At 47.0% G+C, this 72,089-nt stretch overlaps 1 long non-coding RNA gene across 2 annotated transcripts; it reads left to right on the forward strand.

The window, feature by feature from the left end:
• The first annotated feature begins 27,665 nt into the window (after positions 1-27,665).
• Positions 27,666-37,130, forward strand: LOC147575816 (uncharacterized). Of its 2 annotated transcripts, none has more exons than XR_015241973.1 (3): positions 27,666-27,882; positions 34,168-35,942; positions 36,653-37,130. It is a non-coding gene; the product is annotated as an uncharacterized LOC147575816 (long non-coding RNA). The 2 variants fall into 2 exon arrangements; XR_015241972.1 differs by having other exon boundaries at positions 34,168-34,294.
• Positions 37,131-72,089: the final 34,959 nt, after the last annotated feature.

Raw genomic sequence — 72,089 nt, forward strand, 5'->3', positions numbered from 1 at the left:
TTTACAAAAGCCAAAAACTGGAAACAGCCAAATGCACATCAGTAGAGTAAACCAATAGACAACAGAATGGATGAATATTGCTATCACAAAATGTTTTCCGAGTGTAGCAGTAAAACTAAACAAGCCACAGCTATGTGCAACATGGAGAGATCTCACAAGCACAGCGCCGAGGAGAAGAAGTCGTGTCCAAGAGAGTAAGCACGCATGATACTATTTAGACAGTGTAATAAATAGGAGATATAAAAACGGTGTTACAAGTCGGGATGTAAAAAAATCATTAAGAAAAAGGAAGTTGGGATAAAGGGTTAGATCTGGAAAGAGAATTCAATGATCGGGAAAGGGCAGGGGTGATTCTGGGGTGCTGTGGTGTTCGTTTTCTTGACCTGGAGTAGATTAGATTGCTGCTTGCTTTGTGATGATTTATTGAGATGCATGATTTTTGTTGCGTACACCTTCTGGGTGTTTTTTTTAAGGCACTGGAGATAAGGGAATGAACAGAAAATTGCAATCTCCCCATTGGAGAAGGTTCCAATCCTAATGACATAGATCTTTCGCATAAAGGCAAAGAGGAGCTCTCTTTGAGAACAAGCTGTCCGTGAATGCTTGCCCACTTCATTTTCATTTTTGTCAGATTGCAAAATTACCCAAGCTCATTGTGGTAAATGAGGAATGTATGGTAAGATTTGAAAAAGCAGGAAAATAAATGTTAGTATCTCATCAATCAGAGACCATCACTGCTCACATTTTGGCTCTTTCCTTTTAGATTTTTTCTTTGCATTTTTCTATATTTGTCATCCTATGACAGTTTTAAAAATCATCCTTCTTGGGGCGCCTGGGTGGCGCAGTCGGTTAAGCATCCGACTTCAGCCAGGTCACGATCTCGCGGTCCGTGAGTTCGAGCCCCGCGTCGGGCTCTGGGCTGATGGCTCCGAGCCTGGAGCCTGTTTCCGATTCTGTGTCTCCCTCTCTCTCTGCCCCTCCCCCGTTCATGCTCTGTCTCTCTCTGTCCCAAAAATAAAAATAAAAACGTTAAAAAAAAAATCATCCTTCTTAAATAAATCAAACTGCCTCGTTGAAAATTTCACATTTGTTAAAGTTCTTTATAAATATCCTTTTTGGGGACCCACGATGTTTCATACAGTGGCTGTACTCTCATTGTTCTCATATGGGAAATTTAAGTTGCTCATATCTTTTCTATTTAATAACTGATTTTCTGGTCAAAATCTCCTATAGAAATAGTGGCTTATGTTTTGGGTTGATTTTCCTACTTTAGGTTACCTAGGAGGGAAACGACTAGAATGGATATAACGTTTTTAAGGCTCTCGACACATATTTTCATGTTGCTTTTTCTGAAAAGCAATCACAATTTAGAATCCCATTGACATCCGCTAGTCAAGTCAAAAATGGCTCTTGTCAGGCAAGGACAGCGGGGCCTCGCATGGGTACGTGTGTCCCCCTGCAACCAGACTCGAAGGCTGCGGGGTGGCCTCTGTCAGGGGCAGGGCGTCCTTCCCCACGGCACTCTGATTCTCTCTCCCCCAGCTCCTCGATGATCACACTTGGAAGATCTGAAAATCTGAGCACGCACAAGACCCTCCCCCCACCCTAGTCTCTCCCATCATACAAATATCCACACTCATGGACGTTCAGATATGCACACACATATACACTGTACACCACACCCACACACACACACACACACACACACACCCCGGGGGGAAAAGAAAATCTATCAGCTACAGCCATTTTTACCCATATTTGCAAATGATCCTGTCCTCTCCTGCAGCACCGCACCTATCTTTACAGTTATATTAAGGAAGGTGGCCTCATTAAATCGCTTTTTTGGTCTTTGTAGCATGTATTTTTATAGATGTCGTATAATATCTATAATAACAGCTGGGCGGGGGGGGGGGGAGGGGGAGGGGCGGGGCATGGCCCTATAAATGTATATTCATTTACCACTGCAGCTAATAAAGTTCTTGTTCTCTTACTTCTCTATTTTTCTTTTTTATCCGAGCCAAATCACGCGGCAAATGAAATCTAACATCTATGAAATTTCCCATACACGTAATTTAGGGTATGAGCTGTAAAATTCCACTAAAGCACAATAAAGCACAAGATAAAGGAGGCCTTAAAATCCTCAGGCTATACCATGTGAGCCAAATGAAATATTTACCACTGGCTAGAGTCTGGGGGGTGGGGGGGGTATTTCCTTTTGGTCTCCTTTCCATTTGTCAGTATTTTGCCCCCACCACCACTCCCTTTACTCTTTCACCTTGAAAGTGTTCCAGAAAATTCCTTCTATCCGGGCAGCTTTGACATTTGCTGTATTTCATTCAACTCGGCAGACCTTGTAGGGAGCCTTCCAGTGAGCTGGGTGCTGAGGTAGGTGGCGAGTATATAAGGGTAAATACTTTTTTCGTACTTGATTATCTCTTCTAGTAAGTGCTAATAACCCCGAAATGGAGACCCCCTGGGAAGGAATATGTATCACCCTAGAACTGAGTTAAATAGAACAATCTCCTCTCTGCCATGACTTATATGATCTCATAGTATACTTTAAAATATCTCTTGCATCCTTATGGACAACCTCCTATATTTTTCTTTTTTTTATAATAAAATTTTTGATGTTGACTTACTTTTGAGAGAGAGAGAGAGAGGGAGAGAGGCAGAGGCACGCAGAATCTGAAGCAGCCTCCAGGATCTGAGCTTTCAGCACAGAGCCCGACGCGGGGCTCAAACTCACGAACCGTGAGATCATGACCTGAGCCGAAGTCGGACACTCAACTGACTGAGCCATCCAGGTGCCCCACCTCCCATATTTTTCTTAAAAGAAAAGGGACACGTGGGTGGCTCAGTCGATTAAGCGCCCAACGCAGTTTTGGCTCAGGTCATGATCTCTCCGTTTTGTGAGTTCGAGCCCCACATTGGGCTCTGTGCTGGCAGAGCCTGCTTGGGATTCTCACTCCCTCTCTGCCTCTCCCCTACACATGTTGTCTCTGGCTCTCTCAAAATAAATAAATAAACTTAAAAAAAAAGAAGGAAAAATTCCTATTTATAAGATCTTATAATACATTTAAAATGTTTCTTCTTTCCTTATGGACCACCTATATTTTTCTTAAAATAAGGAGAAATTCTGAATTATATTACCTCACTTCTTAATAGATTAAGACAAAATATATATTTAAAAATCTTATTTCTTATATTCTCACGAGCAGTCTCCTATATTTTCCTTTAAGAGGTTTGCATTCTGAATGAACGCTGTTCATCAGCCCTTACGGGACAACCAAGGTGGCCTGTGGATCCTCCCGGGGGCAGGGGGTGACGTGAAAATGTCATTCATGGTCATACTTTGGTCTCATGGGGATCATTCTTAGAAGGAGACAAATTGGAACAGGAAGTTCAGAGCCCAACAGTGTCTGGAGAGAAGACGCATTTCACAGACATGACAGCTCTTGTATGTGGGGACATTCCAGAAAATACCGGGTGACAGGTATTTTACTTCTAGGAACCAGAAAGTGGCTTCACTAATAGAAGCCACATCCTCAACACCCTCTCTGAGAGGTAGGATCATGGTTTACATTTATTTGTCTGAATACTTGGAAGAGATTAATTAGCTAATGAATTAATTAGTCCATTCATTTGGTAAATGCCTTCCTTGGGCCATTCGAGTAGCTCTGGAAATACCAACAAGGTTCTCCTTCATGGAGCCTGTGTGCCGGGGAAGAAGTCAATCAACAAGGGGTCTGGCCAGGGAGTAACCGAGGGCCGGGAGAGCTGCTCTTATGTGGGGCGAGACCAGCCCTCTCTGGAGGCTTCTATGACAGAAGTAATAACTGAAAAGGTACTGAGGAAAGTGGGTGTCTGCCCAGATTCTGTTTTGCTCGGTGTCTTAGTTGGCCCCGGCTGCTATGACAAAGCTTTACAGACCGGGGGGGGCTTCAATACAGACATTTATTCCTCACGCTTCTGGAGGCTGAAAGTCCAAGACTAACATGTTGACAGGTAAGGGTCCTTCAGAGCCCTCCCCATGGCACGTAGACCGCCATCTTCTCCCTGTGTCTTCACGTTGCCTTCCATCTGTGTGTGTCTCTGTCTTAAACCCTTCTTGTAAAAGCACCAGCCAGATAGGATCAGGGTCCATCGTAAGAGCCTCATTTTAGCTTACCTTTAAAGACCCGATCTCCAAATACAATCACACTCTGAAGTACTGGGTGTTAGGACTTCAAAATAAGAAATTTGGAGGACACACACAATTCATCCTGTGACGCTAGTTAGGGTAATAAAACGAGCCCTTGGTTGAGAACCTACTATGGGCCAGACACTCTATCCCACCTCTTAATTCCTACCACGGTCTGCAAGCCACCCTCTGGAGGAAACTGAAGTTTGGGGAATTTGAGTGACAAAGCCAGAGAGGCAGAAAATTCTAGAAGCAGAATTTAAACTTAGGTTTATCTGCATCAAAATTTGCCACTGCTGTAAGCCAATGATAAAGCCTGGTTTTGAGCAACAATTTTGTGGCTACGAATCAGGGCTGGTGCTTGTAGACTGTGAGGTTGGTGAGGCTTTCTCCCCACTGGTCTCCACTCTACATTCCCAGGAATGCAAGGCGGACTGTGTGTGGTGGTGAGCAGATGTGTTCAGCCAGGCTCTGTCATTGTCCAGCTCTCTGATGCTAAGTGAATTCTTCAACAACTCCCAAGTTATTCCATTTCCCCATCTGTAAAATCTTCAAAGGTGGTGGTGGTGATTCAAAGAGATGAGACACACGAAGTACCTGGCATGGGATACGTGCCCCCCTTAACTGCTAGGGAAATAGGTTTCCTCTTCTGGAGAATGGAAATTGTAATCGTCACTCTTTGGGCCCTCTGAGATCTGCGATTGAGGGGACAACTGGAAAACGCCAGGTGCACAGCGCTCATAAAAATGGCAGCCACCATTGTTGTTAGTTTTTCCTTCTTCCCTTCCTTGTGCTGCCTTTCCTGTATCCTACCATGCCTGCTCTGTGGACCCTACTTATCTATTCTAAGCCTCATCCTATCCTGGTGATACCTTACTATTCTCATGGCTTACTCTGCCCTAACATGGATGCTTTCCATACCCATTTCTTTTAATGTCTGTATATTTATTTTGAGAGAGAGAGAGGCAGAGAGAGTGCAGGAGAGGGCGAGCGCAAGTGGGAGAGGGGCACAGAGAGAAGGAGAGAGAGAGAATCCCAAGCAGGCTCTGCTGAGCCCAACTCAGAGCTCAATCCTTTAACCCTGGGATCATGACCTGAACCAAAATGAAGAGCTGGACGCTTCACTGACTCAGCCACCCAGGCGCCCCCTGTACCATTTTTGAGAGCACCTTATTCTAATGGGCAGGGCGGGTCTCTGAGCAAGGTGGTACATACTATCTGACTCTCAGAGCGAGCTGTCAACGATTTCACAAGACAGCAGCAATTATCCACGCCAGGGCTGGCAGCTAAAACAGTTAACTCCTGATTAATTAATTTAATCAAGACTTGGCCAACTTATAAATCGTCCAGGCATGCCATTAACTCAAAAGTTCTCTTGTTGGCTAATTGCTTCAGTGATTTTTAAAAATGTTTTAATGAACCACACTGCGATTGGATTCCGTGCTGTTTATTTTTCTGTCGACAAGAGAGAGGTGGATGAATGTGTGGGAAAAGAGTACAGTGAAGCAACTTGGATTATGATTTGGAACTTGACAGGTAGACAAATAGATCTACACGGCTGCCAGCTTGCCCTGGCCAGGGCTTTAAAGCCACGTCAAAAGCTTTCATTCTTTCCCTCTTGCCTCGTCTCACACATTCTGTTTGGAGCATGTGTCGTAGGGATGCGGTAGTTCAAAAGTCAATAAACCTGCGTGAGCTCATCACTCTTATGCACAAAATTTACCAGCCACAAAATACCAGGGGCGGTTTACAGTCTGACAATAAAATCTCTGTTGTTTGCTGGATGATGCCAGTTCTCCTAGAAACTGATGTCACCCTGCCCACCCATCTCCATCTGCCCATCGCCATGTCTTTCAGAAAGGATCCAAAGGGAATTGTGGGAGGTTTTACAGGCTCATGTGTCTGCAGAGGTGAACAGAGTGAGACCAAAGTGGATGGCAGCTTTGATGTGACCTGCCTATTGCCCTGGGTCTGGTAAAACAGGAGAAGGAGGGTAAGGGAAAGAAAAGCAGACAGCCACAAAGAAAGCGCTAGTAAGAGAGAAGAAGTGAAGGAAAGCTAAAAGAAGAAAGGTAAGTAGACAAAGAGAAAGAATCAAAAGAGTTAGAAAATGATCACTCTAAAGAGAAAGAGCTAGAAATACAGAATTGGGGAAGAATTGGGGATCAAGAAATAGAAAGAAAGATAGGGAGAAAATGAGAGAGAGAATGTAAAAGAGAGAGAAAGGGAAGATAGAGATAGTGAGAAAGGAGGAGAAGAAAAAAACTTACGTGCTGGGGGGAGATACAATCATCTGGAAATTTTATCTGTCAAGGTAGCATCAATATTCCATTTATGTTCTCTGAAGTTAGCTCTTAGAGAAAATTCCAGATCTTCACTGTTAACGTCTCTGCATCCTCTCTTGTGTTCAAAATGTTGCTTACGTAAAGACTCCATTGATCTAACTCTTGGCTCAAGTCAACATGTCACTTGTACTATACGACTTCAATGACTTGGCACTTGAGCTCCATGGGGTGTGACCAAAGTGGGACACCAAGAGCTTGCCCTGGTGTCTTCACTTGTAACCGACAACTTTCCCCTTCTGGATCACAAACTTCTTTTCAGGTTGCTCATTAAAATGTTTGCCATCTTAGGAGACCGATGGCCTGCTACCATGGGGCAGAGAACTTGAGCAAGTTTGATGAGGAGAGGGTCTATGGAAAGGCAGACAGTTCAGTTTGATCACAGAAAGCCATGGAAAGTAGAGTTATCCACATGACATACATGTCTTAAAATCCTTACCTCCTTTCATTCCTTTTTGGTCCTTCAAGTCTGGGAAGTTTTTTTTACTTAACTTTGAGTGTCCTTGTGGGCTCCAAAATACAGACACTGCCAAAAACAACAAAAAAAGAGTTAAGAGTCTTCATCTTTACTTTGCCTACGTAAGGATGGTAGAGATTATATTAACAATTCCTCACATTATGGCGTGCCTGGGTGGCTCAGTTGGTTGAGTGCCTGACTCTCGATTTGGGCTCAGGTCATGAACTCACAGTTCATGAGATCGAGCTCCATGTTGGGCTCTGTGCTGACAGTGCAGAGCCTCTCTCTCTGCCTCTCCCTCAATCGTCCTCTTGCTCTCTCTTCTCTCTCTCCAAATAAACATTTAAAAAAATACAATTCCTCACACTATACTCACACTTAAGTTGATGGCCAGCCCCCACTTAATTCTATTGTAGTGTCACCTGCCAACCTTTTCCTTATGGTCCGTGGGTTTCTGCACCTTGTTTAAAAAAAAGTCCTTACCCATTTCAGGCTCACAAAGAAATTCTCCTGTGTATGTTCATGAAGCTTTATTGTTTCACCTTCCACATTTAAATCTATAGCCCACTAGGAATTTATTTCTGTATATGGTGTGAGGCAGTAGGAAAGGTCACGTTTTGGTTTTTCCTCATCCGAATCCCTAACTGATGCCGCACCATTTATTAACAATCTGTTACTTCCTATTGTTCTGCAATGCTACTTCTAAACACATGTATTCCTGGGTCTGTTTCTAGACTCTGTTCTGCTCTATTGGTTTGTCTCTTCTTGCACGAATGCCACTCAGTCAAGCTTTCCAATCAGTCTTAACACCTTGCAGAGTAAGTCTTGCGTGTTGTGCTTTTTAAGAATGCCTTGGGGGGGTACCTGGGTGGCTCAGTCAGTTAAGCGTCCAACTTCGGCTCAGGTCATGATCTCGCGGTTCGTGAGTTTGAGCCCCGCATCAGGCTCTGTGCTGACAGCTCGGAGCCTGGAGCCTCTTCAGATTCTGTGTCTCCCTCTCTCTCTGCCCCTCCCCCATTTCAAGTTCTGTCTCTCTCAAAAATAAATAAACATTAAAAAAAAGAGAATGTCTTGGCAATTGCATTTCCCTATGAATTTTAGAGTCAGCTTGTCAATTTCCACACAAAGACACAGCCACCCAAATCTGTGGGGATTCTTGTCAAGATTTTACGCCATCTATCAACCAATTTGAGGATAATCTTTACCAGGTTTTCTCCATTCCCTTCGTCTCTTTCTTTCTCTGGATGTATTTCAATCTAGAATCATAATACGTTCCTACATTTATTTAGGTCTTCCTTAGTGTCTCTCAGTATTGTTTTATTGCCTTGAATTATCTTGTATTAGATTTGCTTCTGTTTGATTTAATATGCTATTGGATATAGGTATCTATTTTAAAATTTATTTTATGTTTATTGCTGCTCTATAGGAATGCAATTATTATTGTATTTTCTGTATCGACCTTGTATTTAGCAATTTATTGCAGAAGAAGAAAAACTACAGATTATTATCTATAGTTTTAATTTCTTTCTGTATACACAATTATGGTATTTGGAAAAAAAAGACACTTGTAATTTCTGCCTTCTGATCTTTAACACCTTATATTTGTTTTCATTGCTTTATTGGATTGGCTTGAACCACAAATAAAATGTTAAATAGTGGTGGTGATAACAGACATCCTTATCCTGACCTTAAAAGGAAAGCTTTTAATATTTCACTGTTAAGTATAATGTTTGCTGTAGGTTTCGAAACATATATCTTAGGGCACTGGGGTGGCTCAGTAGGTTAAGCGTCCCACCCTTGGCTTCTCACAGCTCCATGGGTTTGAGCCCCAGTCGAGCTCTGTGCTGGCAGTGTGGAGCCTGCTTGCGATTCTCTCTCACCCTCTCTCTGTCTGCGTCTCCTTACTCGCGCTCTCTCTGTCTCTGTCACAATAAATAAATAAACTTAAAAAAAATCTTGACAGATTATTAAATTTGCCTTCTTTTGTTGGTTTTGCTAAGAAGCTTCTAAATTATAAATGGATATAGGATGTTATCAAGTGCATTTTATGTCTCTGTTGAGGTCACTGTACGATTTTTCTTTTTTATTCTATGCAATGAATTACACTGATCGATTTACAAATGTAAAGCTTGCCTTGTATTCTTGGAATAACCCAGTTTAGTAATGCCATATTTTTAAATATTTTGCTGGATTTGGTTTGCTAATATTTTATTTAGAATTGTTGGGCAATTCGTAAGATTGGTCTATATAAATTTCCTTTTTTATACTGTTTTTGTGGGTTTCAGAATCAAGGTTGCACTGGCCTTATAAAGCATATTAAGAAGTTCTCTCCTTTTCTATTTTTTGCAAGAATTTTTATTCTTTTGGGATAGACATCATTTTTACTTACATATTTGGTATAACTTGACCGTGAAGCCATCTGGGACTGTAATTTTCTCATGAAAAAAACCCTAAGAGACTCTTAAATACTGAGAACAAATTGAGGGTTGATGGGGGGTCGGAAGGAGGGGAGGATGGGTGATGGGTATTGAGGAGGGCACCTGTTGGGATGAGCACTGGGTGTTGTATGGAAACCAATTTGACAATAAATACTATTTAATATATAAAGAAAGAAGACATTTTTTAAATTTAATTTTTATTTAAGTTTTTATTTAAGTAATGTTTTTTTTTCTTGAGGTATAATTTACAAAGAGTAAAATTCATTATTTTGAAGTATACACCTCAGGGAGTTTTCACAACTGTATACATTTGTGAAAACACCACCAGAATCAGTGCGTAGAACACTCCTGCAGTGCCAGAAAGTTCCCTTAACCCTCAACCCCTGTCCTAGGCAACCGTTGCTCAGTCTTCTGTCCCCACCATTTTGCTTTTTCTGGAATGCCGTAGCCGTGAGACCATTGAGTTCTTCCGTGAGACCATCTGGCTTCTTGCATTGAGCATAAATCCTGGGAGAGTCATCTAGCTGCTGTATTCCAGGACTTTGTTCCTTTTATTGCTTAAGTGTTGCTACAGTCAAGTAAATGAAGGACCACAATTTGGTTATCCATTCAGCAATATATAGACCGTGGGTGGGCTATTATGAAAAAGTGCCTGAAAATATTCACTTGCGGGTCTTTATGTGGACACACCTAGGAGTAAAGAGCTAGGAGGGTAACTACTGGAGAGGGGACTGTTGAATCATATGGCAAATGCACGTTTAACTTGACAAGGGACGACCAAACTTTTCCAGAGTGGTTTTCCCACCATTTTGCATTATCACCAGCATCTTCACCAATATTTGATATTGTACGTGAAAAAAACAGCCATTTTAATTTGGGGGATTTTAATATACACCTTTTCTAATGAAAAGTAACACTGAACACATTTTCCCGTGCTTTTTTTCCACACACATAACTTCTCTATTGAAGTGTCTATTAAATTCTTTTGCTCAGTGTTTATAGGGTTGCCTTCTTAGAATTGAATTGGGAGTGGGGCGCCTGGGTGGCTCAGTTGGTTGAGCGTCTGATTTTGGCTCAGGTCATGATCTCATGGTTCGTGGGTTCGAGCCCTGCATCAGGCTCTCTGCTGTCAATCAGAGCCTGCGTTGGATCTTCTGTCTCCCTCACTCTACTCCTCCACTAGCCTCTCTCTCTCTGTCTCTCAAAAATAAATAAACATTAAAAAAAAGAGATAATTGAATTGGGAGAGTCATTTTGGGTACAATCTTTTACCAGATATGTGTTATACAAATATTTTCTTCTAGTCAATGGCTCATTCTTTAAACAGTAAAAACTTTTAATTTTGAGGTAGTTAACTTTTATTGCTTATAACTTATAACTTTTCTTTTATCCCTTATCTAAAAATGCTTTGCTTAACTCAAGTGACAAAGGTGTTCCTATAGTTTCTTCTAGAAATTTTATAGTTTTAGCTTTTCCAGTTAGTATGATTTTGAGTTAATTTTTGTATCTATTTTAAGTGTTCAGTTGCATCTTAAAGTATGTGCAAAAGCCTATCATTTCTCCATTGAGTTACTTTGTCACTCTGTCAAAATTCAATTGTATATACAAGTGTGGATCTATTTTCACACACTATTTCTGTATGTCTAACCCTTATGCTAAAACTACACTCTTGATTACTATAGCTTCACAGTAAATTTTGAAATTAGATATTGCAGATTCTTTGTTCTTTTTCAAGACTTCTGTATATCAAATAATTTTTACAAACACCTGCAAAAGAAGAAAAAAAAAGGCCAGCTGGGAATTTGATTGACTTTCCATTGAATCTGTAGATCAATTCGAGGAGAACTGACATCCTAATACTATTGTTTTCTTATCCATTATATGGTACACATTTGTTTAGATCTTCTTTCATTTCTATCAGCAATGTTTTGTAACTTACAGCATCCAAGTTTTGCACATGTCCTGTTGGACTTATCCCTAAATATTATATATTTTAATGTTATTATAAATGGTATTCTATAATTTCAATTTCCAATGGCTCATTGTTAGTCTACACCAAAAAATTGATTTCTCTATTGATTATTTTACTCTTATAATCTTGCTAATACACTTATTAATTCTAGCTTTTTTGTAGATTCTTTGCAATTTTCTTTGAGGAGTGTTTCATCTGTGATTAAAGATAGGTTTATATCTCCCTTTCTGACACCTTTTGTTTCACTTCCTTGGCTTGTTGCACTGACAAAGGCCTCTTGTATATAATCGATGACAGCGGACATCCTTTTCTTGTTCAATCTTAGGAGTAAAGCACTCAGTCTTTCATCATTAAATATGAGGTTAGCTGCCGATTTCTTCTAGATGCCCTTTGTCAGGTTGAAGACGTTCTGTTCTGTTCCTGGCTTTATTGAGAGTTTTTATCATGATGTAAGTTAAATTTTGTCAAATGTATTTTCTGCATCTATTAAACTGATCATGTGCCAACCGATCAGGGCCACCCAGGTGCCCCTGTAATGATTGATTTTTAAATGTTGAGCCAATCAAGCATTCTTAGAATAAAACTAACTTAGTCTTTTGTAATATACTGTGTAATTCAATTTGTTAACATCTGATATTTTTGCATGCATTTTCATCATGCAAAAATGATTACTCTGTAGTTTTCTTTTCTCATACTATCTTTATCTGGTTCTGGGATCAAGGTTATGCTGGCCTCATAGAATAAATTGGGAAGCATTCCCTGTTCTTCTTTACCTTTTTTCTAGAAGACTTTATGTGGAATTGGTATCATTTCTGTCTTAATTGGTAGACTTTACCAGTGCAGCAGTTTGGATGTGGAACTTTCCTAATGGAAAGTTTTAAATATGAATGCATTTTCTCTACTAGCTATAGGGCTATTCAGGATGTTTACTTTTTCTTGGTTGAGTTCTGGTCATCTGGTGTTTACAAAGGAATTTGTTCATTTCATCTAAGTTGTTGAATTTATGTTCATACAGTTTTACATAATATTTACATATTTTCTTATTGGGATAAGAACACAACATGAGATTTACCCTCTTGACAAATTGTAAGTGTGTAATACAGTGTTGTTAACCATATACACAACCTTGTACAGCACATCTCTAGAACTTACTCCGCTTGCATAATTGAAACTACAGACCCATTGCCCACAACTTTCCATTTCCCCCCTTATTAACCATGTGCTCTCTGCTGGGTCTGTAGTTATGTTCTCTTTCATTCCTGATATTGGTAATTTGTGTCTTCACTATACATATCTTTTTCTCCTGATCAATCTGCCTAGAGATTTAGCAATATTATTTTTTCCAAAGAATCAGGTTTTAGTTTCATTAATTTTCACTATTGTTCTTTTGTTTTCAAATTCACTTATTTCTGTCATTGCTTTTATTATTTCCTTCCTTCTGCACACTTGAGTAATTTGCTCTCCTTTTCCCAATTTCTTAAGGTAGAAACTTGATTTGAAACCTTTTGACTTGATTGAAACGTTTTCCTATGATTTTTTCCCTTTTTCTTTTCTTTATTTTGAGAGAGCATGCACGAGCTGGGAGAAGAGTAGAGGGAGAGAGAGAGAGAGAGAGAGAGAGAGAGAGGATTTTAAGCAGGCTCCACATTGAGCTTGGAGCCCTATGTGGGGCTTGATCCCACAGCTCTGGGATCATGACCTAAGCTGAAATCAGGAGTCAGATGATCAACTAACTGAACCACCCAAATGTCCCCTTTTACCTTTTCTAATATAATGTTGTATATTTCCCCTTTAGCAAGGCTTTAGCTGTGTCCCATAAGTTTTGATCTGTTTGGTTTTTATTTTCATTCTATTCAAATTTTTCTTATTCCCCCTGAGTTCTCCTTTGACTCCTGTGTTGTTCAGTAGTACTACGTTGTTTAATTTCAAAATATTCAGGGGTTCTCAGATACATTTCTGTTACTGATGTCTTGTTTAGTTTTGGTGTCAAAGAAGATACTTATTAAATTTCCATTTTTAAAAAATTTTGGGGATTTGTTTCATGGCACAGAACATAATCCATCGTGGTGAATGTTCCATGCATACATTTGAAAAGAATCCACACGCTTGAAAATAATTCATCCATACATTTGAAGAGAATGTGTGCTCAGCCGTTGTCGGGTTGAACATTCTATAAATGTCACTTATGCTTATTTGTTCTTTTAATTATGTAAAGAGGAGTGTTAAAGTCTCCAAATATGATTTTCACTTCTATCAGATTCTCCTTCATACATTGAAAAACTGTATTACATGCATACACAGTTAGGATTATGTCTTTTTGATCAACTGTTTCCTCTTTCATTTTGTAATATCCTTATCTGTGCTAATGTTTATTGTTCTGAAATCCAATCTGTCTGATATTCATAGCCCCTTCCAATTAGTAGTCCCTTCCAATTTTTTGATTAGTGTTTGCCTCGCACATCTTTTTGCATCTTTTTACTTTTAACGTACAAATTTATTTATTTTTAATTGGTTTCTCGTAGAGAGTGTCGCTGGGTCTTGCTTTTTCACCCAAGTAGACCATTTCTGCCTTTAATTTTGTTGTATTTAGTCTACATTTAATGTAATGACTGATATGGTTGGATTTAAATCAACTATATCATTCATATTGCCTCATCTATCTTTTGTCCCCTTTTTCCTTGCTTTCCTGCCCATTTTTTTGGTATGAAATTTATATTGTATAATTCCATTTTGTGTCCACTCTTGGCTTATTAGTTATTCTTCTTTGATAATTTATTTCATTCTTAGTCTACAGATTCCCACATACTCATTAACTTGTCAGAGTCTGCTTTCAACAATATAAGGCCACGTTAGGTATAGTGAAATAACTTTGCGACACTGGATTTCCATTTTCTCCCTCCCATCCTTTGAGCTATTTTTGTCATACGTTTTACTTCTACATACGCTTTAAGCTCCAAAATTCATCCCTACTCTTTTGGTTAGAGAGTCAATTTTCTTACAAACCAATAATACAAAATAAGAACAATTGCTTTAGAGGCTCCTGGGTGGCTCAGTCAGTTAAACATCTGACTTTGGCTCGGGTCATGATCTCACAGCTTGTGGGTTCGAGCCCCGTGTCGGGCTCTGTGGTGACAGCTCGGATCCTGGAGCCTGCTTTGGATTCTGTGTCTCCCTCTCTCTCTGCCCCTCCCCCGCTCACACTCTGTCTGTCTGTCTCTCAAAAAATAAACATTAAACTTTTTTTTTTTTTTTTAATTTTTTTTTTCAACGTTTATTTATTTTGGGGACAGAGAGAGACAGAGCATGAACGGGGGAGGGGCAGAGAGAGAGGGAGACACAGAATTGGAAACAGGCTCCAGGCTCTGAGCCATCAGCCCAAAGCCTGACGCGGGGCTCGAACTCACGGACCGCGAGATCGTGACCTGGCTGAAGTCGGACGCTTAACCGACTGCGCCACCCAGGCGCCCCTTAAACTTTTTTTTTAAAAAAAAGAACAATTGTTTATATTTATCTTTAGTGTTACTATTTTTTTTTAATTTTTTTAGTGTTTTTATTTATTTTTGAAGGGGAGAGAGAGACAGAGCATGAGTGGGGGAGGAACAGAGAGAGGAGAGACAGAATCTAAAGCAGGCCCCAGGCTCTGAGCTGTCAGCACAGAGCCCAACACGGGGCTCAAACCCACGAACTGTGAGATCATGACCTGAGCCGAAGTCAGACGCTTAACTGACTGAGCCTCCCAGGAGCCCCTTAATTTTAATATTTTTACAGCTCTACATCTCTTTGTATGATAAAGCTCTTCATTTCCACCCAGTATTGTTTTGCTGTCTCAAACTTCCTTTAATATCTCTTGTTGGGTGAGTCTCCTGGCAATGAATTCTCTCAGCTTTTGTCGTCTGAAAAAAACAACTTGTTTTGCCCTCATATTTGAAAGATTTTTTTCACTGGATACAGAGTTCTGAGTTGACCTTTTGCTTTTTCTTTCAGTACTATAAGGATGTGACCCCACTATCTTCTGATTTGCCTTCTTTCTGCCAAAAAGTATGCTTGATATTCATACCTTTGTTCCACTGTATTTAAAGTTATTTTTCCTCTAGCTGCTTTTAGGATTACTCTTTATCTTTGGTTTTCAGAAATTGACGTGTGTGTGTGTGTGATCCTATTTGGGAGTCTGAATTTCTTGTATATGTGCTTTGCTTCTTTATTACTGTTTTTAAGTTAAAATCTAAAGTTCTCAGTCATTTTCTCTTCAGCTATTTATGTCTCTTCCTCTTTCTTCTCTCTGAGAACTCCAATAATATATTTAAATTCCATTTGATATTGTCCCACAGCTCTTGATGTTCTGGACTTGTTTTGTTTTGTTTTGTTTTGTTCATATTTTTCTCTGTGTCTTGGTTTTTGTTTTGTTTTTGTTTTGAGAGGGAAAGAGAGAGAGAGCACACAGGATAGAGAGGGAGAATCCCAAGTAGGCTCCATGCTCACTGCAGACCCTGATGTGGGACTTGATCCCACAACACCAGGATCAGTACCTGAGCCAAAATCAAGAGTTGGGCACTCAACCAACTAAGCCACCCAGGTGCCCCACTCTTTGTCCTGGTTTAACCATTTCTGCTGACCTGTCTTCAAGTTCACTTATTCTTTCCTCAACAATTCTCAGTTCCCTTTTCAACCTGTGAAAGGAATTCATCTTTGATGTCATGCTCTTTTTTTTTTTTATTCCTAGTACTTCCATTTGACTATTTGTAAAAATCATTTTCACCTCTCTGTTAAAATTCTCCATTGCTCATGCATGTTGTCCACTTTTTCCAGTAGATTACTTATCAATCATAGTTATTATAAAGTCTTAGGTCATTTCTTAGTCTACTTCTATTGATTGGTTTACCTCTTAACAATGGGGTTTTGTTTGTTTGGCTTTTGTATGTTTTCTGATTTTTCATGCAATGATGAATATTGTATTTAGAAAAACAGTAGAGATGAAAATAAATAATATTTATGCACGGAAGTGGACACAGCTCTTTTCCTGTCAGTTCATCATTGTGTGTGCGTGTGTGTATTTGTCTAGTCCATTGTTTAGCTCAGTTGTTGTTCTAGTCACTTTAGGGGCACCACAGACTTTAATTTCCTTCAGGGGCAGCTGAGGGTTCTTTTTTCATTTTGCAGTGTCTGTGATGCTAGTGGACTTTTCTCAATGTTTCTGCTTTTTTCTTAGCTTTCAGTGGTCCCAGTATGCCTGCACCACAGAAGACGATTCCTCTTGTTTCTTCCCTCGAAGTAGACTGCCATTTCTTGTAACTTCGTGTGAGGCTCATGGTGAAGGCAAGAGGGATTCTTAGGTCTCCTCATCCAGCTCCTGTCTTTGGCAGGTCCTGTGCACCTGGTCTGGAGAGTGGAGGTTTCTCATTGTTGCTGCTATGCACTCCATCCCAACGAAGCCAAGCTGTCCCTTGAAGCTGTGGTGTGGCTGAGACTGAGTGGTGTGTGAGCTTTCTGCTTTTCTTCCAGTGATAGGTTGTGTTTCTCTTCCTCCCTTATAAGCAGTGAGTCTCTGCCTGGACTCTGGGTATGGGAGTTCCCCGATGACTTAAGGCTCTTTCTTCTTATGAGAAAAGAGTCTGAGAAGATGACAGGGTTTTGTGTGAGTCTCTCAGTGGCCACTGACTACTTCTGGTATGATTGTGGCACTAAGGGGAGCTGTCTCTGGTCTTCTCCCCGGTCCCAGTATTCCTTCTGTGGACTCAGTGGAGGCCCATGGATAAAAGCATGAGATTGAGTGCAGACTCCTCCTAGGTGTAGAGCTCCAAGTGATTTTGGATCCACATTATAGTCCACACATGGCCTCTATGAATTTGCTAAAATGAAATCTGCTTTCTCCTGACTCACTTTAATGGTGACCACCTGCCAAAGGTAAAGCAGTTTGTTTGACCATCTCTCCTTAAAGGGGCTCATCACTTCAAATTCGTTCGACCTGATTGCCGGGAAAGCTGAGTCTCTGATGGGCTCAAAAAAGTTGTAGTTTTGCAGATTACCTGGGTTTTCTCATTGCTATAGTAGGAGTGACATTCTCCTGTGGCTTTCTACATACGAAACTGAAAATAGCTCTCCGACGGGAATATTTTCATTTACAAAATCAGTTTCTTTAGTAGCTAGAGAACATTCAAATTTTCTACTTCATCTTTAGTAAATTTTGTTTTCCTATTAATTTTCTCATTTCCTCTACATTCTCAAATTTTGGCCTTCAGCTTTCAATAATATTCTGTTATTTGAGGGGGCAGTCTTTAACAACTTAGGCCTAGTATTATTCTACCTTTTTACATTCCCGATATTCCTTAAGTTTCTGTTTTTTAACTTGTTCAGTTTTAGTAGAGTTTTGAAAGAACCAACTCTCAGCTTTGGTGAACTCTATTTTATTTAATTTATTTATTTATTTATTTATTTATTTATGAACTCTATTTTATATATTTTCTCTATTTTAGTAATTTCTGGTCTCGTTTAATTATTTCATTCCTTCTAATTTCCTTGAATTTAATCGGTTGTTTATGTTCTAACTGCTTGCAGGACACACTAATTTTCAACTTTTGCTTTTAAAACATATGCATTTATAGCTATCATTTCCTCTCATATATGGTTTAAGTCTTATCTGAAATATGAATATCATTCAATTCACATATTTCCATTGCAATTTCTTCTTTGACCCATGGGTTACTTAGAACTATATTTATACTTTTCCAAACTAATGGAAATTTTCTTTTTATCTTTTTGTTATTTATTTCTAGCTTAATTAATTTGTAATCAGAGAATATACTTTGTATGATTTAAAGCCTTTTAAATTTGTTGACACTTGCTGTATAATCTAGCACATGGTAAATTTTGAAAAATATTATATTGTACGGTTATTCTTGAGTGAATTATATTACATATACACACATATACAAATAATAATTAGGTTGTTTATTTCTTGTTTTGGCCAATTCTATGTTTTTACTAATCTTTTTGTTGATTTGTTCTACCAATCACTGAGCAAACTGACTGAAAAATCTTCCATTATGATTGTGAAGTTGTCTATCTCCTTGTAGTTCGGGGAAATTTTGCTTTATATATTTTGAGGCTATTTGTCATATTCAATTTTAAATTGTTACATCTTCCTAGTGAATTAACTCTTTTATTATTGTGAAGTGATCCCCTTTATATTTTATCTTATGCTTTAAAATATAATTTGTCTGGTATTAATATAGCTACATCAGTTTTTCTGTTGGGATATATATTATATATAAATATATATACCTATATTTGAAATCAAATATGTATTTTTCATTCTTTTACTTTCAACTTTTCTATATATATTATATATGTATATTTAAATATATGTAAATGTGTGTGTATTTAAATATACATATATGTATATGTGTGCATTTAAATATGTGTATATTTAAATTTTCATTCGTACACAACATGTTTGGTTTCGTTTTTTAATCTAGTCTTCAACATCCTTGTCTTTTAATTAGAATATTAAAACTATTTACATCTAATATAACTCTATTAGCAAATTGGTTTTTATTTTGTATTTCCAATTTTTTTAAATGTTTATTTATTTTTGAGACAGAGAGAGACAGATCATGAATGGGGGAGGGTCAAAGAGAGGGAGACACGGAATCTGAAGCTGGCTCTGGGCTCCGAGCTGTCAGCACAGAGCCTGACATGGGGCTCAAACTCACCGACCGTGAGATGATGACCTGAGCTGAAGTCGGATGCTTAACTGACTGAGCTACCCAGGCGCCCCTTTAAAACAAAATTTTTTTTTAATGTTTATTTATTTTTGAGACAGAGACAGACAGAGCATCAATGGGGGAGGGCCAGAGAGAGGGAGACACAGAATCGGAAGCCGCCTCCGGGCTCTGAGCTGTCAGCACAGAGCCCCACGCATATTTTGCATTTCTATTTTTGTTCCATTTTCTTTCTGTCTTTTCCTTTGGATAGATTTTTTAAAGATCACATTTCTGTATTTTATTAGTTTACTTCAAAATGTTTTTATCTTAGAAATTATAATGTGCAGTCTTGATTTATACTAGGGACAGAGGGGGAGGGAGAGAGAATCTCAAGCAGGGTCCATGCCCAACAAGATCATGACCTGAGCTGAAGTGAAGAGTTGGATGCTTAACCAACTGAGCCATCCAGGCCCCCTTAGAATACCTTAACTTAATTTACCCACCTCCTAAATCACATGCTATTGGTTTATATATTTTAATTTTCAATATTAAAAAAAAATCTCACACTAATTTTTATGGTCAATATTTATTTAGGTTTACCTACAGAGTTGCCCTTTATGTTTTTCTGCTTTCATTCCTGGGTCTGGGTTTCCATGTGGTTTCATTTTTTTTTTTTTTTAAATACCTGAACAACAGGTTTTTTTTTTTTTTTTTTTTTTTTTTAGTTCAGGTCTACTGATGACAAATCCTCTAGTTTTTGATTATTTGAAAATGTGCTTATTTTACTTTTATTCATGATGAATGTTTTTGCTGGGTATAAGGATCTAGGCTGGTAGTTATTTTCTTCCAACACTTTGATGATAACGCCTCATTGTTCTTCTGGATTCTGTGTTTCCTTTGAGAAAATCATCTGTTAGCTTTATTATTGCTTCAGCGTCATTCTCTCTCTCCTCTTCTAGAACTTCAATCACATATTTTTTTAGTCATCTTCACTGTATCCACGATGTCTCCTATCCTTTTTCTGAAGTGTTCATTCTTCTGTGTTTCCAGGAAAATATTCTGAATATTTTCTTCTAAGCTTTATTCAAGTTCACTAATCCTCTCTTAAGTTCTAATGTATCTCTAAATCCACCCTCTTGGTATTTAGTTTCAGTTATTGTATTTTCCTATTCTAGAATGTTCCATATAGTTAGTTTTTAAATAGCTTTCAGCTCTCTGCCAAATTCCCAATCTTGTCTTTTCTTGAACATATTAAAAATAGTTAGTTTAAAATTCATGTTAGACAAATGTACCCTCTGACGGGAAATGCAGATGATGGGGGGAGGCCTCTCGATTTTGTTGTAAACCTAAAACTTCTATAAAAAATTAAGTTTTTATTTAAAAGATTAAAATGAAATAAAATAAAATAAAATGAAATAAAATAAAATTCGGTGTTAGATAACTTCATTATCTGGAACACCTGTGGGTCTGCTGCTATTATCTGTAGTTTCTCTTGGTTTTAAAAAAAAATTGTGTTGCCCCCTCTATTTGAATTCATGTTACTTTTTAACTTATATGTCTGAAATTTTTATGAAAAATTTTAGAAGCAATTTGAGGCTCTGGATGTTATCTTTTTCTAAGGAGGCTCATGTCTGTTTCTGGCAGTTAGTTAAGGGCACCATCAATCTCAGATGAATTTAATTCAAGCCGAGGTTGGGATAATTCAAAGTTGGGCTTGAGAGTCTAGAAGAACTGATCTGCTTCTAGTTCACCCTTATTTGTAGGATGCAACCACACTCAAAACCTAAGGGATTTACTATGGCTACTTCTTTTGGTGAGCCAAAGCTTGAATTTGTCCTCCTAGCCCCTGGTCAACTGAACCTCCTCTCCTGGAACTGTAAATGTTCCCTGTGCAAAAGGGGTCTTGAATCCCTTGCTCATTTCTCTGCGTTCTTTGCATTTGGATGTTAACCAAGTAATTTTTCACTGCTCTGGTCGCTCTCCATTGCCTTCAAATCATGCATACCCATTTTTCCAGCATTTGTAATGGTTCCCAGTGGAAAGGTTTCTCCAAGTTTCCCTGTGTCACCATTGGAGATAAAAGTCTATCTCTGCTCTCAGAGAAACAGGGCAAATGCTTTGACCCAGTCTCTAGGGCTTGAGTAGAATAGATTACTCTCATTCCTATTCTTCTGAATTATTACTCGTTTGTCTGATGACCCCAACTACTGAGCACTCGTGGACTCTAAGCTCACACTGCCTGGTTCAAGTCTAGACTCTTACTGAATGTGTGTTTGTGGGCATTAAATAGCTTCTTTAGACGTCTCTTTCATCATTTGTAAAACATACATAACAGGGTTGCTACAAGGGCTAAATGAGTACGTTAATTAACACAATGATTTTAGATTAGTGTCTGTCATATAGTAAAAGCTCAAAAAATTGACTATTAATATTCTTTCCTTGATTAACCAGAGGATACAGCTTAAAATGTCACTTTCTTTTATTGCCAGACCAAGTGAAAAATCAAGGAGTTTGTGTAGTGACTTTCCAACTTTGAAGACCAAGTATCTGAACTGCAGGTAGCCAACGATGAAACTTTCCGCAAAATAGGTGACTTAGATTGCAAAAGGAGAGTTCTGGAATGGTATGTACTGTTTCTTGGTAGTGTGGTAATGGTAAATTATATCCGAGGATTTCAGTTTGCTCATCTGCAAAATAGGATTATTACAATGCTGGTGGTTGTGCCTGCTTCTCAGGACCATTATAAAGTCATAGCTGGGAACGTACTTTAAAAATTATAAAGTGCAAACCACAAACATATGGCCGACTAATCTTTAACAAAGCAGGAAAGACTATCCCGTGAAATAAAGACATTCTCTTCAGCAAATGGTGCTGGGAAAACTGGACAGCAACACGCAGAAAAACGAACGTGGACCACTTTCTTACACCCTACACAAAAATAAACTCAAAATGGATGAAAGACCTAAATGTAAGACAGGAAGCCATCAAAATCCTCGAGGAGAAAACAGGCAACAACCTCTTTGACCTCAGCCACAGAAACTTCTTACTCAACACGTCTCTGGAGGCAAGGGAAACAAAAGCAAGAATGAACTACTGGGACCTCATCAAAATAAAAGGCTTCTGCACAGTGAAGGAAACAATCAGCAAAACTAAAAGGCAACCAACAGAAAGGGAGAAGATATTTGCAAATGACATATCAGATAAAGGGTTAGTATCCAAAATCTGTAAAGAACTTATCAGGCTCAACACCCAAAAAACAAATAATCCAGTGAAGAAATGGGCAAAAGACATGAATAGACACTTTTCCAAAGAAGACATCCAGATGGTCAACCGACACATGAAAAAATGCTCAACATCACTCATTATCAGGGAGATACAAATCAAAACCACAATGACTTACCACCTCACACCTGTCAGAATGGCTAACGTTAACAACTGAGGCAACAACAGATATTGATGAAAATGCGGAGAAAGAGGATCTCTTTTGCACTGCTGGTGTGAATGTCAACTGGTGCAGCCACTCTGGAAAACAGTATGGAGGTTCCTGAAAACATTAAAAATGGAACTACCCTACGACCCAGCAATTGCACTACTAGGTGTTTATCCAAGGGATTCAAATGTGCTGTTTCGAAGGGACACATGCACCCCAACGTTTATAGCAGCACTATCAACAATAACCAAAGTATGGGAAGAGCCCAAATGTCCATTGATGGATGAATGGATGAAGAAGATGTGAGATACACACACACACACACACACACACACACACACACAATGGAGTATTACTCGGCAATCAAAAAGAATGAAATCTTGCCATTTGCGACTATGTGGATGGAACTGGAAGGTATTATGCTAAGCAAAATTAGTGAGAGAAAGACAAATATCATATGATTTCACTCATATGAGGATTTTAAGACACAGAACAGATGAGCATAAGGAAGGGAAGCAAAAATAATATAAAAAACAGGGAGGGGGACAAAACAGAAGAGACTCTTAAATATGGAGAACAAACAGAGGGTTACTGGAGGGGGTGTGGGAGGGGGAATGGGTTAAATGGGTAAGGGGGCTAAGGAATCTACTCCTGAAATCACTGTTGCCCTCTATGCTAACTAACTTGGATGTAAATTAAAAAATAAATAAATTTTGAAAAATTTTTAAAAATTGTAAAGTGTGGCAGGTGTATGGGCATGATCTCTGTAATCGTTTATCAATACCACCAATCAGAAATTTCCTGGACCTTTTTGTTTAAAATAGGAAGATCAGAAGTCAAACCTTAAGGAGCGTATGTACTTCCCTGAGTGCACGCACGTGCACACACGCATGCGAGATTTGCTTGCTGAAAAGAGAAAGAAATATCTGACAGTTGTCGATTTCAATCTTTCACACGAACGGGTCTGCCCCGCAGTCCCGTTGCCAGCAGCCCATCCTATGGCGGCTGAAGTACAGCCAGATGGAGTCACTGGCTTATTGGATGCTGATGGGCCCGAAGCAGAGCCACTGAAATGTTCCAACATTCTCACTCCTCCCCGGGGGCCTGAGCCTGTCAGCGGAGTAATGAGGAAGAGGAACAAAGATGGGAAAAGACCAGCAGCTATTCATGAGGCTGCGGCCATCCCGCGCCCCGCCCCCCTCCAGCCACCTGCTTGAAGGGAGGGATGTTGAAAGAACCACATTTTCCATTCCTCAAAGCCAAACAAGCGCAGAGAATCAGCCGAGCCTCCCTAAATCGGTGCCTGATGGGGATATAAAAAGCTGAACCCACTGAAAGGCTGCATCTGTTAAATGAATCCACAGGCTGGGAGCCAAATCAAAACAGATGTGCTTAGACAGCAGGCACCCCTCCCACGGAGAGACACCTCTCCCTCCATGTCCGAAGCCCGTCTTCTCTCTGCCAGGAGATCTGGCCAGATTATGGGAAACATGCACTTCCATCAGGGACTCCAATGGTCTCCAGAGCCAACCCCTCCTCACATCACTTACCTGCATCATGTGAGCCCCGCACACCCCCAGACTGAGGCTGTCAGTGAAGGGGTGAATGCAGGCACGGAGGCCAGTTAGACTCACCGGCTCTCATTCCCCAGGCCTCCTTCGTTCTGGGTTCCCGTCCACAGGCCCAGGTCCCCAGCTGGATCAAGGATATAAGTCCTGGCTGCTCTCCAAGGCCTGGCTCAGCTGGCACTTCTAGAGGCTTCCTCAGTCTCCAGGACAAGCCTATTACCTCCTTGTCTCTTCCCACAACATGTCTGTGAAAACCTTTACCCCAGAGAGCCCCAAAGATTCACCAGTTGGCTTCCGGGAGTTTGTGAATTTCCTGCACTTCTTTTTTTCAATGCTTATTTATTGAGAGAGAGAGAGAGAGAGAGAGAGAGAGAGCAGGGGAGGAGAGAGAGGCAGAGAGAAAATCCCAAGCAGGCTCTGCACTATCAGTGCTGAGCCCAACTCGGGGCTCAATCACAGCAGAGCGACCTGAGCCAAAATCGAGAGTTGGCCAACTTAACCGACTGATCCACCCAGGAGCCCCTTTCTTGAACTCTTACGCAGATTCCCACATATGGGCATCTGTACATCTTTTCTCAGGAGAAAAAAAGAAATAACTTTTACTGGGTTTCAGAGAAGGCTTTGCCCTAAAAACGTTTAAGATAAATATGGATACAACTCTGGATGCCTGGGTGGCTCCATCGGTTAAGCGTCAGACGTTTGATTTGGGCTCAGGTCATGATATCACAGTTTGTGAGATCGACCCCCAGGTCGGGCTCTGTGCTGAGCGCACAGAGCCTGCTTGGGATTCTCTCTCTCCCCGCTCTCTGCCTTTCCTCCACTGGCTCGTGCACGCACACACTCTCTCTCAAATAAGCATTAAAAAAGAAGACATAACTTCTTAAAAATTATGAATACAACTCCACTGCGATATAACTTTGATAGTGAGAAATGCGTTGTGATGGACAGTTCTAAGCCTGCTCCTCCTGCTGACCAGAAAACCCACAAAGGTTGATGGGGCCGAGGTGTAGCCCAGAATAAAGTGCTCGCTAAATCTTTGCTAGATCAACGTTGGGTCTCTCAGCCCTCGGAAAGTGTGGGCCAGTGAGATTTGAAAGGCATAAAACTCAGCTTTTTTCAGTATGAGAGGTATTGAAACTACTCACCAACACCCCCCTCTGCACACCCTCAGCCACACACAAAGGCAGACACACAAGCCTGATCAGCCTCAGCCACCTCAGCATCCCGCATCCCCAAGGACTTCTCCAGGCATCCGGCAAGCTCCGTGAGGTGATTCAGTCGTGATTCCCTTCCCGTCAAGGCAATCCCCCTGCCTCGTCACTGCACTTCTCCCTCTCTGCCTAAGTGATAGCTGGGCTACTCAACTTGAGTTTCCTCAAACTTCCTCCACCCGAAAAATCTCTATCACCTCTCTCTCCGTACAGGCCAGTTTCTGAGGAACGATGGTCTCTCCAACTTGCTACGGCTGATCTCCCACATGTCTCGTTAGCGTTTTATTACGACAATTTTTCAAATATATAGAAAACCAGCTACGATATTAAAACGAGTCCCCCTGTGTCCGTGACCTAGATCTATCCATTAACACTGTCCATATTTGTTTGCTCACTTTTGCCTTGCTGAAATATTACAAAGAGGCACATGTCACATTTACTTTCAAAACTTTGGCACGTGACTCTAAAATATAAAGGCATTTTCTGGCCCAGTGATAATACCATAGGACAGCAAGCCAAATGAACAGTGATTCCTTAGTAATGTCTTATACATTCAAATTCAAATTCCCCTCGTTGGCCCTCCCCAAATTGCTTTGCTTGAGACAGAATTCAAACAAGACAGAATTCAAACTTTGCATTTGGTTCTTGTATATCTGAAATGTTGTTAAGTCTTAAGCCGCCCTCCCCAACCCTTCCCCGGGCACTGCCCGGTGGAAGAGACCATTTAGGATGTCCTCTGTGATGGATGCTACACTTTCTGGATGCGTCTGATTCCTCAGCCTGTCATCTAACTCATTTTTCTGTGCCCCATATTTCACGTTGACCAGAAGTCCGAAGAGGCTTGACGGGTTTTCAAACTCTGGTGAGCGTCAGACTCAGCTGGGTAACGTGGTAGGAACACAGAGACCGAGGCCCGAACCTGCCTTGGTGAGGCTGAGGCTCTGTGCTCCCCACTAGCTTTTCAGGGTCTTCTGGAGCCTGGACCACGGGGGATGCCATGGGCTCGTGTTGTACACAGTGTGGCACACTCTTGTGTGCCCACTGCAGTGATGCTGGTACTGACAGGGGCTGTGGGCGGTGACAGGCTGACCCCTCAAGGTCAAGTCTTATGTGCTCCCTCGCCTTGCCTTCCGTCTTGTCCAGATTCCTCAAGACATTTTGCCACGAGTTATTTCCATTTTCTTTTATTTCTTCAACTTCTCCTCTCTGGACTTTCTCTTTCTCTTTCTAAAAAGAAAAAAATAAGAAAGGAAAGGAAAGGAAAGGAAAGGAAAGGAAAGGAAAGGAAAGGAAAGGAAAGGAAACATCATGCTCTAAGTGTGGCTTATGATAATAAAGCAATGGGTAAAACATAAAGGTCCAAGGAGAGAATTGGCTATATATGTTATTGAACAAAGTCATTTGCGCCCCCCAAATTTACATCATACAAAAACCTATGAAGGTATGAAGAAAAATTCCTGCTACAACATGAAATGAATACAAAGCTACAAAATGGACATGCAAATACAAAGTAGCCATATCACGCATAGCTGTGTAATTTAAAAAGTTTTGTTATGTTTATTTTTTAGAGAGAGAGAGAGAGCATGTGTGCACGTGAGTGGGGGAAGGGCAGAGAGAGGTGGGGACAAAGGGTCTGAAGCAGACTCGGAGCTGTCAGCGCGGAGCTCCGCGCCAGGCTCGAACTCACGAACCGTGAGATCATGACCTGAGCTAAAGTTGGACGCTTGACCGACTGAGCCACCCAGATGCCCCTGAGTTTTGAGGAAGCACTCTAACAAGCAACAGAACTGTCATAAATACCTGGACCTAGAGAACAAGCATAGGGAACGGTCAGTTGTGATTTTCTCTGGGTGGTGGGATGGGGCGAGACGTTCATCTCTGTCTTTGGGTCTTTGACAATTTCCAAATCCTTCTAAAATGGGCACACATTAATTTCAGAACCAGAAAACGGTTTAAAACCACAGAAAGCGTTTCTTTTTCTTGATGTGGTGCCCTCAAGTTAGCATCGAAATGATTTACAACCTTCCCGCCCTCCGCCCCCTGCCCTGCATTTCTTGAAGGCGTTGTTGACATTTATTTTTCCTGTACTTAAGTCCCATTCATTCATCTTGTAATCCTGCATGGTACTCTGTTTCCAGTCCAAACAGACGGGAGTGTGTTTGCCAAGAATTCCGGCTCTCGCCTTGACCCCTCTGAAGCATTTGGAAGTGTTGACATTGTTGAATTCTTTCTCTTTCTTGAGACAGTCTCCTCCCTTTCCTCCCACGGAATTACTCATTTTCTTACAAATATTTATTGAATACTTGATATGGGCCAGGCGGTGTTCTAGGCCCCTGGGATACGTCGGTGAAAGGAAGCAGACAAAAACCTCTGCGCTCCTGGGGTTTACATTCTGGCCGGGGGAGGGAGGAGGCGGAATAAACAGAAAGTGTAAGAAATAAGTTATGTGTTATTGAAGGTGATAAGGACCACCGGAAGGACAACCCAGGCTAAGAGGTACGAAGAGTTCGGGAGGGCGCTGGGCGGTCTGTGGTGGTTCTAAGTCTCATGGTGAAAAACGTAAATGGGCACAGACTCAAGTGAGGTGAGAAAAGTCACTGGGAATTACTGGGGAAATCCGGGAAAGAGGGGTCCAAGCAGAACGACGGTTGGTGCAAAAGAGCAGTCTGAAACAGGCCGGAAGCCCGCATGGCGAGGGTGGCTGGGAGCGACCAGAAGCAGGGGCTGAGAAGGGGGAGCTTCGTGGGCTTCCCTGGAGACTGGGCTCTTGCTCTGAGGGGAATCCAGAGCTGCTGAGGGCTTTGGGTGCTGTGGCGGAATGTGACTTCCGTGTTGAAGGCCGTCAGGCAGAAGCAGGGAGACCTGTGAGGAGCCCCTTCAGGTGACAGGTGTGCGAGGTAGCAGGTGGAAGGAAGTGCTGGGATTCCGGATCTGGCTTGAGGACAGAGCCCACACCATATCTCTCCGTCCATCACTGCCCTCTCTTCTTCCTGCCTCCTTTCTCTCTGCACTCCAGCCCTCGGTAAACCCGGCCACTTAGGTGGCTCCCCTAAGTTCCCGCAGTCAGGCAGACAGGTCCCCCCACCTTTTTCCAGCTGAGAGCCACATCCCAAGATCCCTCCAGGTGGAACACCGTGGCTGAGCTTTCTATCTCTTGGATAGAGATTCAAACCAGGAACCTGGGGAGCTTGTTCTCAGTCTCTGAGTGATCAGAAGAGCTGTCCTGTGCTGAGAATTGAAGTGGGTGCCTTGGACTCTCATTTAGAATGAGGAACACAGTACTTCGCAGAGTACATTCACATCTAGTATTCCATTATTTCATGTGATGAAATAACCAAGCCCAGCAATAACCCTGGGATATGGCGTGGCAGGTACAATTACACTTGCTTATGAGTTAGATAACTAACACATCGAGGGACTTATTCAGTGATGGTGGCAGCGAGTGGCGGAGACGGGACTAGAACTCGGGTCTCCTGGCTCCTCGTCAGTGGGATCAGTCTCTGGGAATCCTGGAGCCCTTATCACAACATCATAAAGCACAAGTTAAGAGCATCTTGGCTGCCATGCGTTCCGGCCAAAAAATAACTGTGAAAACAAGCAAACTTCTCAGGGTTAGTGGACATGCCCTGGTGCCCAGGCTCAGATGGAGTGCTCCCCCCCCCCATAAAGAATCCAGCTTGGGCTGCCCCTTCTCCTGCTGCTCCCCCGGCGATGTGAGACCCTGCCAGGTGCCATCTATCCATAAGCTATGCCAGGACGCTATCCTGCCACCAACAGGGCCCCTTTGCTTTGGGTTTTACTTTGCTATTAGGAGAGGGAAATGAAACACCAGCTCAAGTTTTACTCTGGGAGTGCAGAGTATAGACAGACCGCCGCCGGTTGTAGGAGCTGGGAGGCTCGGCGGCTGGTAATGGCCTTCAAACTGAATGGACGATGAAGGCTGAATGCGATAGCGCAGTCAGGCTATAATTAATTTAGAATTTGAAATGGAGAGAAACTTTAGTTATCTCAAGCTGGGCAAACCAGAGGTTGCCGTAGGGCTGTAATTCCTTCTCACATGCCTATCAAAACTATGTACCTAAAAAAGTCATCTCCATTCCACCATGGAGGCCCTTCTCTCTGACCCATTTCCCATTATTAGACCAATTAGTACTCAGCTTCTGTTCCAGGAGATTAATGATCTGTCGGTGGAAGGAAGGGGGAATTTATGGGCTGGATCAAGGTGTCGCCAGAGCCCTCCTCTCTCCCTAGTTGCTGCCCTCTGTGCCATACAGGTGAGCAGTCAGGACTCAGCCCCCCTGGCAAGTGGTCCTCCTGGGGAGGAGCAGGACTTTCACTGACAGAGCAGTTGAAGGCGGAGCTTCAACCAGGGGGCGGGAGCTCTTCTGAGAAGGGTGAAATCTCCAACTCCTGGCCACAGCAAGGGGCTGCTGCCTTAACTGTTACATCTCTGAGGGACCTCCACAGGAAGGGTTTCCTCTTTCCCTTTGCCCAAGTGGCACACTTTGGCACTTTCCAGAACAGGAAAGAGATGATCAGATGAGAAGATACCCTTTCCTAGCCTGTCAAAGAACTAAACAAAATGTTCTTCTTAAATGTGAAGACAATGGAGTCAAGCGTATCTCTGAGGTCTGTGGTCTAAAAGATAGGAATAGGGACACCTCGGTGGCTCAGTCGGTCAAGCATCCGACTCTTGATTTCTGCTCAGGTCATGATTTCACTGTCCCTGAGATCAAGCCCCGTGTTGTGCTCTGTGCTGAGCAAGGAGCCTGCTTGGGATTCTCTCTCCCTCGCTCTCTGCCTCTCCTCTAGCAAAATAAATAAATAAATAAACATTAAAAAAAAAAGTAAAAGATAGGAATAGCACGACAAGAATAAAGATGTAAATAGATATGCGAAATCCAACTAGAGGGAGCAACAATTGGCTGGAGGACTGACCGCTGTGTCACAAGTCAGCAGAATGAGGTCATGTAACACAAGTATAGGTGAAATACATGTGGAGACCACCCTGTTTGGAGACTATTGGCACAATGACTCTGAAGCCAGGATTCACCTTGCAGTCAAGGTCACCAACAAGCACCCAAGCCATATTCCAGCCAGAGATCTACTGGTCATTAAAAATTCCCCAGTTAACTGGGAGGCAACCACAAAAATTGTATGAGAAAATAACCCAAAAGTTGTCTGGATTGATCCCCTAGCAGGGAAACGTCTTTCAATCACAGAAAGATCTAGATTTAAACTTAGAAATGCTTAAGAGAATCAACCCACAGTGAGACTATTTTGTGGGTAAGGTGTTGAGAGAGCATTTTCCATGCGTTTCTCCTGTTTCTGCACATCTTGTGAGCAGACGCATGACTGCCTTTCTTCTGCACTATCTTTTCAAGGATATGTGGTGAACAGCTTTGGAAAACAGAGACAGAGTTCCTCCAGAGCAAAGGGCAGGTTTATTTACTGTCCAGTACAATAAAGATAGCGCCATCCTCCACAGCAAAAATGAAGCAGACTTACTGTCCATTAGAAAAGATCTGGGCGCCCTAAGCTCAGGGCTCCTCTCCCATAATCCATTGTGGATGCAGGTGTCACTTGGCCTGTTTCACACCACCCTTGGGGACTGGGACTCAGAAACTGGTATAAATGCTGAGATTCTACTATTGCTATGAGTAACTAAGTCCTTTGTCTCTGACTCAGAAGGCTCCTATCCTTTGCCAGCAGCCACCAAACTGATTATTTTGGAAGTAGGCTAAATTTCAGATTCTTCACAATTCTTGACGTAAGTATTCAACTCATATTTAGTATTTAAGTTCCTACAGTACTTAAGAGATTTTGGCTTATGCAAGTAATAGGCCAGTTTTGTGATTCCATATTAAAATTAAGTGATTTACATTTGTGATTTTTGGGGGGCACCTGGGTGGCTCAGTCGGTTAAGAACCAGACTTTATTTAGCTCAGGTCATGATCTCACAGTTCATGGGTTCGAGCCCCGTGTTGGGCTCTGTGCTGACAGCTCAGAGCCTGGAGTCTGCTTGGGATTCTGTGTCTCCCTCTCTCTCTGCTCCCCCCTTTCTCCCCCAAAAATAAATAAACATTAGAAAAATAAAATAAAATAAATTTGTGATTTTTTTTAATGGAAATTCAAATTACTTCACATGTAATGTAGTATGGATTTCAGGAATAGAATTTAGTGATTCATCACTTACATATGACACCCAGTGCTCATCCCAACAAGTGCCCTCCTTAATGCCCATCACACATGTAGCCCATCCCCCCCCACCCACCTTCCCTCCCCCAACCCTCAGTTTGTTCTCAGCTCAGTATTTAAGAGCCTCTTCTGGTTTGTCTCCCTCTCCGTTTTTGTCTTTATTTTTCCCTCCCTTCCCCTATGTTCATCTGTTTTGTTCCTTAAATTCCACCTATGAGTGAAATCATATTTGTCTTTCCCTGACTAATTTATTTTGCTTAGCATAATACATTCTAGATTTACTAAATTTATATAGAGTGTAAGAACACTTAAAAGGACTTAGATTCATCTTGTTTATAAATTACAATTAATTAGACTTATGAAAATCGACTAAAGACCCTGGAAAGGCTTGGTTTATCTATCAGACAATTGAAGTACCTTACAGAGGAAAAAATATATATTAAATTTACAAACCCAATTTCATTTATTTATTTAATGTTTATTTATTTTTAATTTTTTTAATGCTTATTTATTTATTTTTTTTTTTTTTTAATTTTTTTTTTTTAACGTTTATTCATTTTTTTGGGACAGAGAGAGACAGAGCATGAACGGGGGAGGGGCACAGAGAGAGGGAGACACAGACTCCGAAACAGGCTCCAGGCTCTGAGCCATCAGCCCAGAGCCCGACGCGGGGCTCGAACTCACGGACCGCGAGATCGTGACCTGGCTGAAGTCGGACGCTTAACCGACTGCGCCACCCAGGCGCCCCTCATGCTTATTTATTTTTTACAGAGAGGGAGAAAGAGTGGGAGAGGGGCAGAGAGAGAGAGACAGAATCTGAAACAGGTTCCAGACTCTGAGCTGTCAGCACAGAGCCTGACGTGCGGCTCAAATTGGGGAACAGTGAGATCATGGCCTGACCTGAAGTCAGACGCTTAGCCAACTCAGCCACCCAGGGGCCCTGCCAGCTGCCTTCTTTAAGTTTTTTTGGTGTTTGTTTGTTTGCCGTCGTTAAGTTTTTAGGCGACCTTCTAACACAGAATGAGACATTTCTTCTGATTTCCTACCTTAGCCAGAATGAGGAAGTTTCGAGAGTTTCCACTTGGGTTTTTCTTACCACTGTGGCTCTTACTCCGCAACAGTGTCCTTCCAGCTCTCACGTGCGTCCTTTCCAGTGACACATGCAGGGAACAGACAAATGAACACGAGGTGGGGTGTGAATCCGTTGAACTCACTATGAGACGGATTTGGAGCTAGAAGTTCTCCACATCAGGGGGAGGGTTGGGATGGCATTTTAAGTTTTAGCCCAGATCTTCTAGCCACAGCTCTTTAAAGATCTGAGTCATTCCTTTTCCTCAGGAGAAATAGCCATAAGTTTTTTCAGTGACAGATGAAGGAGATAATCACTATATGCTTTGCTGTGATGCTGCAAGGGCATTCCTCAAAGACACCCAGGCTCCCCTTCGGCAATTCGCTCTGGGTCTGACAACAGGCTCGGGTCTGTAGCGAAACCGGGCAAAGCATCATGGTTTTCCATTGCAGCAGCTAACATCAGTCTTTGCCTCACCTGCCCTTCGTCTTTGGTTACACAGTTCAAGCAACATGCTGCAATCTCACCACTAAGAACACCACGGTCTGTTAGTCACGCCCCCCTGACTCTTGCAGATAAGGGTCCAGGTTGCCACTGGAACTCTTCTGCTATTACAGTCATTTGTCCATGTCACCTCTGATGGGTTAGCCCTGCCAACCGTGCTGTGCTTTTCTTTAAAAGAAAAAAAATAAAGTTTATCTTCGAGGGAGAGAGAGCGAGCGAGCCCATGAGCAGGGGAGGGGCAGACAGAGAAGGCGAGGTAGACTCTCCGATTTTACAGAATCTACTTTTGTATGCCTGCCTCCCTGAGCATTCTCCCCCTTCTGCTCCCAAGGCCGTTCTGGCATTAATGTCTCATTTGGTTGAGGCCATCATTTATCACCACGCTGCGGGGCACTGTGTCAGTAGCAGATTAGGGGGGCGCTAAGGGTCCTTGCCAGGGTGCTAAATCCTGAGTCATGGGAGAGTGCCCACATGTCAGTGAAGTCTCCCTTCTCCAGTCTTCTGTTTTCTTTCACGCCAGTTATCTCAAGATTCATTCCCAGATGGGACCTCCTGAATCACGAGGGTGCATGTTAGCTGGGTTCCGGAGCCCTTTCTGAAGACGGGAGGCATTTTTCGCGTCTGCCGTGCTGAGATCTGCTAGGGCTAATTATTGGTCTTCCACAGGGACTGGCAAACTGTGGTCCACAGGTCAAACACGGCCTGTTTTTGCAAATAAAGTGTTGTTAGGACTCCAGCCATACCCATTCATCTACATATTGGCGAGGCTGCTTTTTGTTTTGTTTTGTTTTTAAGTTGATTTATTTATTTTGAGAGAGAGCGCGCAAGGGCTCGTCCACACGAGTGGGGGAGGGGCGTCAACGAAGCATGGCTCGAACCCACAAACTGTGAGATCTTGACCGGAGCCGAGATCACGCTTAACCGACTGAGCCACCCGGACACCCGTGCTTTCTGGATGCAGTGCACGAGTTGAGTAGTTATGAGAGGGGTTGCGTGGCCTGCAAAGCCTAAGATATTTGCTGTCTGTCCCTTTACAGAGAAAGTTTACCACCCCTGGCCGAGAAAAGCCTAAGATATTTGCTATCTGTCCTTTTACAGAGAAAGTTTACCACCCCTGGCCGAGAAGCCACGAGGGCAAGTAACATCTTACAAAGCACCTGCTTCAGGTGAGACCTCCACGTCACCTTGGGGCAAGGGGAGGCTACGAAAGCACCGAGAGGGCCAGGTAACCTGAGGATTGAGGGGTCTGGAGCACACGTACCCAGACGACCCATTCTAGGCCGCCGGGTCCCGCTCTCCTTTACGGCGCCTTGACTTTGGCACCGGCTACTTGCTGGGGCCATAACATCAGACCTCACCACGCGTTTTATCAGGTCCAAAGCCACGTGTACAGCGGGATGTGCCATCCGGCCCCGGCAGGCGACAGTCCTTTTATCTGCTACAACAGAGGGCTTCTGGCTTCCAACCTGGCGCCCTCGTCAATGGTTTTCTGACTTGGGTCTGCCGTTGTCTTGCTGCCCCCTGGGTTTCTGGGAAACCCCGTAGCCCCAGGCAAACCAGACCTGTTGGCCACCCTCACTGTGGTGTCGCCGAGGTAGTAATTGCAGGAAGCGACGAAGACCCCGAGACTGGGGGATCGTGGGGAAGGGTTTTGTCTGGGCAGGGGGCAGCAAAGGCAGACCCATAACGGGTTACGGGAAAAACCATTAACTGGAACCACCTGTAGCTCTTGGAACCGACTTCATCTCCAGAATGAAGAATCATCACTGAGCGACCCTGGCAGCGATGGGAAGCAGCAAGTCCCTTCTTCCTCGTCCAGCCCCCTGTTTCCCTCCAGCGTCCCACGGCGCCCCAGAGCCTAATTCCACCCAGGCGGCGTGGAAATGGAATGTTGAGAGTCCCAGCTGCAGCATCACAGGGCACAGAAGGTCACCTCCCCCCTGGGGACACGGCTGCAGGTGCCAAATAACCAGCACGCATCCCGGGTATTCACAGAAGGGGGTCTTCATGATGGGCCACAGCATGCCAGGGGGTATCACCACCCCCTCCCTGACAAGACCCGGGTCCTTGTCGCCATCTACTAACAAATAAATGACCCAAGACACAGGATCTGCTGTCCGGACCTCGTAATACCAAGTGTCTTCGTTTGGACTCCCCAGATCTGATCCCAAAGCAAGGGTTTGAGTGCAAGTGGTTTATCTGGGAGGTGGGGGGACAAATAAAGGGTGTGTTATCGGCCAGCCACCCCCATGGGTGGGTGCGGGGAAGCTTTGGCCTCCAGGGCCACAGCGGGTCCCTCTTAGGCTCTCGAGCTTGGGGAGGGGCTCACTGCACTGGCGCCACAGCTCTCCGCAAAGTGGCTGTTGATGGCACACGGTGACAACCACCGATCAGGCAGGAGGAGAAACAGGTGAGGTCTGTGGTCCCCATGAGCGAGCTGCCTGAGAGACCCAGTAAATAAGAATATGGCAGGTGGGAGGGGGCTGTGGTATTTCCGTGCAGGGTTTGAGGACTGGTCCTGTCCTGCCTCACCTGGGGCCCAAGTGACCTTCTGTGGCTGCAGAAAAAGGCCTCGGGCAATGAGACACAGCTGGAAGTCGGCTGGAGCACCCCTAGAGCAGAGGGTGCAGGCAGAGCACCCACAGCTTCTGCTCCAGGGAGGCAGGAAGAACAGACAACTGGGGCTCAGCAAGAGGAAAAATTCACCCTCCTCGGGCCTGGGGCTCACTGCTAACGCGCCGCACGGGGGTCACCTCCTCACCAGCCATGGAACTTGCCCTATTGTTATTGCCATTTTGCAGATGAGAAAACCGGGGCTCCCAAAGGTCTGGCAACTCGCCCACAGCAGTGACCGACGCGGGCTGAGGTCCTAGGTCTGCGCGACCCGGAGTTAGCACGCCTAAGCGCCCTGCGACGGCTGCCCGCCCCCACTGGAGATGGCGTGGGCAGGCAGACACGCGCACATCTCCCCCAGGTGCCAGGCATGCAGGGCGGAGGCTCTGTGGGCCACTTGCCCATCCCAGGCCGGCTTGTCCCTGGCGATACTGCAGCACCGACTCTCTTAACTGCGGTCCCGTGGACGGGGCTGGTTTTGCTGAGCCAGAGAAAACACCCAATTTGCCTGGGTCTTGGAAGTTTACTTTCTCTGGTTATTTTTGCAAGGCCGGGAAAAGAACAAATCCTACCCCAAACTGACTACCTTCTTGCTGGGCGTGGTTTATGGCAATGATGTCAGGACCCCCCCGGGGGGGGGGGGAGAGACTGGACCTTGCAAGTGTCATTTGGCCCTTTGAGTCCGCATTCCATGATGTTTAATCGTTGACAGCTCTACCGACTGGGGAACAGATAAGACTTGTGTCCTTTTTAGATGACACATTTGACTTCAGTCCCTCCTTCCGTACCCGTTCATAAATTGGCAAGGCCCCCCAGTGTGGAATATCAAACGAGGGAGTTTCATTTGATCTACAAATCTATAAATTTATAGATTTATTGATAAATTTATTTATAAATTTATCTATAAATCTATAAATCTGGTTGATTTATAGATTTCTGGCTAATTCTTTCTGTTTTCTCTTTTCTTAAGGGTTCATTGTGGAATAATTAAAACACGCACAAAAGCAAAGAGAAAAGGAAAATCAACCCCTATGAGCGCATCACTCAGCTGCGGTCATGATTAACTCAACCACTCTCGTTTCGCCCACACACTCCCCGGATCCCTGGATTAGTTAGACCGTATCACTGTGGTGCTCTTCTAAAAGCATCGATTCCTAAGCTACTCCCTCTGAATTTTCTGATTCAGTAAGTCAGGACTGGGGTCTGAGAATCTGTATGTTTTTATCAGTTCCTCGGGTTTCGGAAGCTATAGTATAAAGAAACGAACACAGGTTCTACAGCAGGCGGGTCCTAGTATGAGTCCTGGCTTTGCCCAAGCTATGCAACTTTGGGTGAAAATTCACAGTTTTCAGACTTTTTGTCTCGAAGAACCACCACCTCTGTCAACCTGTGGTCTACTGAGACCGTCTGATCCTTTTCACATTAAATAAATGTGATCAAACCTAGTATCCCTCAGCCTTCCCTTGTCTTGGTGCTGGGGTAGGGATGGGGGGCCGGGTTACTTGGGAGCTATCCTGTTTGGGGATGGCTGTGTTTGCAAAAATCTCCCCAACCCTGTCGCCGCACCCCCTTCTGCCCTGTGTAGCCTGCCTCACTCTGTTTGCTCGAACTCCCCCTGCCCAGCTCCCTGGGAAACTAGAGGGTGAAACTTCTTCTAGATGGCGGTCTTCACTTACAAAATTCCTGGACCTGGCGTAAGCTTGCATTTGGTGCAGGTGGCTAACCACCTTTTTTTTAAACCAAGACGAATCCTTAATTTCCGGGGTTGGCGTTCAATCGCTGGCTGCTCGTAAAAAAGCAAGCAAGCTTCACCAAACTGCAAACACAAGAAGCTTGCAAGCTTTTGGTGTGCTCAGCACTTTTCGAAGGAAGACCGCATCCACTCGCCAGGAATACAGCTTCTTTTGTGTTGTTTTGTGATTTAATTAAATGGAGTTCAGAGAGAGGGAAAGTAAATAATTGGAGGGGGCTGTTTACAAAGGGATCTGTTCCTCTGGGCAGAGTCTCCGGAGCCCCTGGGGGTTGTGCAGGAACCCAGGAACTGCCACCACCTGAGGCCAGAAGGAATGAGAAGAGGGAGTCCAGGAGAAGAGACAGCCCTGAAAGCGGCAGCGTCCTCAGGCTGGGAGACACACGCGGCCCCGGCCACCTCGCAGGGAGAGAGCCGGGGGGGGGGGGGGGGGGGCAAGCGCACAGCCTCACTCTCTCCACCCCTCCCCTTCATTCTCCTCACTGGCTAAACACAACCGAAAACCATAGAATTTGGAAGCCTGTCGACGTCATCCATATAGACCTGGATCCGACACGGCAGGAGTAAAGTGTGCAAGTGGATCTGTACGATCTAACAATAACCATCTGGCAGGTGCCTCAGTTTTCTCATCTGTAAAGTGGGAATCATAATGGAACCAGCTCCTAGTGTGCTATAAGGATTGAGAACTGAACGATGCCAAGTGCTCATACAGTGCTCTCCCTCCTAGACAGACGGACAGCACTACAATAACAGCACGTGAGCACTACAGGACTAGATCTACTTAGTAAGCACTGTGTTAATGTTAGTCGCCCTTCTCAACTCAGAGGAAGTGATGAGCATTCCAGGCAGAGGAGACGCAGAGGAGAAGGGTTGCACCACCCAAGGGCTGGCCATGGTTCTAGGGACTAAGGAGGGCTGGTTCCCTCCTCCCTAGCTCCCCCTGACTTCTTGGAGAGAGCCCAGGTCTACACAGAAGGCACACAAACATCGAAGGGAAGCCTGAGCACATCACTGAGCCCGAAGTTGGGAACCGGATTACATTAAAAGCAGTGGCTTGAGGGTTTTGATCTGAATCAAGAGAAGAGAGGAGTTCAATCCTAAGCTTGAACATGGGCTAGTCAATGGCTGGGAGGGTGAGGACAGACATGTCTCCATGCTCTGCTGTCAGCTACCCAAGGCCAAGGCCATCCCACATCTAAACCCACCACCCTACGCCTGGAAAGGAATTGTCCTTTCCCATCGTCCAGGATATTTTAAGGCAAGTGACTCCATGTCGCTGTGGGGTGTTCCGAGGCACTGGAGAGAAAAAATGGGCCACATGTCCACCTAAGAATGAAAACAGGACCCACCACAGTCTGGACTGAAGCGCTGGGAAGGCTGCCTTTACCCCTCTCCACGGCATGGGTAATGGAGGAGAGTGGGGAGGCCAGGATTGGTTTAATGTGGATCACGGATGCCCTGAGCTCAGAGGGTGTGGGGCTTCCTCATTCCTATTCCTGGGAGGGTGGATTGTGGGTGGACGGAGCATGGGCAGACCACCTGCTGACTATCCTCTGTGTGATCCCAGGGAGAAGACTCTGCTTGTGCTTCCTCTGGGGACTAGAAGCTGGACCAGGCGATATTCAGTCCCGTCACATCTCAGCTCTGGCATTTTGAGTTTACGTTTCTTTTGTGGGCTTGAACAGTCAATGGTTCCTAGGTCCTAGAGAGGCAGAAGAACATGTTGGAAAGGACAACTCCGAGAATCGAGAGCAGCACAGTCTGGGATGGTGGGCACCCATCAGTCTACCCCATCTCTACCCTTCCTGGCTCAGGCCCTGCCAGTTATGGGCTCTGGGTTGAGCCTCCAGCGGTGATGGGTCCGTTCATGTTCACACAATGATCTGCAGTAACAACCACTACGGTTTGAGAAGGATGAGTATTAATTTTCTTTGAACGTTTGGAAGAATGTCTCTGAGACGACATTACAGAGCACGGCCACCCCACTTTCCTGGGTGCCTGACCTGCAGTCTATTACATGAGAAAGAAAGAAGTTTCTGCCTCGCGTAACGCACTGTTCTTTGGGCGTCTTTGTTACAGCACCTTGCCCTGCGCCTTGACTAATGCAGCAAGCTAGCCTTGACTTCAGAGTCCCACTCTGTGATTTCCTAACCCCATGTCCTTGGGCGGGTGACCTCACCATTCTGGGCCTTAATTCCCTCCACTGGTAAATTGGAAGTATCGACATCCATCTTGAAGGGTTTTGAGAATTCGAATAAAGCATGTAAAGAATCTTTGGCGGTGCCAGGCACGCGGTAGGGCCGCAGCGCAGTTACACTGTAGGAATGACGGCTCGCGCGATAACGACCGGTCTTCCGCAAGCTCGGCCGCTACCAACGCATGATTCTTCTCTTTGAAGAAAACTTACCTTTCCAGAAAGGTGTGTGCCACTCAGTCCCACCCCCTCTCCATTCTCCTGCCCTCCTAAGCTCTTCATTCCATCACACCTCACCTACACTCCGATCCTGATGCCAGACAAGTTATGACCTTAATCCCATCCGCCTGTCTTTCCCCAACCTTTCCCCAGTTCATCTTCCAGGCTCTGTTCAGGTAGAAGTCTTGTCTTTTTTCCTGACTACTCCCTGACCCACTCTTTTCACGCTTCTGCCCAACTTCATTGACTTAACTCACTTTGGCTTGACTTCATTAACCCGGCAACTTAAGGTCTGAGCTGACTCGTTTCTGCCACCTGCTCCTCTCCCTGTTTTTCCCTTTACTGATACCCCCTTCTATTTCATCCTCATTTCCTTAGCGCAACTTCTAGTCCACCTTGGCTGGAAATCACAGACGAGTCTGCCTGGAAAAGCTGCCAGCCGCTGAGCACCATGCCGCGAGCTGCCTTGCTCTAGTTGTATAGACATCAGACAGACATACTCAGAGGCACAGGCTTTGGGTCAAATGCTGACACAGCTCTGCTGTGTTCTAATCCTGGCCCTGCCATGCTTTAGGAACATGGTCGTGTCCAAATTGCCTCATTTGCCACAGGATTCCTTGCTGCGATATGAGGAAAGATGGGCTGCTGAGACTTAAAAGATGCAAGGCATTAAAATACTTAAAATAAAATAGGAAATGAAGGAGATTTACAACTGATACAATAGAAATACACAAAAAAAGGGGCGCCTGGGTGGCTCAGTCGGTTGAGCGTCCGACTTCGGCTCAGGTCACGATCTCGCGGTCTGTGAGTTCAAGCCCCGCGTGGGGCTCTGTGCTGACAGCTCAAAGCCTGGAGCCTGCTTCCGATTCTGTGTCTCCCTCTCTCTCTGCCCCTCCCCTGCTCACACTCTGTCTCTCTTTCTGTGTCAAAAATAAATAAACATTTAAACAAAGATCTGAACAGACCAATTACCAGTAAGGAGATCAGTCATCAGTAATCAAAAACCTGCCAACAAACAAAAGTCCAGGGCCAGATGGCTTCACCGGTGAATTCTACCAAACGTTCAAAGAAAATTAATACTTATCCGTCTCAAACTCTTCCAAAAAATAGAACAGGAGGAAAACCTTCCAAATTCACTTTATGATGCCAGCAGTACCCTGATATGAAAACCAAACAATGATGCCACAGAAAAGAAAATTACAGGCCAACATCCCTGATGAAAATAGCTGCAAAAATCCTCAGCAAAATACTACCCCGTTTAATTTTACAATCCACTGAAAGGATCGCGTCTATGATCACGTGGGATTTATTGCAGGGATGGTTCAACATCCCCTAAATCAGGCCGTGTGATACACCACATTAGCAAAAGCAGAGGATCAAAATCACATGATCGTCTCCATAGATGCAGAAACAGCCTCTGACAAAATGCAGCATTCACGATAAAAACGCCTGTCGCTCTTCGCAGATGAAATGCTATTATACAGAAAACCCTGGACAGTTCGTCAGAAAACTGTTAGAACCGATAAGCAAGTTCGGTAACGTTGCAGGATACAAAATCAATGCCCTAAGATCTGTTGCAGTTCTATACGCTAAAGTATAGGAAAGAGAAGTGGAGAAAACAATCCCGTTGACAATTGGCTCAGAAAGAATAAAAAAGCTAGGAATAAATTTAACTAAGAAGGTGAAAGACCCATATGTTGAAAAGTACAAGACATTAATGAAAGAAACCCAGGAAAACACAAGCAAATGAAAAGATACTCTGTGCTCATGGATTGGAAGAATGAAGCGTGTTAAAATGTCCATACTACCTACCAAAACGTACAGATTCAGCGCAAGCCCCCTCAAGGCGCCAATGGGATTGTTCACAAAAACATAGACCAAACAATCCTAAAATGGCTGTGGGAGCATAAAAGACTCCAAAGAGCCAAAGAAATCTTGAGAAAGAAAAACCAGGCTAGAAGCATCGTGCTCCTTGACTTCAAACTATGTTTCAGAGACGTAGTCATCAAGACAGTATGGTATTGGCATGTAAACAAACAGACCGATAGATCAGTGGAACAGAATAGAGAGCTCGGAAATAAACCCGTGCGTATATGGTCAGTTAATTTGTGACAGAGGAGCTAAGAATATACAATGGGGGAAAAGAGAATCTCTTCAATAAAGGGCCTTGGGAAAATTGGACAGCCCTGTGCAAAAAAAAAAAAAAAAAAAAAAAAAATGTAACTCAACTGCTATCTCACACCACACACAAAAATTTACTTAAAATAAAGACAAATACCTGAAACCATAAACTTCCCAGAAGAAAACATAGGTGCCAAGCTTCTTCACATGATTTTTTTAAATCTGATACCAAAAGCAAAAGAAACCAAAGCAAAAGTAAACAAACAGCACCATATCAACCTAAAAAGCTTTGGCACAGCGAAGGAAACCATTAACAAAACACAAAGGTAACCTATGACTGAGAAGATATTTGCAAATCATAGTTTTCTCAACTATATGGAGCTAATATCCAAAATGTATAAAGAACCTATACAACTCAAAAGCAAAAAAAAAAAAAAAAAAAAAAAAAAAGTTAAAAAACAAAAACCAAAAAACCCACACAATCTGATTTTAAAATGGGCAGAGAGGTGCCTGAGTGGCTCAGTTGGCTGAGCGACCAACTCTTGATTTGGGATCAGGTCATGATCTCAGGGACATGGGGTTGAGAGTCTGCTTAAGATTCTCGCTCTCTCCCTCTGCCCCTCTCCCATGTTCGCATGTGTGCATGCTCTCTATCTACATAGAAGATAAAAACAATAAAGTAAAAAGGGGCAGAAGATCTGAATAGATATTTTTCCAAAGAACACATAACAGATGGCCAAGAGGTACTTGAAAGGTACTCAACGCTATTAATCATCCTGGAAATGCATATAAAAAACCTCAATGAGGTATCACCTCGCACATGTTAGAAAGGGCATGATCAAAAAGATAAGAAATAACAAGGGTTAGCAAGGAGGTGGAGAAAAAAGAACCTTGGTGCTCTCTTGGTGGAAATGCAAATAGGCATGGCCACTAGAGAAAACATGATGGTGGTTTCTCAAAAAATTCACAATAGAAATACCATATGATCCAGCAATTACACTCCTGGGTCTTTGTTCAAAGAAAATGACAACGCTAACTTGAAAAGATATCTGCATCCCCACCCCTCTGCCATGCTCACGGCAGCAGTATTTAAGCAATAGCCAAGCTACGGAAGCAACCTAAGTGTCCACGATAGATGATTGTAGACATTGTGATATACACATTTGACCCTTGAACAATGCAGGGGTTAGGGACACCAGCCCCCTGTGTAGTCAAAAATCTGTGTATAACTCTTGACTCCCCCAAAACGTAACCACCAATAGCCTCCTGTTGACCAGAAGCCTTACCAATAACAGTTGACTGACACATATTTTGCATGTTATATGTATTCTATACTATATTCTTAAAATAAAGGAAGCCAGAGAAAAGAAAAATGCTATTACAAACTCATAAGAAAGAGATGATATGTCTATACGACAGAGAAAGGCAAAACCCAGTTCGCAGATATAAAGCACAGAATGGCAGCTGCCAGAGGTGGGAGATGGCGGGCAGGGGAAATGGTGATGGGGGACCAAAGCTAAAAAGAAAAAATACATTAAAAACAAACTCCTCAGTGCAAACCCACGATAAAGTCAAAAGGCAAACTAGGGACTGGGTGACAAAATTTCTACAAAGCAGGTTAAATGTTAACTGGTTAAATGGAAGAAGCATTCTTATAAATAGACAGTGAAAATTGGAAATAACCTAAATACCAACAACGGGGGACTGATGAAATAAATTATGGGCATCGATAAAACAAAATAAAAATATGTAGTCATAAAAAAGGAGCCCTTGGGGCGCCTTCGTGGCTCAGTCGGTTGAGCGTTCAACTCTTGATGTCTGCTTGGGTCATGATCCCAGGGGTGTGGAGCCTACTTGGGATTCTCTTGCTCTCTCTCTCTCTCTCCCACTGCCCTTCTCCTCCACTCAAACTCTCTCTCCCTCTCTTAAAAAAAAAAAAAGCCCTTAAATAAATATCCAACCACAGGGCAACAGGGTGTCTTCTCTGAGGTCTTTAGTAACATAAGGAAAAATATTCAGTATATATATATATATATATATATATATATATATAATACTTAGAACAATTTCTGGCATCTAGGAGTACTGAGAAGGTACTCAGTAGATTTTAGGGGGTTACCATTATCATGTCCCTGTCACCCCTTCTCCAGTATAATCTAGTCCTTGTTATAGCAGTAGAATATGCAGTGAAAATCCAGAGCTTTTCAGAAACCCGTGGCTCAGAATTGGAGGAAGGAAAATTTGAGCAACAGCACCCACTCAGAGGGGCACAGCTACGGACAGACTCTTGGGCAGGTCAATCCTCCCCGCCTAAAAACCTTCCTCTTCTCCCCTCTCCACACCCTCTCCTCCACTGCTTTCACTTTGCATGGCCTGGAACCCACCTTTCGGAGATTCCTCTTCGCTAACAAGCATCCTTCCGGGATGCAGACCCTTCTGGAAGGGTTTCTTTCGCAGTGTATGCAAGTCCTTTCCTCAAGCGTGGTAGTTTCATTCACAGTGAGAGCCTGGAACCTTGGCCAGCAGGGAAGGGAGGGAGGAGAGATGTCGTTTGAGTACGAGTGTGGGCAGACGTGAGTCAGATGTTGCAGCAAGGAGCTGGGGGTGTCTCAGATGAGGGTCCTATCACCCAGAGTCTATGGAGAGGAGGGCGAGAAGTGCAGATGGCCAGAGACAAGTGCCTTTGATTTCAAAATGCTGCTTCAAACATGGTTCCCTTAAAGAGTAGGAAAGGAAAAGTTTCACATGGGGAAGGAAGGGTTGTAGTGAAACCATCTCGTTTCCTGCCCTTGCTCCTTCTACCCTGTCCCCTCTATCCACTCTCCACCCAACCACATCCTCAGCCCTGTCTGACCCTCAATCTGAAACCCACCGTGGGGTTTTGATTCTCTTTCATTTGTTAGAGTTAGCCTCAGACTTTTCCCAGGTTCAGAGTCAGTTCTTAGATGCCAACTCAACTACCGGTCTTCCTGCCTGGATTTCACCTCAATCCCTTTGCTTACTCTTCTGATATGAGCCTCTCTCAACCCCTGGCAACCATGGGAGTCTGCTGAGCTGGGTCATCCGTCCACAGCTGATGGCCATCTGCTTCTGGACTTGCCAACCTGTCCAGGTGAGCATCTGCCCTGGTCATCGCTCTGGATGCGTCTCTCTCTGCACACGGATGGGGTGGTGTCTGCCCCAGGACCTAGGATAAGAGGCATCCTCTTATTGTCTTCCTTTCTCCTAAACTAGATGGCATCTGCCACCCAGGACCAGTGGCTCTGGCTGGTTCTTTAAATACTTTATTTTAGCTGCATTAGAGCTTAGATGGATTTTGCCATTATTATTGCTATGACCAGTGAAGTTAAGCGCTAAGCATATTACTTCTTTAGGGAAATAATGCGAGCTCCAAACAACCAACTTAAAAGGAACTTTGAGAAACCACTCACATTAAAGGAACTTTTGAAAGACTCTCTATGCACCTATTTACAAGATTAGGGAGCAAATAGAGATCACTCGATGGGCCTTGGTGTTATTTCTGTCCCCACGTAGCGTGCGATTAGCATTCAATCCACATACTAACTTCACCCAAGACCAGAAGCTGAAATATAAATACCACTCAAGCGAGGTTATTTAGATCCTCAATCAGATCGACCCGATCTAAGCCAATTATTTTTTCCGGCGGAGTTAATTAGAATGTGTCTAAAATGAGTGAGATGTGAAAGGCAACTTTCCATTACTTATTCCTTTAACAGTTGCCTTAAAGCCGGAGTCTTGTCCTTAATTTCACATTACAAGTACCTTCTAGAAAGGATCAGGTCTACGTGTAGCCTTTTAAAATTGAAACCAAATTACGTTCCCGATAATTTCAGCTGAAATATTAAATTGGGTAGAAAGTTAATCACACGGACGTAGGAAGAATTGCAAGTGGGAAATAGAAGTCCTAGGGAAGAAGCGAGACTGGGAAGAGAGTAAGGATCGATCTCCACGGATTTTTGCTTCCCTCCCTTAAAAGCCTGAAGCGTTTGAATGAATCTAGGAGAAGTGTGAGGGGCCTCTGTGCCGGCAGTTTCCCGGCCCACATCTGGCTTTTTGTTTGACATCAGGGTACATCCCCTCACCTCAAGTCACCAGCAAGATCACATCACCTTCCCCACTCCCCAGACTTGCCACCCGCGAAATGGGAGTACGCTCTCTTTTGTAGACTGGACTTTACGGTTTATGCTGTTCTGACCTCAGAACACTTCTGACTAATAAAAACACGAGAAGTTGCTTTCAGGGCAAACCCCGCATTATTTATTGCTCAAAAGCGAAAAATTACAAGACGGAAAGAGGCAAAAAGCAAGAGCAACGATTCTTCTGATCTTGAACTAGAAAGCACACAAAGCATATGCTGGCAAAGGGCTGCCTTTTCCATTCTCGACTTTGTACTCCAAGAATCCAATGAGAAGTGCGAGACAACCAACGACCTCCCCTCCCCGCCCCCCAATCCTGTATGTGGGTCTTAAACCGCTTTTCTTGGCCTTTTCTCATAGAAGGAGAGGTTCTGAATGCAGATTTAGAACCTGTTTTAAAGCCCAAGACACGCTTTAAACATCTGCGTATAGTGTGTGAAGGAGGTGTGTGTGTGTGTGTGTGTGTGTGTGTGTGTGTGTGTGTAGGAGGGAAGGGAAGGGACAGAGATTGTGGTGTATATCTCGGGGAGATGTAGTAAGCTATTTTCTGTCTTCCAGGAGCTCCCCATCTAGGCTCAGCTGTGCAGAACATGACTTGGGCACACGTAGGATACACACACATGGGGTACACACAGGTGGGCTGGGACCCACAGCAGCTCTGCAGGGCTTGATGGATGTGAGCACCTGGCACCGAAGTGCCGGTCCAGAGGAACTTTCCAGAGGAGGAAAACTTTCAACAGATGTAGAAGAGAGGGGTCTTTTAAGGCAGAAAGAGCTTCGGAGATAGCTCCAGGGATTCTGGTTACAAGAAGGGTTTTTTTTTTTTCCTCTTATTTTTAACTAAAAAGTCTATTACATTAAAAATATCATAGGGGCGCCTGGGTGACTCAGTCGGTTAAGCGTCCGACTTCAGCTCAGGTCACGATCTCACGGTTCGTGGGTTCGAGCCTCGAGTCGAGCTCTGTGCTGATAGCTCAGAACCCGGAGCCTGCTTCGGATTCTGTGTCTCCCTCTCTCTCTGCCCCTCCCCTGTTCATGCTCTGTCCCTCTCTCAAAAATAAATAAACATTTTAAAAAATTAAACAAAAAGAATATATCACAATCTCTTTATCCATTTTACTACTGATGGAGATTCGAATTGTTTTCAGTTTAGGGCTCTGAGATGAAGACTGTCACAGTGAACACTCTTTTAGATATTTCTTGGTGCACGTAAATGTGCATTTCTCTAGATTGTGTGCCTCGGAGTGGAATTTCTGGGTCTACAATAAGATTTTTTTAAAAATCCAGCAAGATACAGTGGACAGAACAAAGCTGAGCGGGACAGACCTGGGTTGGGGTCCCACCTCCTCCTCTCTGGCGGGCCCGAGATCTTGTCTTAAAGCCCATCACAGAGTCAGTCCTTCCTCATCGACGAGGACACCAGCAGAGCGGGCCCTGCAAAGTCACTGTGATTTCGCATCATCCCGGGGAACCCGTTCCTGATCCCACTTCCTCCTCTGACTCCTGCTCCATTTTGCCCCTTCAAACTACCCCAAAGACGTGTCAACATCCACGGCATCCCACGCTCTTTGAACTCACCCCAACCAGGCCTCTGTCCTCACCCCTCCAAGGTTGCAATGACCCACATTGCCAAGGCTCTAGGTCAGCGCTCAGACCATGCCTCCCTCGGACACTTAGCAGCATGTGGTGTTTCTTAAGGCGCCCCCTTCGCGTGGCTCCAACGATGCCACAGGCTCGGATGTCCTTCTCTTTCTCTCGCCCTTCTTGCTCAGACTGTTTTTGCTGGTTCAACCCCTTCCCCAGACCCGAGGTGTCGCAGAGCCCCGGACCCAGACCTTTCTGTCAAGCCTCACTCACTAGATGACCTCCTATGGGATCATGGTTTCCGGTACTGTCCCCATGCTGCTGACTGAGTATTTACTCACCTCCTGCCCAGACCTCTTCCTTGACCTCCAGACCCATCGATCAAACTGCCTGCTCCCCCGTCTCCCCTTGGGTAGCTGCTGGTCACGTCGGACCTCACGCAACCACGATCCTGACATTCCCTCCCCAAAGTAGCAACTCGGGTAGGCGTTCCTTTCTCAGCTGACGACAACTGGACACTTGCAGATGCTCAGGCGAAAGCTATGAACTGACTCTCCACATCTGGGGTCCTGGGTCTCGCTGTCCCTCCCCACATCGGGTCCGAGTGCAAATGCAGTCGGCTCCCCCTTCCACATACATCCAGGATCTGACCACCGCCTTTTGAAGCAAGCCAGCCCCCATCTCTCACCTGGGTCGTGGCAGGAGCCTGCTAAGTGGTCTCCCCACTCCTGCCCTTGCCCACCCACTATCCCCACAGCACCCAGTCTCGTCTGAACGCAGCAAGGGAGCCATCCTGCTGAGATGTGATGCCCTCCAGTGAGTCCCAGCTCACTGCAAGTACGCGCCTATGTTCTTACAGTGACCTGACGGACCTGTGGCCTCTTGGCCTCATCTCGCCTCCGGGCACACTGGTTCCTTCAAGAGCAAACCAGGCGCTCTCCATTTTTCTCATTTATTACCTATTGGCTGTCTCTCCCCGCCAGGATATCAGCCCAGTGAGAGGGGGAAGTTTTGTTTGGTTATTCAACGCTCTCTGGAGGCGGTGGCCACCTGGAACAAGTGGGCTGCGGATGCCGAGGAGACGTTAGCGGGCGTAGAAGGGACAAGACGTTCCACGCAAGAGTCTCGGGGTAGAACGCCGACAACAGTGCCTCATGCACAGAGCAGCTGTCAGTCAAGATGTACTAAGCGGACGAGCGAGCAAGTACGTGAGCAAGTGAAAGAACAAGTCAACGAATCGCTGACTGAAGAGATGACGTTCTCGAAAGAACCCAAGTCAGAGTGGGCGCCAGGAACACGGGAGTTTCCTCAGCGTTTCCCTCGGTCACCTGGGAGAGACCTGGAGCGTCACACGCCCGAGGTGGAACTGCTGTTTGTACACAGGGCAGCTCCCGGGGAGCCAGGCGAGGCCTGCAGTGTCCGTCCTGCTTCCTGAGTGCCTCGGATCTTTCTAGAAGCAAACCTTCCAGAAGTGGCTGTCTGAGGAGCAACTGCTCCCACCCACCTTAGCTGGCCGGCACTTCTCAGCTCCAGTCAGCACGGATTCTGATAGCGAGGAGAGTGGACCCTGAGACACATGGGTTCCCTGGACGCCTGGGGTGGGGGGAGGCCGTGCCACTGAGGAGAGCGCACGTGGTGGGGCCTAGGAGTCCCTTGGCACAGGTCACTTCCTGCTGGGGCCTGGCCTGCCCTACTCACCCAGGGAGCAGACCTTCCGCGCAGCCCACGGCCTCCAAAGGTGAGACGCGGCATTCCTCGCACCCCCAGAAGGTCACGGCCAGCCCCCACAGGGGTGCTGTGCTCCACCTTCCCGATTCCTGCGTGCGACGTCACGGCCCCGCTCCTCTGGGCTGTCACCACCTCCAGACAGTTGCCCCATGGCCGTTTTCACTTCCCCTTACATCACGCGACCCACTTGCCCTGCTGCTGTCACTAGACCGAGCTCCACGAGCAGACCACGCTGGTTTACCCTCCCTCCCCCTGTTGCCTCGCACGGTGTGCTTAAAGAATGACAGAGAGGCGTAACCGGCATTTGGTGGTTCTAGAGCAGTGAGGGCATGCGTTCCATATCTGCCAGGGTGGTGAGGAACAAGGTCAGAGGGATACAAAACCACCTGCCAGGCTCCCCGGAGTAGACCGTCCCATCCCTCGGGTAACACGACGAACGCATCCGCTTGGGCAGCACTTTGCCTCCCGTGTGTCCCCACGAAGTTCTCGTCGCTGAAACCGTGTGGCATTTGCACATCTGTCCTACGAGAAGGCGTCCCGACCGTGGCATTCCGTCCGCGCGATGCTGGCGTGGAGAACAGTTCCTGCCGTCCGAGGGAAATACGCGCGTGGGGACGGCTGGCAGGCAGGGCTGGTAAACGTTCACAGAAGAGAGCAGCTAGTGGAACGCTCTCGATAGCTGAATTCACGCGGGAGAGCCGGACTCTCCGCGTGGTGTTAGGTGAAAGGGGGTATTGCCGTCAAGTCAGAGCTCGGCCTCCGGCTCCCCCCAAGGATCTAGTTTCCTGAGGGGAGCCAACACAAGAGCACCACTCGATCTGGTTTCTTGGGGCCCAGGGAGGGTGACCCCACCCGATGCCGGGAAACCTTCCCACTCCATCACCGGTTCTTGCTGGTGGCTTTCAGTTGAATCTGTGGTCCAAGCCAAGAAATAGGCCTTAGGGACACCCCGCCCTTCAAGAAAACCACAGGCCTCCCAGGAAGTCTTTGCCTTGTGCCCCTGCCTGTTGGAGCATTGGAAATGGGCTCCGGGGAGGCACGGGAGGGTCTGGAAGGTTCTGGAAGGGTCTGGAAGGTGGATGTGAGTCGGCTTCAGGCAAAGGACTGCCAGCACGTGCATTGCACTCTCCGACGTGCAGCCTCAGAAGCCCGGGGCTGCAAGGACCGTACCCCCTCTCTAGTCCACTGGGTTGAGCCCCGTCCTCTCCTCCCAGGAGGAAATGGAAGCCCGGGGCTGTCAAGGGCGTCACGGAAGGACACAAGCGGTGACAGAACCGAGACTGGAAACCCACCGTTACTCAGTTGGTCAAGCTCTGTCTTCTACACAAACTCCACGCGTGGCCCAACGGGAGGAAGTTGCATGCGCGTGCCCATGTGCACGCACGTGTGTCGTGTACGTATACGTGTGTGACATGTGTGTGTTGTGCCCGGCACTCGCCCAAGCCAAGTCTCTGCTCTCAACTGAGGAACAAGAGAAGAGCAGGGAGATTCAGAAAGCTACAGATGCCCAGCCAGACATTCCAGTCTGATTGGCTTGGCGTGGAACCTGGGCCGCGACATTTAAACAAATCTCCTGAGGTGATCCTACACATACAGCCAGGCCCGGGGACTCCTGGACGAAATGACCACCGAGCGTCCATCAACCCAAGCCTTCCGGGATGTGTGACTCCATGGGGACAAGCTCCCGTCCATCCTGCCTGGAGCTTGGCCGGGGGAGGGCAGGCCTCACGGGGCGATTCCACCATCCCCTTCCTACCCAGGCCCCTTTCCACCAGAGATCTTGTGCTGTCCCCTGGCTCCTCGGAGCCACCTGTACCCCACAGGGTTCTGCCAGGGCCCAATCTTTGGGCAGGCCTTTCTTTTGCCCTTCCTGGAAATGATTCGCTCCAACCTCCGAGGAGACTTGGCTAATCTCTGAGTGGCGTTAAGGGCTGAAATTGGCTTGATATGTAACCCTTCTCATATAACCCTCTGTTGTGGCTTGAATTGCGCCCCCCCCCCCCGCCCCCCAGTTCCTATGTTGAAGCCCTACCGCCTCAGAATGTGACCTTATCTGGTGTCTTAGTCAGCTCGGGCTACATAACAAATTTGCACGGACTGGGTGGCTTATGAACAACAGAAATTTATTCCTCACAGTCCTGGAGGCTGGAGGTCCACAATCAGGGTGTCAGTGTGGTCACCCACCGGTGGGGACCCTCCTCTTGGCTCCTAACCAGCGCCTTCTCACTGTGTCCTCCCATGGCAGAGGGGCGAGGGAGCTGTGGGTTCTCTTCGATAAGAGCATCAATCCCATCATGAGAGCCCATCCTCATGACCTGAGCCCTTCCCGAAGGCCCCACCTCTTAATACCGTCACTTTCAGAGGGTGGGATTTCAACATACGGGGTGGGGGGGCCCAAATATTCAGACCATAGCATTTGGAGACAAGGTCTTTACAGAGGTCATCAAGACGGGGTCATTAGGGTGAGCCCAATGCCAATAGGTCTGGCATCCTTACAAAAAGGTGAATTTGGAACCAGACATACACACGGGGAGGAGGCCGTGTGAAGATCAAGCCACGTACAAGGCCTGGGACGGACGCTTCCCCCACAGCCCTCCAAGGATGGAACCCGGCCAACACCTTGACCTTGGACGTTCAGCCTCCAGGACCGGGAGACAATAATGCTCTGTTGTTACAGCGCCCCCAGCCTGTGGCACTTGGTCACGGCAGCCCAGTGGGAGACCAGTGCCCTTCTACAAGGCTCGGGCCGCAGCGCCCAGCACAGGACAATGGCCTTTGCCAAGTGCTTGTTGGCCGTGCCTCGCCTGTCCCTGTCTCACTGCATTGCTACCATCTAGGTCGCTTACCTTGTCAAGCTCTTGCTGTTTCAAGAACTCAGTGCGTAGTTTGGACTGCAGCAACAAGGGGAAGGACTTGAAGTCTGCTCTGTCACCAACAGAGATGCTGGGGTTATAAAGGTGAAGGGCGTGCCCCATGCCCTGTCGGAGGTCACCAGGGGGCCAGGAAGGTAAGAGACCCAGCGCGGTGGGTCTCCATACACCGGGTAGGTGCTACGATAGGTCACTGGCCGTGGGGGGCCAAGAAACAGACTTCTCTGGGAGGCTTGGAAGCTTGGTCAGCATTAGCCAGATGGCAAGGTCTGAGGGGTCATCGAATTTATTCCTGGACTGAGAAGTGTCAGTGCCCAGACCGGAACCCAGGGCTCCTGGCTCCCACTGCCGAGCCCCGTGTGCTCTCTAGGAGCCTGGGCTTGGTGGGGAAGCCGAGTCTGCCTCCAGCTCTCAGGCTGGCAGTTCACTGGGTGCGAGGAGCCCAGGTGAGGTGGGGGATTCCGTGTGGGCACAGGGAGCCTCTACTCTGTCCTCACACTGCCATTCTAGGTCTGACCCGAAGTCTCCGAAACTATTTGCCGGGGCATCACAAACCCATTCATCCTGTGGACAAAACGAGGCATAGAACCTGGGCCTTTAGGAGACTCTTGGTCAGAACCAGGTCTCTGGTGGCCATTAGTCAGTTGAGCAGCGGTGACTTAAAGGTTTGTGACGTCCACTCGGGCTCTTCTTGGGGTAAAATGATGACACCTTCCTGAGTAGCAGATAATTGAAACTTAATTCCCACTTCGATTTAGTGGACAGTCAAAAACCACCTCCCTCCCCCACTTTTCTGCTCCTACACTGGGCTCTCCACCTGGGACCCCACAAAGCCATGATGCCTGACTTACCAACCTTTGGAGAATAGAGAAGTGTCAGCGCCTTCATATACCCTTGATGCCTTATTTTTTGTGCATGGCAATGAAAGGGGACAGATGTGATTATTTCCTGAGAGTCTAAGTAACATAGCCAAGGTCGTGTTGCCACGGTGGGGAAAAAAAAAAAAAATCCACCCAAGTTGCTTCTCTTGTCCTTGAAGCAAACCCTTGAAGTCCTAGGCTTTGACATCAGTAAACCATAAGCCATTTTTCTGGTTTCCTGAATGCCTAGAAAAGTAATTAAGCTAGACGTGATCAATAAGAAAGGCTGAGGCCAGGCGAGTGAACCTGACTTTCCTCCCACACTCTGCACCTTCCCCCGCAGGTGAAGCAGCTTCGTGGATGGTTTTCCAGCTCTTTCCCCCCGTCTGCTCCCCCCGCTGCGGACCCCAGCCAGGGAAGGGACTTGCTCTGGGAGGCTGCCCAGTTGGCCCTCGAGAACAGATGCCTTGTTTTCAAGTGCTTTAGCCTGCAAGGAGATAAAGGGAAAGGTAGAGGGTGAGAGATGTACCCTCACAGGGGAGGAGATCTCGGATAATCCGTGCACAATAGAGAGATTGTGGATCACTAAGGGGGAGCTGGGAACCAGGCTATGTTCCCTTTAACGTCTTGTGGCCAGTTTTTACTATTTTTATTTTTTTAATGTTTATTTATTTATTTGAGAGAGAGAGAGACAGAGACAGGGCACAAGCAGGGAAGGGGCAGAGAGAGAGGCGGAGACACAGAATCCGGAGCGGGCTCCAGGCTCCGAGCTGTCAGCACAGAGCCTGACGCGGGGCTTGAACCCATGAACCCTGAGATCATGACCTGAGCCAAAGTTGGATACTTAACCGACTGAGCCACCCAGGCGCCCCTACTATTTTTATTAAAAAAATTTTTTTTAATGCTTATTTATTTATTTGTTTAGAGAGCGCAAGCAGGGGAGGGGCAGAGAGAGAGGGAGGCACAGAATCCGAAGCGGGCGCCAGGCTCCGAGCTGTCAGCACAGGGCCCGACGCGGGGCTCGAACCCACGAACCATGAAATCATGACCGGAGCCGACGTGGGACGCTCGGCCGCGGAATCCAGGCGCCCCCTTTACTGTTTCTGAAATGCTACTTTCATCACATCCCTCTTTTGCCCAGAACCCCCCCCCCCCCCGGTGGACCCAACCCATTGCCCGCAAGTTACAACTGCATAGTACTTTCCATGTGGAAACTCTCAGGCAAGAAATTTTCCCCTGCCTGGGAGGCCCCCCAGGTCAGCAGAGGGTCAATGACTCAGTCTTGCACCCTGGTCTCCCAGGCTCCTCTGCTCCTGCACGCTCGCTCAGAGCCTTGCTTGCTCATGCAAATGTCCGTCTCCACCACTGGACTGCGGGCTCAGGGAGGGAAGAGCCTGCCTTATCTGGACTTATGTCCCCGACACCCAGCCCTGCACCAGCCCAGAGTGAACGCACCAGGGCTTGCAGAAATGAACGCAGCGGCTCCTTCCTCTGGGCTTCAAAGCCTGTCACAACGTAGCCCGAGATCACTTCCCAACCTTGTCCCCACTTTCATGAGCCTGCGCGAACCCTCTAACCGGCCAGGCTGAGCTATGTTTCTATTCCTTGAACAAGCCACTCTAATGCCCACCTCTGCCCTAATGTACTCCCCTTTGTGTTCCCTGAATTCCTTCCCGGTCCGAAAGCCATGCTTGTGGACCCCTCCGCCACTTGGTCCCCCGGGCGCCGTGCCCCGCCGCAGGCACCTGCTGTCCACCGGCAGTGGCCCTTGGAGTAAATCACAAATAACCGTTATCGCTGCCACGCCCTCCCCGGTTTTCCGAGCCTACGGGGTGGTTCGTTCTCTCTCTGTGCCAGATGGTTTCCCCAGTTGGGGGCCAGCGCCCTTCTTCCTCCACCGCCAGTGTCTTACATCACGTGATCACTGGGGCCCAAATGGTACGTGGTCTAAGAATCACCGACAAGCAGAGGGGAAGCATAGATTCCACTGCGGTAGCTCGAGGCAGGAGCCCAGGAATCTGGATTCCCTCTGCTGTTTTATTTTCACGCCAACCTTCCAGGGTGTTGCAATAAAAAACAGGCTTGCGGGAGCACCTGGGTGGCTCAGTCAGGTAAGGCTCCGACTCCTGGTTTCAGCTCACGTCATGATCTCACTGTTTGGGAGTTCGAGCCCTGCATGGGGCTCCGTGTTGCTAGTGCAGAGTCTGCTTGGGATTCTGTCTCTCTCTCTCTCTCTCCCTCTCTCCCTGCCCCTCCTCCCAGCCCTGCACACACACACACACACACACACACTCTCTCTCTCTCTCTCTAAATAAATAAATAAATAAATAATCTTAAAAAAAAAAAACAAACCAGCATTGCTGGGGCCCCTGGGTGGTTCAGTCGGTTAAGCGTCTGACTTCGGCTCAGGTCATGATCTCGCCGTTCAGAGGTCGAGCCCCGCGTTGGGCTCTGTGCTGACAGCTCAGAGCCTGGAGACTGCTTCGGATTCTGTGTGTGTGTGTGTGTGTGTGTGTGTGTGTGTCTCTCCCTCCCCCACTCACATTCTGTCTCTCTCTCTCTCTCTGTCTCAAAAACCATAATAAAATAATAAGCACGAAAAAGTAACATACAGCAGCATTGCCATATTCAATAACTGTTTGCTGATGGTCAGACTTATGGGACCACACCTGCACCTCCTTTCCCAGCGTGCTGGCTCATAACCCATGTTTCTATTTTCCAGTCCTGTTGGTGGGGGGTTTGCTTCAAGGCAGAAGTCATGAGAGCAGGTGCACACCAAAGCTTCAGAGCTCCGGCGAGCAAGGCACGGGGGTGTGAGGCAGGGCCTGGGGCTGCCCACAGTGGTCGGCGGGCTCTCGGGTCCTCACCGGGCACTATTCGTCTCTTTGGCTTTCTTGTTCTCTTCCCCGCCTTTCCACGGGCTCCTGCTTCTCAGCCACAAGGATGAGCCTCCGCCTCGGCCTCTGCCTCAACCCACGGCCGCTGCTTGACGGCACGATCCGCATTCACGTCCCCCCTGCCCCCACCCCCAAAGCTGCTCTCTCAGGGGTTGTCTGCAGTGGGCACCCTGATGGGGCAAGTCAATGGCCAGTGGGCAGTACCTGACAGATGGCGGTAGGGGTCTGGTCCCAGTGACATCGCTGGATTGGGATGATCTCCTGCACTTGGAACTCAGGCTCCTTCTCCCAAGTCCCCAGGCGCCGTGCACGGCGGGGTCACCGGGTCCAGTGGTCCGGCCCTGTGCCCTTGTCCCGCGGGAGTCTTCACCAGCATCTGCCCCGCCCCCCACCCCGAATCTCTCCACTTCAACATCACTTCCTCCTGAACCGAGGCGGCCCGCCAGTCCTCTCCCTGCACATGCTTCCCCCAGGTCAGTCCATCCCATGCTGGGGCCTCCCCGAGGCCCGTGTGGGGAGAACACAGCCCCGTACTCGGCAAGTCAAACTGTTGCTCCCGGCATTTCTCAAAAGTGAGGGTTACCGTGCACATCTCAGACAAGATTTGGGGAAACCTGAAGGCTCGGGGTTGAAAAGCACTCAGAGTTTATCTAGTAAGAGCCACCTGTGTTAAAGACAACAACAAAAGACAACGAAAAGCAGTATCACTATGTAGTGTCTTCTAAGCAGTGTTCGAAGTCCCTTAGATGCATAAACCCATTTGACCTTCAACACCAGCCTTCTGAAGAGGAGTATTGTTACCCCATTTCGCAGATGAGGACACTGAGGCCCAGACGGGTTAAAAGGACCTGCCCCAATTCTCTCAAACTCTGCCTCACAGAGCCAGAGTTCAAGTCCAGAGAGCCTTGCTTCGCATTACAAGAGGCCTGAGGTCAGAATCTAATTAGCCAGTTGACCTAATCAAAGCGTGACCCAATCAGGGACCTGAGCTTATAGGTCCCTACTCGGTCCGATCCCACCCACCTCCCTCGCCTCTGCGGGCTGTTCATACGCTGTATTCGTCTTTGCCCTTCACCTCGGTCGCACTGACTTTCTGTAAGCTTTTCATGTTTCCACGTCCCCTCTGGCCACAGGAACTTTGCACATGCTGTTTTCTTCCCGAAGCACTCTTCCCCATCCCTTTTCCTCCAGTAACATCATTCCTTCTCCTGGACGCTGCTGAGTATCTTATTGACAGGTTAGGGCAAACCTCCCTCACGCAGCCTGGAGCGGAGTTATAGCCTCAAATCTGCCATGATAACTCAATTAATATCAGCTTCTCCCGCCAGACTCAGCTGCAGGAAGAGGGAGTACAATCTGCTTACCCTTGATCTCCAGGGGCTGGCCCAATACTCGGCTCCATAGATATTCGTCGGATAAATAACTCAATGGCTAGATGGACGGATCTCCTGAATCCCAAACTGTGTTTTCCTGGAATTCTGTGCTTTTTCCGCCTCCATTATCGCTGAGGAAAATAGCCCTAGTAACGGCACAAGAGCTTGATATTCCGTCTACTGGGTACGGAAAAAACATCAACTGCCTCTCTTTCTGGTTTAAATTTCCCTTTATTCTCTCCGTAAATCTAGAAGAGTATTCGCATTTCATTAAATTGATTCAGATTGAATCTAAATGAGGGTTAAATATAATTTGCTGAATGCTATCAAGCTGTAATTCCTGGGTCTAAATAAAAAATAACAAACAGTTGCATTTGAGGCGATGGGTGAGATTTCATTTGGTAGTTTCAAATCCTCCACATTTGTTACACGTAATCAGATTTGCCACAGAAAGTATTTGTGCGCTTTCTGTACTTGTGCTTAATTTCGACCCGGTTTCTCTGCAGATACGTTGTAGACGTTTATGACCCGGGTGCCTTGGGTGGGAGAGCGGGGTAAGGGAGGCGTGGGAGACGGGAACACGTAGCAATAGCTTCCTACAATGCACGACGCAGGGCGAGGCAGGCGGAATGCCTTTGGGATTCTGCACCGAGAGGCGCTCGTCACTCAAGTCCTTGCTGTGAAAGTCACCCGAGCCTACTTGTTTTTGTTTGGTGAAAATCGCTCAGTGTTAACACAGTTCGATGCACTCAGATGCCAGCTCTGGGGCTGCTGTTAAATCTCCCTACTGGATACAGAGTCTCCTGTTAAAAAGCGATCAAAATAATCCTCGGGGACAGGTGGACGATAAATTAATGAACACAATCTTTTCCTCCAAATTGCGCCGGGGAAGAAATTAATTACTGGGCGAATGGGGAACAAAGAGGGATCCCCGCCTCCTGCAGCCTCTGAGCCCTCTGCTATTTTGTTCTCCCGAAATCTAATTTCCAGGAAACACTTCAGGGAAGTGCACACTGCCAGCATAAGAATTTCTTAGCGGGCGTGCTAATATGAACGCCATAATTCCATGGTAAAGAGATCTCACTCTGCTCTAAAGGCCTGGCACCGACAAGGATGATATTTCAGAGGGGCCCGCGGTTGGTTCCCGGACCCTGTTAACAACCGCCATACAGATTGGATGCCGACTGAGCTGGGGGATTGGACCCCCGGCAGGTAACTGTAAGTTTTATTTATAAGCCCAGACCCGGATAGATATGTACAAACACATAAAACCTTTATTTTCAATAATATAAATTCTATGCCTGCCTGGAGTATAAATAAACTTTCCCGGGCCATCCGGCGTCCTTTGCAGAGTGTGCAAGGTAGAACCCTCTGCAACGTCACTCCTGCAGCTATTTATAGGGTCCCCGCACTTGCTTGAGGCTGACTGATGGTGGCATGCCCAGCGACACTCAAGAGCATTGCTGCCCGCCCCCCCCGAATCACCCCTCTCAGGAGCCCGCGCGCTGTGCTCCCTTCTTTCCTGGCCGGGATCACAGGAAACAGGACGGCTGCTTCTGTGGGGTTCGGGGCAGATGCGGCCAGGGGCCGCTCGGCCCCTTAGGGGAAGGGGAGGGAAGTCATGTTTGCTGGGCCCTGGCCACGAGCCAGGCCTGTGCTGGGCGCCATATAATGAATTCTCTGGACAACCTGTGAGGCTAGCGATTGCCATCCCTGGCCCGAACATGGGGGAAACGAGACTCAGAAGTTCGACCCCTTCTCTCCGAGGCAGACGGCCCCACCCTGACCGTTTGGTATTGCTGTCCAGTTAGTGCCCCTTGGTTTCCTTTATCCGCCTTGATTTTCAAGAGTCAAACCGGAGACAGATCCGAGCCGTGGAGGAAAGTGGGATGTGCTCCAGGGACAGGGCTGGAAAGGAGTGGGCGGGCTCTACCTTCCCAGGCTGCGCGGCCTCATGGGATACACGGAACCCCTCTTGTTGGAGGAGGTCATTGAGGGGACACGATGACCCCTTGATGCGAGAGAGCTGGACCTAGGCGGTCAGAGCCTCCTCACCCCCTCTCTGATCCTTGGAATGGCCCTCTCTGCCTACCCGTTCCCACAGTGGGAGCTGTTCCAAGGACGCAGCCTTGAGAGAGCAAGGTGTTGTCGAGACCATCTGGCCGGTATCGGTGACCGAACCCCATTGAGACTTCTATATAAACCTTTAAGTCTCTGGCAGGCAGGTGCGGAGACCTACTTGTCTCGTGGCGCCCAAGACAGGCCTCGTAAGGACGTCCCCTTGGGCGTTAATCCCGCCACCTGCCCATCTGGAACGCCGGCTGTGTCTTTGGTCTTTCCTCGCCCTTCGTGCTCAGGGACCAGTTTGCAAACCAACACCTCTCAACCTCCTTTTCTGTTTCCCCACTGGTAAGGGGAGGACACTACTCCCGGTTCCCGGGGCCGAACCGCCCCCTGGCACGGTGGAGGTCCTTCCTCCCGGCCCTGCCAGATGGCCGGAGCGCTGGGTGCTCATCTCACTACCGCCATTTACAAGTCTTGCCCTGTTGGACAGATCATTTCATCTCTCTGAGCCTGGTTTCCTCGTCAGTGAGGTGAGAATTCACATCTTCCTCACAACTTCATATGTAGAGTAGTGGAAACCGGAGGCAATTAATTTGTCATTTGAAAATATAAGCCGTTGGCCGCCTGGGTGGCTCAGTTGGTTGAGCGTCCAACTCTTGATTTTGGCTTAGGTCATGATCCCAGGGTCGTGGGATCGAGCCCCACAATGCGCTCCGCACTGGGTGTGGAGTCTGCTTAAGATTCTCTCTCTCTCTCTCTCTCTCTCTCTCTCTCCTTTCTCTCTCTCTCTCTCTCTCTCTCTCTCTCTCTCTCCTCTCTCTGTCTGTCTCTCTCTCTCTCTCTCAGGGTGCCTGGTGGCTCAGTCAGTTAAGGGTCCAACTTCAGCTCAGGTCATGATTTTGAAGTTTGTGGGTTTGAGCCCCGCATTGGGCTCTGTGCTGACAGCTCATAGCCTGCTTGGGATTCTGTCTCTCTCTGTCCCTCCCCAATTGCACTCATTCTCTCTCTGTCTCTCTCTCTCTTTCTCTCTCTAAATAAATAAAGATTTTAAAAAAGATTCTCTCGGGGCGCCTGGTTGGCACAGTCGGTTAAGCGTCCGACTTCAGCCAGGTCACGATCTCGCAGTCCGTGAGTTCGAGCCCCGCGTCGGGCTCTGGGCTGATGGCTCAGAGCCTGGAGCCTGTTTCCGATTCTGTGTCTCCCTCTCTCTCTGCCCCTCCCCCGTTCATGCTCTGTCTCTCTCTGTCCCAAAAATAAATAAACGTTGAAAAAAAAAATTTTTAAAAAGATTCTCTCTTCCTCTGCCCCTCTCCCCTGCTCATGCTCTCTCTCTAAAATGAAAAACAAAAAAAAAAAAGAGGGGCCCCTGGGTGGCTCAGTCGGTTAAGCGTCCGACTTCGGCTCGGGTCATGATCTCACAGTTCGTGAGTTCGAGCCCCACTTCAGGCTCTGTGCTGAGAGCTGAGCCTGGAGCCTGCTTCCAGTTCAGCGTCTCCCTCTCTCTCCCTGTCCCTCTCCTGCTCCTGCTCTGTCTCTGTCTCTTAAAAATAAATAAAAGTTAAAAAAAAATTTTTTAATACAAAAAAGAAAGAAAATATTATACGAAAACATAAATTGCCATGCAAACGTAAGCCATGTACTGTGTTAAGGGGCTTAAAAATTATGAGACACAAACTTGTACCCATTATGATGGCTTCTATAGAAAAGAAAACAACCCAGTAAATAACAAGTCCCGGACATGGAGAAATTGGAACCCGAGCGCACTGTTGGCAGGAACATAAAACGGTGCGGCCGCTACAGAAAACAGCGTGGAGGTTCCTCAAAAAAAATTAAACATACAATTACCTTATAATCCCGCAATTCCACTTCTGGGCATACGCCCAAAAGAATTGAAAGGAGATATTTGTATACCTGTGTTCGCGGCAGCCCTCTTCACGCTGGCTAGAGGAGAGGCGACCCCTGTGCTCCCCAGTGGAGGCATGGCTGAACGAAATGTCACCCGTCCGCACAATGGGATATTATTCAGCCTTACAAAGGAAGCTGAATGTGCTTCATGTCACCGGACTGAGACTCTTCCATACGGGCTAGGCGGTAACGCGTATGTGATGTGTATTTCATCACCACGAAAAGTGAAAATTGAAGAGCAGGGGATGAGAAGGCCTGCCCTCCGGTGCTCACACGTTTCCTTGTCTCCTCCTCGCGGTCCTCAGTCCGCTCTCGGCTGCCCCGGCTCTACCTGCTTCTCTCAACCAGGCCCAGCTTAGCCCCGAGAGGCCCAGCCCCTCAACAGCACTGTCCTGTCTTAGAGCAAACGACTGGGGCCCCAAGAAGGCTTTCTGAGGACAGCTCTTGAGGGTGGGAGGGAAATGGCCTTGGGGCTGGGCTCTGGGGCTCCCACTCTGCCCTTTCTTTGCTGGATCCCGCAGCCAAGCCCCTGGGCCTGGTCCAGCCTTCCGATCGCTCGCCTGTCAACCGGAGGCCATGACAGGGGTGACGCCTGAGAAGTCTCAGAACAGAGCTGTCGCACCTAAGCACCCAATGGGCGTCAGCGATTACCGATTACCGTTATGCATTTGAAGAGGAAGAAGGAACCGCTTCCTTGTTCCAGCTTCCAGAGGGAGGAGGAAGGCCCGGCTGGAAAAGTTCTGGTCACCTTCTCGTAGTCACCCCAGCGCCCAGCGTGTGACCGGCGGGACCGCGGTCCGCAGAGGGTGGTCTGCCTCACCCCACTTGGCGCCTCTGAGGGGGAGACCACCCCACCGGGGAGGGGAAGGCAGGGGAGGAATCCCAGTCGTCTCTGGGAGCTTCCGGAATTTGTGACAACCTGCACCCCACCCCCACCCCCCACCTCCCACCCTGGGGGAGGCTGCCCTGGACTCACAGCTGACGGTGACACGAAGGAGCAAGTGTCACCAGGGCCCCATGGATGGTGCTGGCATAACCAGAGCCTCAGATCGAATCCCACAGATACGAAAATTGAGATTTATGCCAAGTTTACCTCATAGCTGGGTTCCATCGCTCAATCCAGAAGAAAGCATTCCACGTTGTAAGTGGGTCAGAAGTTCCGGCTAAAATGCCAGCGGGTCGAATCGTGGACGCGGCCCGCAGAAGCTTCTCGGAGCGGCTGGCAGGTGAGAGAGGTAGGGCCTGGAGCGTTATTTAGGAGCTGCGGTGCCCTCGTTCTGGAAGATTCACCTGCGTGAGCAAGTGGCCGTTAAGCGGAAGCAGACATTTTAGACTGAGAAGCAGGGCGCTGCGTCTGGTGAAGCCGGTGTGAAGGGGCCGCTGGGGGGGGGGGGGGCAGGCAGGGTCATCTCTCCACAGCCTTTGCTGCTGTTAGTGGGAAGGAATTAACTGTGTGTTTGGGGGGAGTTGAATATGCTGTCACATAAATCAAGAACCGAGGCCTGGGGCCTAGAGTGACCCCCGCTGTGTATCCGTCCCAGACTGCTCCCGATATCCCACACGGGGCGTTGACTGAGGCCAAACAACCCGGCTTTGGGTGGTGGAGGAGGTGACCGGCCTGCTGGTGACAGAGAGTAAGACCCTATCCCCGGGAGTTAGGAAGATGGTTCCAGCTGTAGATGCCACTCAGAATCTTCCGGGCCCCACCACTTTCTCCATCTGTCCTCAGGTTCCCATGGCCCTGTCCCCGCAGCCCAATCGGGTCTGCTTCTGTGGGTGGTCCCAGGGGTCACAGCATTAGCCACGCTGTGGCCAGGGGGACAGCACCATGCACCTTCCTCTCCCTGCTCCCTTGGGTCCCAAAAGACCTCACGTCCGTCTCTGCTTTCCAGAAGCCCAGGCAGAGACACAGAGATGAGCATTGTGAGGGGAACACCCTTTTCTCTTCGTCATCTTCATGGCTGTTGCTAACCTCGGAAGAGCTTGACTGTGCTTGGGGAGCTCCTGGTGGCGAAGGTAAATGGTCTCCCGCCCCAGAGGCAGCCCCAGAGCTGGCCAGGGGAGGAAGGGAAGGTAAAATGCTGCTCTGCCACCTGCTAATGTAGAACTTTGGGCAAATTACCGAACCTCAGCTCGCCTGGAAAATGAAGACCATGTTCCTTCATTACCTGATACACTGAAGTAATTTTATGAAGTATTTAGCCTGGTGCCCAGTAACTGCTTAAGTAGCGGATATTCTTACGATCTTTTCTTTGGCTCTGGCTCCTCTGTTACAGAGACCCGAATGCGCTTTAGATGCAGATCGTTCCAGGGCGCCTGGGTGGCTCAGTCGGTTGCGCGTCTGACCTCGGCTCAGGTCATGACCTTGCAGTTCGTAGGTTCGAGCCCCGTGTCGGGCTCCGAACTGACAGCTCAGAGCCTGGAGCCCGCTTCGGATTCTGTGTCTCCCTCTCTGTCCCTCCCCCACTCGCACTCTGCCTCTGTCTCTCACAAATAAATAAACAAACAAACAAAAAAAAGATTTTAGATGCAACTTGTTCCTTTGTTCTAGAAAACAACCTGACTGGGGAAGTCTCCAACCACTGTTCTTGGAGAAAGCCATAAAGAAACCCTAGCCCAGATACCACGGACTCGAGTGAGCTGTTTTGTTTGCTTGTGCAGTACAAATTATTGGGCATGGTGAAGTCAGATCGCCTTCTCTGCAGATTTCTGCCTTGGGCCTGAGTGGTAAGGGGAGGGCAGCTCAGGGCAGATCGGTGGACCAACGGAAATATCTGGAAACACAATCATGCCTTAGTGTAGGCGGAGATGGGAACGGACCAAGAGCTGAGGGAAAGCACTGCCTGGGGACACTGATGAGACACGGGGACGGACAGAAGCTTAGAGGAGGGCACTCGGGCTTTACTGTTCCTCTGTATACGTACATGTCCATATACATGTGACGTCACTGCTCGCCGCTGGGGATTTAAGTCGCCACCAGTGGCCAACGCACCCTGACGGAGGGTCGCCAGACACGGCCAGGCTGGCTTTACAAGAATTCCGCCAACTAGCCCCACTTCTGCCCGACGCACGCTGAACACAACAGGCAGCAGACACGGAGGGAGGGCCTGCTGCAGGTGATATTTCAAAACCAAGCATTCATGAGCTATTCGAGACTTTAAAACAAAGACCTTTCATCTAGAGTGTTCGTTTTTGTTCTAAATTGAACATGCGCTCCTGCTAGCTATGCACACGCGCTATGCACATTTAAACTCCTTTTAGGAGACAGGGGTCATCTCATATATAGATATTTCCGATGGGCTTTTTTTAGGAGGGTATGTCTCTTGTTATTAAATTTTTTTTAAATGGGAATAGCCCATGTCATTTCACTTTAAGGCCCTGTCCCCCTTATTTAAGTAGTTCTCTATCACTGATCCCAATTTTTGTAATAATTAACACTTCAGTGGCTACCTTGATACAAAAGTCGTTGTCCTCACCCCTGGTAGTTTCCTTAGCAAAGCTTCTCAGGAGTAGATTTACCAGGACAAGTGACCCAAACCCAGTAAAGCCTCTTGCTAGCCAATTCACCCCCATCAAGTTTGACTCCCACCGTCTCGAACTAACTGCTTTTGTTGCCTCGAGGCGAAATCAATGGATAAGTCAGTCAGTGGCGGGAAGCCTTTAATTGCCCTATCGTGGGCTTTGGACTTCTGGTTGAGACTCCATTAAGAAGTAAGTTAAATGATGGGGTAAGGGGGTACCTGGGTGGCTCAGTTGGTTAAGCGTCCGACTTCAGCTTGGGTCATGATCTTGCAGACTGTGAGTTCGAGCCCCGTGTCAGGCTCTGTGCTGACAGCTCAGAGCCTGGAGCCTGCTTTGGATTTTGTCTCCCCTCTCTCTCTGACCCTCCCAGAGCTCATGCTCACTTGCTCTCTCTCTCTCTCTCTCTCTTTCTCAAAAAACGAATAGATGTTAAAAAAAAAATTAAAAAAAAAAAGAACTAAGCTAAATGAACTCAAAATGCCCACCTTGGCCCCTTTCAGGATGTGCCTTTCAACCTCCTGAGAACCAGGTTGGACAGGAATGGACATTCCCAGGGCTTCCCCTGCCTCCTGGTGATAAGCCCTCAGAGTCTTTGGGGGGCTGAGGGCGACTCAGGTTGAAGAACAAGGGAGGAGCCCAGCTTGTTGCAGATGCCTAAGTCTTCCAGGTCCCTATCTTTGCTTGATTTTCAGCACTAAGCCATGCTTCTGAGAGAGACCAGGTGTGCTGAATCTGAGTTACCTTCTCCCACCAGGTTTCCTGCACAAACAGGGCCCTTTGGTGCGCTGGAGTGGGAATCATGGAGGGCACTGGTGGCTCAGCTGTGAGGCCATTGGCTGCGGAGCCCTCTGTGGGCTCAGCCCAGACATAACAGCTTTCAGGGTCCCTCCGCTCCCCTCAGCTGGGTCCTTCCCCTGCACAGTCACCTCAGCAGAGGACTGGTGGGGAGACGGGATGGATCAGTGCTATCCAAGAGAAATCTGGAAAGAGGTTAAAAACATGGCTGTCAAGCAAGATAGAACGAACAGGCCCCCACAATGTTATTCGGCTCATCAGTTAAGGTGAGAGCCAGAAAGCCAGAAATGCTGATTCAAATGGCATCTGAAGCACTGGGATTTATATAGTCCATTGGGAAAGACACACTAAAACAGATTTTTAATGTTTGAGACAAATCTGGTTAATGTCCCCGAGCAAAAAAATCCTGGTTCTCTCTCATCTCACTGGACGGGAATCGCTGGCATCTCTGCGGGACAAACACGTACAGTGTAACGTGGGACGTTGCAGAATCGGAGCCCTTAGTTCACAGTAAATGTCAAAGTCGAGCAATAGCCCATCTTCCTAGAAATGTAGAAAATCTTTGGGTCAGCCTAGGAAACAAAACTTTCAGGTGACACTGGGAACACACACAATCATCCCCTGGCCTTATTTCCAGATTTGGGAGAGTTTTTATTTTTATTTTTATTTTGTTATTTGGGGGGGGGGGGAGTTTTTATTAACATCGCACGCTTATAACCACCGCTGCATAAACAGCTCAAATCACGCCCTCTGCTGTGCCCTCTCTGCAGGATCAGGGACCTTGTGCATGAAAGCACTTCCAGAACGTGGAGGAGAGGAGTCACCATGCCAGCAGGGACTCTGCCCTGAGTCTCTATCCTAAGGGAGGTGCATGTGGTCCTTCATGTTCTACTTTTTGATATGTTTATGTGCCTTGGATCTCTAACCACCCTGCAAACTGAAAAACAATTTTTTTAATGTTTATTTATTTATTATGAGAGAGTAAGAGAGAGAGAGAGAGAGAGAGCAGAGAAGAGAATCCCAAGCAGGCTCCACGTTGTCAGCGCAGAGCCCGACGTGGGGCTGGGTCCCATGAACTGTGAGATCATGACCTGAGCTGAAAGCAAGAGTCTGATGCTAACTGGCTGAACCACCCAGGTGCCCCGTCACGTTGCAAATTTTTTGATGGCAGGGTATGAGATTTATATATCCATAAACCTCTGAAAATATAGGTCCTTTGAGACTTTTAATCCAATACTCTCATTTATTAGGTGGCCTGTGCCCGGCTTTATTAAAGGACTTGTCTAGGGCACCTGGGTGGCTCAGTTGGTTGGTTAAGCGTCTGACTCTTGATTTCGGCTTGGGTCATGATCTCATGGTCACAAGCTCAACCCCTGCATAGGACTCTATGCTGAGATTCTTGAGATTCTCTCTTTTCCTCTCCCTCTGCCCTTCACCCCTTTCTCTCTGTCTCTGTCTCTCTCAAAAATAAGATGTAGAACGAGGAGAAATACAAGACCTCTAGACCCCTCTCCCAGGTTCTGCCCAGTCTTCTCTTCTTCCTTCACCCCAGGCACAGCTTTGAATGCAGTTTATATGGGTGACATGGAAGGGAAGGAAGGAAGGAAAGAAGGAAGGAAGGAAGGAAGGAAGGAAGGGACAAGGAAGGAAGGAGGAAGGAAGAAGAAGAAGAAGAAGAAGAAGAAGAAGAAGAAGAAGAAAGGGAGGGAGGGAGGGAGGAAGGAAGGAAGGAAGGAGAAAAGAAGGAGGAAAGGAAAGGAAAAGAGGAAGAAGGAAGGGAGGGAGGAAGGAAAGAAGAAGGGAAGAAGGAAAGGAGGAAGAAGGAAGGGGGGAAGGAAGGAAGGGGGAAGGAAGAAAGGAAGAAAGGAAGGAAGGAAGGGACAAGGAAGGAAGGAGGAAGGAAGGAAGGAAGAAGAAGAAGAAGAAGAAGAAGAAGAAGAAAGGGAGGGAGGGAGGGAGGGAGGGAGGAAGGAAGGAAGGAAGGAAAGAAGAAGAAAAAAAGGAAGGAAGAAAGAAGGAAGGAAGGAAGGAAGAAGGAAGGAAGGAAGAAAGGAAGAAGAAGGAGGGAGGGAGGGAGGGAGGAAGGAAGGAAAGAAAGAAGGAAGGAAGGAAGGAAGGTTGGAAGGGAAAAGAGGAAGAAGGAAGGGGGGAAGGGAGGGAAGAGGGAGACAGGGAGGAAGGAAGGAAGGAAGGAAGGAGGAAAGAATGAGGAAAGGAAAGGAAAAGAGGAAGAAGGAAGAGAGGGAGGAAGGAAGGAAGAAGGGAGGGAGGAAAGGAGGAAGAAGGGAGGGAGGAAGGAAAGAAGGAAGGGGGGAAGGAAGGAAGGGGGAAGGAAGAAAGGAAGGAAGGTTGGGTGGGTGAATGGGTGAGTGGGTAGGTGGATGGGTGGGTGGACAAATAAACAGGTGGGTGGGTAGGTGAATGGAAGGCTCTGTGGATGGGTGGATGGGTGAATGGGTGGGTAAGCGAGTGAGTGAATGGATAGATTGATGTTATAAATATAATACTTAAGTCTAAAGAAGAAAAGAACTTGTCACCAAAAGCACAGTTATTGTCTCTCCCGGGAAAAAAAAGACAAAATTAATTCTAACTTTACAGTATTTCTTCCCCACTATCCAGCTCTCGAATTGTTGGTGGGAAGACCGGGCACCTCCAGGGGGATGGGGGAGGTGGTGACGCCTTCATCCCTTGCACAGTTCTCAACCCTGGCCGCACATTGAAATCTCCTGGTAGTAGGTCTCTTCCTCCTCAGGCCAATTCAATCAAACTCCCTAGGAATGGGGTCCCAGCACCACATCTGTATTACGGCCCCGCAGGACAGTAGTCACTGGCAGGTGCAGTGAGAGGCCAAGTAAGCCCAGGGGCCAAGGGCGGGCCAGGCCTGCCTTTGACCCGGAAGAGCTGCTGTGCTGGGGGGGTTACCACGACCTGACAGCTGCTCTCTGCTCCCTGGGCTCTGAACTAACCAGCCAATCAAAGTGCCCTTCTCCGGGCCACCACGGATGAGCCGGAGCAGGCAGGCTTTGCTCAGGCTGAGCGAGGGGACCCCCGTCTTGGGGAAGGATGAGTGGCAGCCGGTCCAATCCCAAGCAGGCTCCACACCCAGCGCACAGACCAACGAGGGGCTCGATCCCCCAATCTGGGCTCGTGACCGGAGCCAAAATCAACAGTTGGACACTCAACCGCCTGAGCCCCCCAGGGGCCCCTGTACAGTTACCTTTCAATTTGTGCTTATGTCCTTCTAAGAAAAGAAGGTTTCCTTGTGGAGCTTAGCCCTTTATCCAAGAGTTGCTATGAGAAGGGGACGTCCGACCGTGGCCGGAATCCTTTGGGACACCACTTTGAAGATACTGTCCGTTACGTGATTTAGTCACTTAAAACGAGCCTTCACAACACATCCCTAGAAGAGTGAAATGGCAGCAGGATGTTTTCTTCTGTCAACACATGGGGCAATCCCTTAATCGGACAATTACCTTTTGGCTTTCGCATCAAGACGAACTACTTGTGATTTACTACTAAATCACCTCAATTCTTGCCAGAATCCGTGCGGTTCTCCTGTGCGCTGCACCTAAGCCTCAGCTGCACCTTTTAAAATTTTTTTGGCATAAGTATAATGGGTATCTATGGGATACCGTGCACTTGACATATACTGTTTCATTTAAACTGGGCCAGAGGGCACCCTACGAGGTGAACTCTTTCGGGAACACACACCTGTCGTGGTTGGCACTTCACCCGTTTTACAACCTCCTAGACCACTCTTGCCGAGGCGGATGCTAATTCACAGAAGGAAGCTTGGGAACCACTGCCCTCTCCTCACAGAGCTCCGGGGCCTGGCGCCCACTCCTCTTCTCACCTCCCCATGCTGTCTCTGTGTTTTGGTTTCCGCAGGCTTCAATCCGCCCCACAGAGACCCGGCCTCGCCAGCCCACCCTGAGACACACAGCAGGACCCGGGATCTGCATCTCCCGGAACAAATTCGCACAGAAGAGGACCCGTCTGGTTCTTTCTGGGTCCATCTCGGTCCGGTCGGCTCTGGCCCCGAGGCTGGGCATGACCTACCCAAACAGAGATGCCAGGGCAGAGGGTGGATGAGGGTTGCAAGTAGAGGAGGACTGAAATCCCGGGAGGGGCCAGGCTCAGCCCATGGCGCCAAGTCGAGGTGCCATATAATGGCGGCCATTGTTGGACCAGTGCAGCTGGTCTGGGTGTAGTTCCGGGTCTAGTCACGACAAAGGCAGTGAGCGTATCGTCGGCATTAATCAGGAGATTTAGTAACATCTTTCCACTTAAAAAGGAGCCAACTCTATTCAGTGGAATTTACACACAATGCGCTGCATTCGCTGGAAGGATATAATCTGATGAGCTCTGACACCCCTTTGCTCACTTTGAGGAGCAAAGGTACAGACCGAACTGTATCATTGCCAAACGTTCCCTCCTGCCCTGGCACTGTCCACTGTCTTTATCCCCCTACCTCAGGCAGCCACCGATCTGACTCTGTCACTAGAGTTTCATTTGAGATTTCTAGAATTTCTATGAATGAATTCGTATCATGAGGACTCTTGCGTCTGGCTTCTTTCCCCCATCCCCGTTGCGGTGCGTGTCAGAAGTATGTTCCTCCTCGTTGCTGAGTAGTATTCTTCCATGTATCGGCAATGCTCATTTGCTCATTGATTTGGCCGAGTGAGGACTCACCAGTACGTGCAGGGCGTGAGCCCTCGGACACAGCAGTGGATGGCAGATGCCTGGGTGGGGCTGACCCACACTCTCGTGGAAAGTCACATGTCAGGCACCCAGCTTGTTATTTGGTGACCGCCATGTTAGGGGCCGTGAGGAAAAGTACAGGGCCTCGAGATACGAGGCTCTCTGAGGGCCGAAGAGGTTGGCTTGTGGGAGGAACACTTGAGCCAAGATATGAAGGTGTCCCCTTGACGGGGACAGCAGCACTGGGGTGGATGGACGGACTAGCCCGGCGAAAGTTCTGAGGGGAGGGAGGGAAGCTGGTAGGTAAGCAGTGCTGGACCGTCACCTGGGGGATTTGTATTTCAGCCTGTGAATCTGGGGCAGTGGGTGGTAAGGATGGACACATAAACATTCAGTCCGTAACACTCCTTGACCTCGTTCTGGATTTCCCGGTTGCTCTCTCTGGAAGCCCAAATTCTCTGTGACTGTGGCCTCGCATCCACCCCAGTCGCAATTCATGGCTGGACTGGGGCTGGGTGCCCAGCCCAGCTCTTCAACCCCTCTTGCAGGAGGCCAGTTCCTGCATCCCACGTTCCCGTGCTCCAGAGTGAGGCTTTCTGGAAACCCCAGGACTCTGGATTCACCCTGCAGTGACTCATGACCTGCCTCCCTTTGGAAGTATCAAAAAGAGCTCAATAGCCCCAATGGCTTCCTCTCCACCCAGACCCAAATCTCTCATGGAAGCTTCTGTCCGCTGGCTTCACTCCAGACCATAGGGAGTCTCTCCACAACCTGAACATTTGTTCCACCCACGCTGGGTTCTCCCCTTCCTGTTCTGTTGCTTTAGCCCTGGCCTTTGCCACTAAACCCAGACATACCCTTCCGTTGACCTTGTCTATTGACCCATCTTCCAGAGTTGCCACCGGGCACCGCCCTTGGGATACCTTTGGTCCCATGCCCAGTACCCTACAGGGCCCGTCTTGTTCACTGCTGGCCCTTCCCGGAGCCCCAAACCACCGAAGCCAGAGACAGCCTGGAAGGAAGGAGGACAGTGGCCTCTCATGGCCCCCCCACAGCACGGTGCCCTGGTACTAAGCTTACCTGGACCACTGTTGACGGGTTAACCTCACGCTCTGATACCCAGCCTTGCTCTGTCCCACTGCTTTGGCCAAGGACACCTGTGCCGTCCAGCTGTTCCTCCAACTCCTTGACCACTGCCTCCCGTCCTGCTGCTGAATCCTGCTGCTCCTTTACCCTGAAGGATCCCAGACTCCCCTTATAACCAGGAGGTATGGCGAGATCAGGGCACGTACCCTGGCTCACCCAGTCAGAAACCCATACCCGTGAAAACCACGTAAGTCCAGGCTCACACGCACACGGGCAGACAAGGATTGCCCGTGACTCACACGTTAACCGAAAGGCTGTATTCACATGCAGTCTTTCTCGCCAGCCCTCCGACGTAGTACCCGGCTTCATGATATTCTTTATGCGGAATTTCACCGCCCAGCTCAAACTTACCTGCAGCTCCACTTGCCACGATTAGTGGCTCAGTCCTGCTAAGGTGACACCTGGCAGGTGTTGCTGCTTTGTGCTCACACAGCACTTAACCATTTGCTCGGGCTCCCGCCGACGGGATCTCATTATATCAAGAGGATTCGATGATGCGACTTTCATTCCAGCGCTGAGAG

Source organism: Puma concolor, chromosome D2 (assembly GCF_028749965.1).
Source record: "Puma concolor isolate L17-30 chromosome D2, mPumCon1.1.hap2, whole genome shotgun sequence".
In the NCBI taxonomy this organism is placed as follows: Eukaryota; Metazoa; Chordata; class Mammalia; order Carnivora; family Felidae; genus Puma; species Puma concolor.